This window comes from Equus quagga, chromosome 2 (genome assembly GCF_021613505.1).
Source record: "Equus quagga isolate Etosha38 chromosome 2, UCLA_HA_Equagga_1.0, whole genome shotgun sequence".
In the NCBI taxonomy this organism is placed as follows: domain Eukaryota; kingdom Metazoa; phylum Chordata; class Mammalia; order Perissodactyla; family Equidae; genus Equus; species Equus quagga.
Window position 1 is genome coordinate 106,257,741 of NC_060268.1, and position 72,089 is coordinate 106,329,829.

General features: G+C 38.1%; 1 protein-coding gene and 1 long non-coding RNA gene across 3 annotated transcripts; one reads left to right on the forward strand and one right to left on the reverse strand.

The window, feature by feature from the left end:
- Window positions 1-7,141: 7,141 nt before the first annotated feature.
- LOC124233738 (uncharacterized) lies at window positions 7,142-9,868 on the reverse strand. Of its 2 annotated transcripts, none has more exons than XR_006887130.1 (4): window positions 9,681-9,868; window positions 9,120-9,262; window positions 8,909-8,994; window positions 7,142-7,201 (listed from the first exon to the last, which is right to left on the reverse strand). It is a non-coding gene; the product is annotated as an uncharacterized LOC124233738 (long non-coding RNA). The 2 variants fall into 2 exon arrangements; XR_006887131.1 differs by having other exon boundaries at window positions 9,120-9,468.
- A 338-nt stretch (window positions 9,869-10,206) lies between these two features.
- Window positions 10,207-41,243, forward strand: TSNAX (translin associated factor X). Its single transcript, XM_046653775.1, has 6 exons — window positions 10,207-10,391; window positions 10,841-10,945; window positions 13,171-13,285; window positions 16,030-16,160; window positions 35,514-35,641; window positions 39,391-41,243. Exons 1-6 carry the CDS (start codon window positions 10,376-10,378, stop codon window positions 39,766-39,768), a joined length of 873 nt encoding a protein of 290 aa, XP_046509731.1. The 5' UTR covers window positions 10,207-10,375; the 3' UTR covers window positions 39,769-41,243.
- Window positions 41,244-72,089: the final 30,846 nt, after the last annotated feature.

Genomic DNA, 72,089 nt, shown 5'->3' on the forward strand with positions numbered 1-72,089 from the left:
CTCACAATAGCCAAAAGGTGGAAACAACCCAAATGTCCATCAACTGATAAATGGATAAACAAAACATCGTATACCTTTGCAACGGAATATTATTCAGCCATGAAAAAGAATGAAGTACTGATACATGCAATGACAGATACATGGAATGACAGAGGTTGCTGTTTTAGATAGGACTGCTAGGAAAGTGTATTGGTTTTCTATTGCTGCTGTAACAAATTATCACAAACTTAGTGGCTTACAGAAAGCCACTTATAGTTCTTATAGTGCTAGATGAATCTTGAAAACATTATGCTACGTGAAAAAGGCTAGACATAAAAGGCCATATAGCGTAAGATTCCATTTGTATGAAATGCTCAGAATAGGCAAATTCATAGAGACAGACAGTAGACTAGTGATTGCCAGAGGCTGAGGAGGGAGGAGGGGGAGTGACTGCTAATAGGCACAGGTTTCTTTCTGGGATGATGCAAATGTTTTAGAATTAGATAGTGATGATAGTTGTACAGCTTTGTGAATATACTAAAAACCACTGAATTGTACACTTTAAAAGGGTGAATTTTATAGCATGTAAATTATATCTCAATTTTTAAAATTGTTAAAACTGATCTGAAACCATAAAACTCCGTAAAAACCATAAAACCAGGAAACATAGGCAGTAAGCTTGTTGTTGAGGGTCTTGGTGATTATTTTTTGGATCTGACTTCAAAAGCAAAGGTAACAAAAGCAAAAATAAACAAGTGAGACTACACCAAACTAAAAAGCTTCTGCACAGAAAACGAAATCATCAACAAAATGAAAAGCCAACCCACTGAATAGGAGAAAATATTTGCAAATCATATATCCGATAAGGTTAATATCTAAAACACATAAAGAATTAATACAACTCAATAACAAAACAACAAACAATCCAATTAAGAAATGGGCAGAGGATCCGAATAGACATTTTTCCAAAGATGACATACAGACGGCCAACAGGTACATGAAAAGATGCTCAATGTCATTAATCTTCGGGTAATTGCAAATCAAAACCACAATGAGATATCACCTCACATCTTTCAGAATGCCTATTATTGAAAAGACAAAAAATAGCAAGATTGGTAAGGATGTGGAGAAAAGGGAACCCTAGTGCACTGTTGGTGGGAATGTAAATTGGTGCAGCCACTATGGAAAACAGTATAGAGGTTCCTCAAAAAATTAAAAATAGAACTACCATATGATCTAGCAATTCCACTTCTGGGTATTTATCCTAAGAAAATGAAAACACTAATTCAAAAGGATATATACACCTCTATGTTCATTGCAACATTATTTACAATAGTCAAAATCTGGAAACAACCTAAGTGTTCATCAGTGGATGGATGAATGGATAAAGAAGATACGGTATATATATACAATGGAATACTACTTAGCCATAAAAGAGAATGAAATCTTACCATTTGTGACAAGATGGAAGGACCTTGAGGGCTATTCTAAGTGAAATAAGTCAGACAGAGAAAAACAAATACTGTGTGATATCACTTATATGTGGAATCTAAAATACAAAACAAAGGAACAAAGAAAACAAAACTCACAGATACCAAGAATGAACTGGTGGTTGCCAGAGGGGAGGGGGTCAGGAGTTGGGTGAAAGGCTGAAGGCAGTCAAGAGATACAAGCTTCCAGTTATAAAGTAAGTCATGAGGATGTAATGTACAGCATGGTGACTACAGTCTATAATATTTTATTGCAGATTTGAAAGTTGTTAAGAGAGTAAATCTTAAAAGTTCTCATCACAAGTTTTTGTAACTTTGTACAATGACAGATGGTAACTAGCCTTATTGTAGTGATCATTTGGCAGAGTATCCAAACATCGAATCATTATATTGTACACCTGAAACTAATGTAATGCTATATGTCAATTATGCCTCAATAAAAAAAAAACTGATATGAAACAGTAAAGGCCAACTGCAAAATATATGAAGAATATTGTAGGGAGAGGTTAAAGGCACTTGGCCTTCAAGAGATCGAGCTATATTACAAAGCTATAGGAATTAAAGAGAGTGTGCTACAGACAGACCCATGGATATGTGGCATCTTGATAAATGACCACTGTGGTGTTATAAATCAGTGGGGAAATGACAAAATATTCCATATGTGGTCCTGGGTCAGTCACTTATCAATATATAACATCAATTCCAGGTAGGTTAAAAACCTAATTGGAAAAAGCACAAGTTTTAAACTTTTACAAGAATATATAGGGTAATATTTTTATAATCTGATGGAGGAAAGGATTTATTAAACAAGGCATAAAATACAAATATTTGAAGGAAAAGATTGATAAATTTGACTATATTAAAATCTTAAAAACTCCCTTTCAATCTATATTCCAAATACTAAAAAGAAAAGAAAATTACATAATGTGATAGAGGTGCTAATTATGACAATCATTTTACAACGGATAAATGTATCAAATTAACATGTTGGACACCTTACATTTACACAATGTTATATGTCAAATATATTTCAATAAAAATATATATTAAAAAAAGATAATCTACAGGGGCCGGCCCGGTGGCGCAGCGGTTAAGTTCGCACGTTCTGCTTCTCGGCGGCCCAGGGTTCGCTGGTTCGGATCCCGGGTGCGGACATGGCACTGCTTGGCAGCCATGCTGTGGTAGGCGTCCCACGTATAAACTAGAGGAAGATGGGCACGGATGTTAGCTCAGAGCCAGGCTTCCTCAGCAAAAAGAGGAGGACTGGCAGTAGTTAGCTGAGGGGTAATCTTCCTCCAAAAAAAAAAAAAAAGATAATCTACAGATAGCAGTAATATATTTGCATATCATTTGTTCATTCATTTATTCAACAAGTATGTATTGAATGCCCATTATGTGTCAGATGCTATGTTATACTAGGCAGTGGAGATTATCTCCAAGAATAAAACAGACACAAGTTCTTGACCAAGTGGAGCTTACATTCTAGTGGAAGACACAAGACAATAAATAAAATAAATGGTAAAATATATTTATGATATAAAGCATAGAAGGGAGATAGAAAGTGCCAGGAATGACAGAGGTTGCTGTTTTAGATAGGACTGCTAGGAAAGTGTATTGGTTTTCTATTGCTGCTGTAACAAATTATCACAAACTTAGTGGCTTACAGAAAGCCACTTATAGTTCTGGAGGTCATGGTTAGGAAGTGGGCATCTTTGGAAAGCCATTATTTGGGCTACCACAGAAGGCCTCAATGAAAAGCTGCCATTTTCAGTGAGGATATGAAGGAAGAAAAGAACAAGTCATGAAGAGATTTGTGGGAAGAGCAATCCACCAGAAGGAACAGCAACTGCTAAGGCCTTGAGGTGGGACCATGCCTAGCCTGTTTGAGAACAGGTCAAAGAGGATGGAGCAGAGTTAGCAAACAGTAGATGTGAACAAGGTAATGGGGTGGTGGTTAGGCCACAGTATGTAAGGGCTTGTAACAACTTTGACTTTGACTCTGAGGGAGATGACAGTCCTTGAAGTTTTAAGTAGGGGAGTGACATCATCTTTGTATATGTTAATGGAATCACTCTGTCTGCTGTGTGGAAAAATGACTGAAGGTGAGAGCAAAACTGAAAACACCAGACCAGTGTGTATCAGTTTTCTCTTGCTGCGTAACAAACTACTCTGAAACTCAAGTGTTTTAAAACAACAGTTTACTATTTTTCATGATTCTGTGCGTTGATTGGATGGTTCTTTTGCTCCATGGTGGTGATTGCTGGGGCCATCATGCTTTTGCCTTCAGGAGGGAGTTTAGCTGGGACTGGAATGTTCCAGAGAGCCTCACTCATATGTCTGGTGCCTCAGCTGAGTTGCTAGGAAGAAACAGGGGCTGGTCAGGCCTCTCTTTCCAACAGGGTAGTCAGACTTCTTACATGGTGGCTCGAGGTTCCAAGAGAGCTAAAGGGGAAGCTGTCGGGTCTCTTAAAGGCCCAGTAGTACTTCCTCCACATTCTATTAGTTGAAGCAAGTCAAAAGGCCAACTGAGCTTTTGGGGGAGGGGAAAGCGACTCCACCTCTTGATGGGGACTGACATCTGTGTTCAGTTAGGAGGGTACTGCAGTATTTCAGGCGAGAGATGATAGTAGCTTGGACTAAGGGGGTAATAGTAGAATTTGGGGAGATTGGTTGTAATCTGAATAGATACTGAAGGTAGAGCCAATAGGATTTGGTCATGAAAAGTGTTTCAGTCTGCATGAGCTGCCGTAACAAAATACTGTAGACTGGGTGGCTTAAACAGAAATTTATCTTCTCACAGTTCTGGAGGCTGGAAGTCCAAGATCAGGTGCCAGGATGGTCAAGTTCTGGGGACATCTCTCTTCCTGGCTTGTAGATGGTCACCTTCTTGCTGGGTCCTTGCATAGCCTTTCCTCGGTGTGTGCACATGGAGAAGGAGCTCGCACTGTCTTCCTCTTCTTATAAGGCCACCAGTCCTACTGAATTAGGGCCCCGCCCTTATGACCTTATTTAACCTTAATTACCTCCTAAAAGCCCTATCTCCAAATAACTCACATTGAATTTTAGGGCTTCAACATATGAATTTTGCAGGACACAATTTACAGAAAATATGACGTGGAACGTGAAAAAAAGAGGAGTCAAAGATGACTCTAGTCTTTTAGTCTGATCAATTGGAAAGAGATTTACATTAACTGAAACAGGGAATAATGCTGAAGAGATGGGTTTTGGGGAATTGTTACATTCAATTTTGGACACGTTAATTTTGAGATACACATTAGACACTCAAGATGAGATACTGAATAGGTGATCTGATATGAGTTTGGACTGGATACATGAGTTTTCTGGACTGGAGATAGAACGTTGGGGATTATTAGAATATAGATGGCATTAAAAACCATGAGAATGGGATCAATACAAGTGTAAGTGTAATAGAGCAGAGGAAGTCTTCTGGAGCAATTCAATGCTAAGAGTTTGAGGAGATGAGGAGGAACCACAAAGGGTTGAGGAGAACTGGCTAGTGAGGTAGAAGGGAAGTCAAGAGAATGTGGTGTCCAGTAGTGACACAGACAATGACAACTGTGTTAAATGCTGCTCATAGGCCAAGTGAGATGAGGATTAAGTATGACCAGCATATCTAGCAATATGGAAGTCATTCGTGATCTTGACAAGAGCAGTTTCTGAAAAGTGATAGCCTGATTAGAGATGGATCAGGAAGAACAGGAGAAATAGAGACAGTACAGGGAAGCAGAGAAATGGTGTGTAAGCTGGAGACAGAAGTGGAGTCAGATGTATTTTAAGACGGACAATATGATTGTAAGTTTGCATCGTGCTGGGAATGATGCAGTAGAGAGCAAAAGAAAAAAATAATATAGGAGAGAAAGGCGAGAATTACTGGCACACAGGGAAGGGAAAATACCCCAGGTATTTGCACAGCTTATATTTACCTCCTTCAGATGTATGTCCCCTCCCCAGTGAGCTCTTTTTCTGACCATCCTATCTCAGTTGCAACTCTCACCCCACCCCCGGAAACTCTACCCTTCACATCCTTTTCTTTTCATCTTATTTTTCTCTATAGCAGTGATCACTTTCTAATGGTATATACTTTACTTACTAATTTTGTTCTTTGTCTCCTCTCACTAGAAAATAAACTTCATGAGAACAGGGATCACCAATTCTTACAATGGTACCTGTAACACGGTAGGTGCTCAATAAATATTTGTTGAATGAATAAGAAAACGGTTGTGTCCTTTACAGCACAAATTACATCATCAGGCATAAACGAGGCATGGAAACGTTTGTTGAAGATGATCAAATCTGTAGTTAAAGTACCTTACTTTTTTTTTTTTTAGGAAGATTGGCCCTGAGCTAACATCCATGCCCATCTTCCTCTACTTTTATATGTGGGATGCTTGCCAAAGCATGGCTTTATAAGTGGTGCGTAGGTCCACGCCCAGGATTTGCACTGGCAAAGCCCAGCGCAGAAGCAAAGCGTGAGAACTTAACCGCCACGCTACTGGGCCAGCCCTGTATTTTACGTATTTTTAATTACAGATTATTAAAAATAAATTTAAGCCATATTGCTTATTACTTTTCCCTAATAACATTGCAGTATGTCTATATAACTACATGTATATATTTCCAGGACTTGAAAAGAATGTTTCCCATCACTCTTTTTAAAATCTTTTAACAGCTTTATGGAGACATAATTCACTGATTTACAATTCATCCATTTAAAGTGACCAGTTCAATAGTTTTTAGTATATTCCAGATATGTGCAATCATCATCAGTTTTAGAACATCTTTATCAGCTGAAAAAGAAACCCCACACTCTTTAGCCGTCACTCATCTATACCCCTCTCCCGTGCGTCTCAGCTCCAAGCAACTGCGAGTCTAGTCTCCATAGACTTGCCTATTCTAAATATTTCAAATAAATGTAATCATACAATATGAGGTCTTTTTGTGACTGGTTTCTTTCACTTAGTATAATGTTTCCAAGGTTCATTCATATTGCAGCATGGATAGCATTTCATTTCTTTCTATTGATAAATAATATTCCATTGTATGGTCACACCACATTTTGTTTATCCATTCATCTGTTGATGGACGTTTGGGTGCTTTCCACCTTCCTGTTATTGTGAATAGTACCGCTGTGAACATCCACATACAAGGTGTACACCTAGCAGTGGAATTACTGGGTCATAAGGTAATTCTATGTTTAAGTTTTTCAGACTGCCAAACTATCTTCTACAGGGGAGGCACCATCTTACATTTCTACCAGCAATGGATGAGAGTGCCAATTTCTCCATATCCCCATTAACACTTGTTATTTTCTACTTTTTTGATTATAGCCATCCTTGTGGATGTGAAGTGGTATCTCATTGTAGTTTTGCCCATCCCTCTTCACTCCCTCAAATACCAGCTTCTCTCTCCAGTAAAGAACTGGAACATTATTTTCTCCTACTAAGTCCTAGCATTGCTTGAAAAACAAATCTGTGAGTTGGTATGTGTACACTTCACAATATCACTATGGACATACGGGTACCTTTTAAATACTAGAGTTATCACTTTAAAAATGGTCACTAAAGGGGGCTGGCCCCGCGGCTGAGTGGTTAAGTTCGCGCGCTCTGCTGCAGGCGTCCCAGTGTTTCGTTGGTTCGAATCCTGGGCACGGACATGGCACTGCTCGTCAGACCACGCTGAGGCAGCGTCCCACATACCACAACTAGAAGAACCTACAACGAGAAATATACAACTATGTACTGGGGGGCTTTGGGGAGAAAAAGGAAAAAAAAATAAAATCTTTAAAAATGGTCACTAAAGATTCTGGCAACTCCCCATGATATATCCCACCCCCTCTCCGCCCACGTTCATATAATAACTACGTAAGGTAAATGCTGAAACAGAAAATCCCTTGAGGGCCTATGTTTCTTCTCTTGATTACAGCCATGCATCTCTTAACAATGGGACACATTCTGAGAAATACGTCATTAGGTGATTTTGTGGTTGTGCAAACATCACAGAATGTATTTACACAAATCTAGATGGCATAGACTATTATACATCTAGGCAATATGGTACTAATCTTATGGGATCACCATTGTATATGCAGTCCATCATTGACCAAAATGTCATTATGCAGTGCATGACCATTTATGATTTTTTTCAATACCGAAAATCAACTTTGATATGTGATTTTTTTTTTCCCGTATAGGTGACAAATGTGAGGATTTATAAACTGCATAAAAACAGGTGTGTTTAAAAGCCTTAGAGTTTTATTCAGAGTCAAATGTGGGCAATTAGAATGCAACAGCAGGAGGAGGAAAGAACACCATTCCAGAGCTAAGGTCTTACTGAAATCTTTACCTTCTTATTCCTGACCTGGGGTGATAGTTTTCCTTTAAAAACAAACAAAAATATGTTTTGCCAAATACCAAAACTATGTGTATGCATCTGAAGCAATAAAACCAGGAGACAGTCAAGGTGAAGGTGCCTTCTGCAGGTTGTCAGAGATTGAAAGGTATTTCCTGACAAAGGAGTAGCTATGGTTGGGACACCTAGGGTCACTGCGTATGGAAATAAATGCTTGGAAAGTGTCACCGGGATTCACCTTCATTAAGTACTCTGAGAAGTCATTACAGGTTGTGAAACAGCGTTCTGATCCTTAAATTTATGGAACACAGTGAAAAGCAGTTCAAGCAACATAGCTGTAGTTGAACAGCTGAACAGGAGTGGTGGCTGGAGAAAGGAAAGCAATATGGCTGCTCCAGATTTAAAAAAACTTGAGGTCTAGGCAGCTGCTACTACATAGCTAGGAAAAATACACTTCTCCCAGACTATGATGGAAAAATAAGCATTGACTAAAAATGTTCATAAGTTACTGGCTTCCTTTGATCTAGAGGGAGTCACAGTAAAATGGCTACATTTATAAAAGAGTTGTCTATATATTTCTTTCGACGATCAAGTCATCTCTAATCAGAGTAGGCAGATACTGGTGGGTAATGTCAGCAGGGTCAGACCTCACACAAACTCAGAATTATTTGCCCAACATCCACAAAGCAACTGTTCAGCCCAGGTCCTCAGGAGCCTGTTGTATCCATGAATTTGACTAACCAATTCCTGTATTCCAAGAGCTGCAAAGGCATGATGGGTGGTGGTGATTTCTTGCTTTCGAGTTGGAAGACACCCTAGAGATTACCCAGAGCAGAAAACCTTCCCAAGACACACTCCTGTCAGGGGCTGGAAATTACCACCACATTCTAGCCAACTTGTTTCATTTACTGTTCCTTTGTTTCTAAATCAACAAGGAGGAAAGAGACTGTGTGTACAATACATGCCTACAATACGGAGGTTATTTGGAGAAATCACAACAGAATATTCTTTGTTTCCCCTACTAGGCCTAGGCCACCCAACTTACCAAGTCTTAGCCTGAGCTTACTTACACCTGGAGGATGCTGGATTGCCACTTTGTTACGCATCCTGATGATGGGAGGTCATTCAACAAACACTTCCGGAGGTTACACGGGCACTGTGCCAGCACAGTATGGGCGGGGTGGGGAACAAAGACTAATAAGTCTAAGATATGGCAGCACCTGCCCACAATTTTATTAAAAGCTCACAATTTAGTAGTGCACACCTGTTATTATTACTAACCTCTGTTTTGGAGAGCGACGTTGGGAGAAGGGTGTCAAAGCTAACGTTTGAGCATTTCCCATGTGAAAGGCACTCTTCCATACACCTTACTATAAACTCACTTTGTCTTCAAATAATCCTGTGAGGCGGGTACTATTCCATCCCTAGTTTACAGATAAAAAAAAACTGAGGTGCAGGGGGCCGGCCAGGTGGCATAACGGTTAAGTTCCTGCTCACGGTTTAGGTGGCCCGGGGTTCACAGTTCTGATCCCAGGTGCCAACCTAGCACCACTCCTTGGCAGCCATGCTGTGGACGTGTCCCACATACAAAATAGAGGAACACTGGCACAGATGTTAGCTCAGGGCCAATCTTCCTCACCAAAAAAAAGAAAAAAGGAGAGAGGTACACAAGTTAGCCATTTCCTTAGTCACGCAGTCACTGAGTGGCGGAGACGAATATGAAGGCAAGCAGTCTGGCTCCAGAGAGCCAGGAAAAAGGGCTAAAGCGAGAGACGACGGGGAGCAGGGAGGAGAAGGTGGCAGACACGCAGGGCCGAAGGGGAGAACAGAGGGTGGTTTTACCTTCGTCAGAAAAAATACCAATAACGCCATCAACTCATTGATTTGCATATTTCCATCACTTTAGCTCTTGGCCTCACTGTGGGAAGTTTAAAAACTCCTAACTGTAAGGTTGGGCTTCAGTCCTGAGAAGACGTCTCACAGGACATCAGCCACTCCTTCCTTCCTCACAGCCTGGTCTCCTGCACAGGCGGCCGCTCCTGCGAGGGAACTACAACCCCCACTATGCACCACGCGGGAGGCTGGGTCCATGCTGAGGGAAGGCGAGGGTGTCCCAAAGGTGCCTTGAGGAAAAAAAAAAAAAAAAATCACAATTTTCGCCGCTTTCCTACCTTCACACAGATCTCATCTCCAGGAGGCCGCCTCATCTTTTTCATTAACAGCGCAAACAGAGACTCGCGTGGCGTAGCTTCTGTCTTCAGGCACAGCCGAGGGCAGGCGCGACGACGGCGCGCGGGCGCGAGGTCCCCCGGGCCAAGCGCGGGGCGGAACCAGTGGCGGCGGGGCTGAGTCGCAGGCCGGAAGTGTGCGAGGGAGAAGAGAGAGGTCTGAGTGGCTGCAGGCGCGGCTTCCGGCCGGTGCGTCGACGTCGCCCGGCAGCAAAGGGCGCCTCAGCGGGCTCTCCGGCGGTCGCCTTACGCACTCCACTTGCACCGAGGCCCTCAGTGTCCGCTCGTCTCACCGTAGGCCTTGACGACATGAGCAACAAAGAAGGTGGCGTCCTCGACAGCCTTGGGCGTTATTTACTCAAAGGGGGAGGCTCTGCAGCCCTTTTGTCAGATTTTCCACTTCTCACCCTGGGGGGATGCCCTCGCCTCTTGCAGGCCCGGGGCGGGGTGGGGGCAGCCCTGCTGATCTTCTCGGCCACACTGGCCCTCCTTACACCCTTCGTTTTGTTAAATCCTCGAGCTGTTTTTTATGTTAATTCGATCATTCCTCTCCTTGTGCAGATCATGGGACCCATTGGTGGAGGCCCGGATGACATGAGCTTAGGGTTTGAGGGGGAAAAGCAGAGCAGCTGAGAAAGCCTATAAGGCGAGGGCCCTGTGGGGCTCTGGTTTTAAAGGAAGGAAGGGCGGGGGGAGGGTTTGCCTGTGTGATATTTTGTCAGCTCTTGGCGAGGGAAGAGCCCTATCCGACTCTTTTCTCCTTTTCTACGTTAGGATCAGGAGGGTTCAGGAAAAGGAAGCATGACAATTTCCCACATAACCAGAGAAGAGAAGGGAAGGATGTTAATTCATCTTCGCCTGTGATGTTGGCCTTCAAATGTAAGTTGGCGAAGGGAAGAGGACTAAAGAGGTGGTAACGAGGATTCTTTAGCCGTGGGCTGCGCGAGGACAGCCCCCAGGAATTTAGGATGTGCCTGTGTGAGCCTCTTTTCCTGGAGGGTTTGCCGTGGTGTTAGGTCTGCCGCGAGAGTTGAGATTACGAAAGTCTTGACTTTTTTCCCATGATAGTTTCCCAGGTAAACATTAATTAATGAGCATCAGACATGCCACGCACCTGAAAATTATTGTGTCCCTGATATATATGTATGTATGTCATATATGTATATCAGATGTGTATATATGTGTGTATGTATATATATATCAGGTGTTTATATACATGTTTAATCAGTTTTTTATTGTGTGTTGGTTTTGTTTCCTCAACTAGACTTCTGAAGACGGGAGCTATATTTTTGTTTTGACTATAGCACTTTGCACCCAGTAGGAACGCATATCTGTTAGTAAATCATATATATATATGTATATATTCATAATCCCTCTTTTCTCAGTGTTTTAACTTCATCAAACTGGTTCTCATTTCAAAACAAAACAAAACAAAATTCTCCCTCCTCTTGTCCTCAGTCTGCCACACTGGACCTTATAGTTTCTGTGGTTCAGGAAGCTGAGAGGGGCTTGCCTGTTGATTCTGACTTGCAGTCCTTGAAAGGCTCGATTGACAAGTTAGGCCTTCTGCCAAAAACTGGCTCTCTCTTCCTCTCTGCGTGGACCCCTCCATAGTGCTGCTTGAGTGCCCTCGTGTAGCATCTGGCTTCCCCTGGACAGAGAGCAATCCCCTGTGTCCTAATCTTGGGCGTCATGCACCATCACTTTTGCTAGGTTCTGTTTGTTACATGAGCTGGCTTAAAAACTCTGCCTCGTATTTAACGGGACGGGAATTAGGTTCCACCTGTTGAAGGGAGGAGTCTCAAATAATTGATGGATATGTTTTAAAACCATCACAGCACTTGAAGTGATCTTCAGCGGTGTAAGACAACTAGTTGTAATTGAGTGGAGAGCCTGTTGATACCGCTGTGTACTCAGTGGGCTAGAGCTGCCTGCTTCCAAGTGTGTTTTGCTGTTTTTATTTTCCTGCCTGCCTTTTCACACACAGTTCTTTAACCTTGGAATTGCTTCTAACTTGGTGCCCCCATTGTCCATCGGGTGAGCTATGGTTTTCTTCAAAACCCAGCTCAAGTGGCTTCTATTTGAAGCCTTTCTGGTTTTTCTCTCACGCAGATTGGTGACAAACGTAGCATTCATTCATTCTCCATCCTTCCATTCAGTCGTGAAGTATTCATTGACTATCAGCTATGTTCTGGCATGTGTTGTTAGTGAACAAAAAAATGTGGTTCCTGTTTTACTGAACCTGTTACATATGTTTACTGTAGCATGGTCATATTTTATTTCTTATACTGGACTAAGCTCTTTGAGAACAGGATCTGTCTTATTTAACTTGGTCTTCGTAATGACCACTGTGAAGTGGGGTCATTAATGTATTCATAATAGATAATGAATACATTTGGTTATCTTGAGATATTAGGCAAATCCTAGCCTAATTATTATCTCAATAATAACAAACTAGATGTATTTAGGTCCCTGTCAACTACTAATTTGGTTAATAGTTTATTCAAGTTTTGGATTTTTTTAATTCATGCAAAATGCAGCTATTGGGTGCTCCGAATATGACAGGCAGCTTGCTAGGTCTTTGAAGTGACAATGCTTCTGAAATAAAGTGGTTTTTAAGAGTTAAGTGGTTTATGGGTATTTCAGTGACTAGGGCTTAAAAATTCAGAAAGTTAACGATATTAAAACTTATAAACTTTTAATTTAAAAACTCCAGTTTCTTTTTTGGGAGATAATTGTATGTGATAAGGTAATTAAAAAAAAACTTGATGTAACTTAGGGAGATAGTTGGAAGTAATTGTTGTAAGTAGTTATGTGTGATAATCTCATGTTTACTAGACCAGATAATTTTTACAATATATACATCTCATGGTGAGACTCTGAGTGGTAAAACCCAGTTAAGGCATACTTGTATTTAAAGAAAGAATATTTTGGTTACTAGCAGAATCTTTGATTTCCAAGTACTTTAAAAATAAATAAGATGATTTTGTCCTCTTCATTTTTATGGAGTAAATAATGTTTGCTTCCTCATGCATAATAACAATATTGTTTGATGGGTTAAATATAGAATATGTGTGCTTAGGATCATAATACTGTGTTCTTAGCGTTTCAGCAGGAACTTGATGCGAGACATGACAAATACGAGAGACTTGTGAAACTTAGTCGGGATATAACTGTTGAAAGTAAAAGAACCATTTTTCTCCTCCATAGGATTACAAGGTAAGTAAATATCTTTAAAACTTGTTATAGTTGGATACAGTTTGATATGTATTTTATAAATGTATTTTGTAATGCTTTATACATCAATGGGCAATAACTTGCTATTAGAATAATCTGTGACTTATTCTGTGAACACTGGAGTCAAAGGACGGTAGCAGCAGGTAGATTTTTTTTTTCTAAAGATTGGCACCTGAGCTAACAACTGTTGCCAATCTTTCTTTCTTTTTTTTTTAATTGCTTCTTCTCCCCAAATCCCCCCAGCACATAGTTGTATATTCTAGTTGTGGGTCCTTCTAGTTGTGGCATGTGGGACGCCGCCTCAGCATGGCCTGATGAGTGGTGCCATGTCCTTGGGCAGGACATGGCACCTGGGTCGCCAAAGTGGAGCACGAGAATTTAACCACTTGGCCACTGGGCCGGCCCCGCAGGTAGATTTTAAGAATAAACATTTTAATAAAAATAAGAGGGAAAAATTCTTCTTTACAGAGCAGCTGGGGATTTTGTGTTCTGTTAAGATCATTCATTGATATAGCTATTATTTGTGAAAATATTAAATTTTGGATGGTTTATTAGAGCCTAAAATGTTAAAGCTTTACTTGGATGACACATGCATAAATTTTAATATTAGATAAATGTTAAAATCTGCTTATCTTCCAATTCATTTTTCAACTCATTGCAGTCTGCCTTTCTGCCTTACAACTATTGAAATTGCCCTTGTTACCTTCATATTGCTAAATCTAGTACACTCTCTTCTGCTATTTTCTTATTTTACATTTTTGCAGCATATGATATTGTTGACTACTCTTCTTTGAAATTTCCTTTTCCTTCAGCTCTGTGACATTAATTTCTTTGAGATTTCCTTCTCTAGGGTTTTACTGTTTTATCTTTCTAGGTAGGCTCTGTATATTTAAGATTTTTTTGGTTGCAAGTAAAAGAAACCAGCTTAAACACTAGCCTACGTAGAGAAGGAAAGTGAATTATAAAGATTCCGGAATATCTTATGAATGCATCTCCATCTTTCATCTTTGCTTCTTTGTTTGCTTCATATTTCATTTGACCAGCTTTCTTTGTGTCTCTGTTCCACATGGGGGTAGAAAGTGCCCACCCTGCAATTCGCTACAAGAGATTCTTGTTAGAAATTCCAGATGTCTCTAGAAGGAAAGCTATGATAGGCTTTACACTATGTATCTTATAAAGTATTTGAGGAAGACCAAACATAGTTTGTCATCTTTTTATTATTAAAAATATTATTGAAGTACTCGTCTATTCACTAACTTACAACTTTTAGGATAACTCTCTAATACTTTAATTTTTCTTCCACTACGTGGAAGTAAATTTGTCGTGCATAGATTTATTGGAATGTGGCACTGTTAACCTTTTCTTTATCTTACCTGAATCTAAAATTGGTTTTTGCTTGTTTTATAAACAAATTCTCAGATAGCTTGTACATACTTGAGCTTGTTTTATGGAAAGAAGCAACATTGTTTTGATTAATTATGAACACCTTTTTAAAATACAAATTGCAATTCTAAAACAATTGCCATCAATATTCAGCAGTTTAAAGAAGTAATAGAACTATGACAGGAGAACTTAATGTTTTAGGAAAAGCCATGTTATTGTATAAAGTCATTTGTCCACCCAAAAATAATAAATGCTCATTATAGTAAACTTAGAAAATAATAATCTTTAGAAAAATAATAAATGACAGAAAAGTAAAGATGCTGAATGAAAGAAGTCAGTCATAATACCTGAAGATAGCTACTGTCAGCAGATTTCATATTTTATGTAGTGTTTTTTATTGTAGTTGTGACCATATTATACATGCATTTTTTGATTAGTAAACAGTTGAGTAAGCATCTCATTCCTAATGTTGGTAATTTGTGTCCTCTCTTCTTTTGTAATCTGTCTGGCTAGAGGTTTACCAGTTTTGTTGATCTTAAAGGACCAACTGTTGGTTTCACTGACATTGTCTATTTTTTGGTTTTCTGTTACATTGATTTCTGTGTTTTTTCTTTTTCTACTTGCTTTGGATTCCTTTGCTCCTCTTTGTATATATTCTTAAGGTGGAAGCTGAGATCAAAGAAGAAACTAAGATCATTTCTTCTTTTCTAATATAGGCATTTAGTGCTATAAATTTTTGTTTTAAGTCTCGATGCTTTAGTATGCTACATTCCACAAATTTTGATATGTTGTTTTTCATTTTCATTCAGTTCAAAATGCTTTCTCAGGGAGACTCCCAGGCGCAACCTGGGTTTCTCATCCCTGTACTGTCACTTGGAAACTCCAAGCAATAAGATGGGACAGTCACAGGGCACATGTCCTTTTTTTCACCCATCTCTCAGGGATCACTGTCCCATGCTGCCTCTTGTCCAGTGTCTGAAAACCATTGTTCTGTGTATTTTTTTTAGTTGTTTCTGATGCGAGGATAAATCTATGTTACTCCATCCTGAATAAGAGCAGACATCTCCAGATGTCATATTTTTATGAACATAATTTTTCTTGCAGTTATGATCATATTATACATGCAACTTTGTATACTTCTCTTTTCACTTAATAGGATGTTATAGTATTTTGCATGTTTTTCCATACTTCTAATGAAATATAATTGCAGTTTTGAGTTAAAAGTATCCAAATACGTTCAATATTTATATAGTCTTATGTTAATTGATATTTAGATTATTTCAGTTTTTCACTGTCAAAGCATCTGGCTGATGTTCCAAAAGTTCCCAATATCTTAATTATAGTGCTCCTGATATGGAAGAAATATTGACTGAATCAGAAATTAAATTGGATGGTGTCAGACAAAAGATATTGCAGGTAGCCCAGGAGCTCTCAGGAGAAGACATGCATCAGTTCCATAGAGCCATTACTACAGGTAAGTCTAGCTTCACTTCAGTGGTAACATTTTTTTTAAAAATAGTGGATTACATGATTTGTCTGTGAGTTGCATGAATTTTAATTGACACTTGGTGAAATATTATTGCCTTTAAAAAATTGGGACCTTCTGAATAGTAATGTAAAGGTAATCCAAAAATGTTTAATTGGCTTTATTTTTCTAACTGTGTAGTAGTAGTCATTAATAGATTTTAATAAAGTAATTGAGAAAACAAACTTAATAGAATGAACTTTATTCTTGAATGAGTAGGGTGTTTTTATACCAGGCACATTTCATTTCCCACTATGAGTATATCTCACTGCTGGTTTCAGTTTTAGTAGGTTCATAAAAGAGAGTGTATCACCTAGCCAGGTGGACTCAAACATGTCATAGTGGGAATTTTAGGATAGTACTGGATTTTATATATTCAGTTAAAAAGGTTTAGGGAGATCTGGATCTTGGTGATTATCACCATTTGCAAATTACTTGTATAAATACTTCAAATGCTTAATTCTTTCCTCTTCATTTGTTTCTTAATGTGAGTTCACTGACAGGAGAGATACTGTATGATTCAGACATATGCTAAAATTTGCAGAAAGACAAAGTCAAAGGTTGATTCATGTTTGCAGAAATATGTGAAAGTTCTGTATTCCTTTCTATCAAATGGCTGATTCCACTGAGCTCAGGTCGGTTAAACAGTGGGAAATGAGTTCATTTGGTATCTGCTCAGTGTATGTCCAATTTTAGTCTAAGCATTATGATGATTCAGTATTTGTATATATTGTGAAATCACCACAGTAAGTCTAGTTACCATACGTAATTTTTTTTCTTGTGATGAACTTTTAAGAGCTACTCTCTTAGCAACTTTCAGATATGCAATACAGTGTTATTAACTGTAGTCACGATGCTGTCCATTACATCCACATGACTTGTTTATTTTATAGCTAGAAGTTTGCACCTTTTGATTCCCTTCACCCATTTTGCCCACCCCCTAATCCTCACCTCTGGGAATCACCTGAAATATCTTTTAGTTTGTAACAGAAAGTACCTGCGTATATCAGTTAAAGCTGGGTGTGTGTTATTAGAAATTGAAGTGATAACTCAAACAGTTCTCTGAGGAGTCATTATGGTATATTCCCAAAGGAGATACATTCCCGTCATCACAATTTATTGTTTACTATCAGGTTTATTTGGCTTTTTAAATAGTATCACACATAATAAAAAAGATTTAATGAATTCGATTTGTGTTGTCAAGTGGTACAATCTTGAATGTGACAAATTTGGCTGGGTTGGGAGAGAGGATCAGAGGTGTTGGTGGGAAGAAGGGTGAAGTGAAAGCTGAAACAATTCTCTAGAAGAAAACGAGAATATCTTGATGACCTTTTGGTAGGAAAGATTTTTTTAAAAGACAAAAAAATTACTAAGTGCTAAAGGAAAAATGGATCAAGTGAATTTCATTAAAATTAAGAAATTCTGTTTTTCAAAAGACATCATTAAAAAGCAGGAAGGCAAGCTGAAGTTTGAGAGAAAACATTTAAATACATATGTTGGATAAAGGACTCGTGCAGAATATATGAAGAATTCCTACAAATCAACAAGAAGGCAGACGATTTTAAAAATGGACAAAAAACTTGAACGGGGCCTCCAAAAGTGAACATTCAGATGGCTAATAAGCATATGAAAAGGTGCTCAGCATCATTCTTTACTAGAGTAATGCAAAGTAAAACCACAGTGAGATGCCATGCATTCACCAGCACAACTAAATTGTAAAGACTGACAATACCATTTAAAAAAACTTCCACAGTATGTAGCTTTAAAACGTGCCTACTGGGGCCAGCCCTGTGGCCGAGTGGTTACGTTCACATGCTCCGCTTGGGCAGCCTGGGATTTCTCCGGATTGGGTCTCAGGCACGGACATGGCACTGCTCGTCAGGCCATGCTGAGGTGGCGTTCCCACATAGCACAACCAGAGGCGCTCACAACTAGAATATACAGCTAATATACTGGGGGGCTTTGGGGAGAAAGAAAAAAAAGTGCCTGCTATATGATCACTTCTGGGTATGTACCCAAGAAAAGTGAGATTTACATACCAAAAGGCGTGTGTGAATATACACGGAAGCAAATATGAATCTCACATACATTCTGTTGGGCAAGATAAGCAGAAACAAAAGAATATCTGCTGTATAAATCCATTTATGTGAAGTTCAAAAAGAGCCAAAATTAATCTAGTAAGGTTAAAGGATAATGATTACCTGGGGGTGGAGATTTGGAGTAGGAGTTACTGACTAGAGGCTTGAGGAAACCTGGAGTGATAGAAATGTTTTATATTTTGATCGGAGTGGGGTAACATAGATGTACACGTATGTAAAAATTCATTGATTTGTACATTTAAGATTTATACAGTTTACTGTATATAAATTATAACTTTGTTTTGGGGGGGGTTGAGGAAGATTGGCCCTGAGCCACAGAAAAGTCCCTGTTGACTGATGAGTTCTTAGCTCCTTTTCCCAAAGATGTTGTTTGTATCAGGAGATCACATCAATAATAATTCTTCGCAAGACAGTCCTGTGGTGAAAATATGTGCCATGTTTAGTGAAAATGGTCATGTCATTCATATGATCGATACTCTGTCAAAGCTCCTTTGGTGAGGTTTCTCTTGGGTAGTCTGTCATCTCTAGTTGGTAGGCAGGGCAGACATGTTTGTGGCAACTTTTGCTTATTCTCTTTGATTTCCTGAAATTTTTATATACCTCTGCCAGTGGAAGTGGAGTGGGGAGGAGGTGAGCTGGGAAATCTAGCACACTCACCTCTGTCAGTGCTCAGAGTTGGTTGGAATCCAGAAGTGGCATTTCTAGGCTGCAGGTATGTGGTAGATATCAGGGATGTAGATCACCAGCAGTCTTGTTTACTGGTTGTTTGTACGTGAGTATTACACTGCCATAGGAGTCCCAGCGAGTGACTGCTGTCGCTCCTTCCCCTATAGCTGGAGTAGTAGCTTTAACTGTACTCGAGGTACATCCATGACAGGCAGATACTTCAATCACACTGGTCCTGCTGCGGATAAATAGGTATGCCTGCATAATCTTGAGGGCTACTGGGTGGTGGAGTTGGTGGTGGGGGAGCAAGTCGATCTCAGAGTTTCTAGAAAGTCCTTCATCTGAAGAAGCACTACAGTCTAAATGTCTGACTACATCAAAGTAAGCAGAAATCCCATCCTACACCTTCTTCTATCCTATTAACTTGGATAACCAAAGGCAAGAGTTTGAGTAACTTCCATAATCTAGGTCATTTTTTCTATCACATCATGCAGTAAACCTATTTTGTAAAAGTTCGTGGCATTGTCATACATATAATAATTGACTACAGTAGTCTTCACTTTGACTTTAATCCATGCGTAAACTTTTGTATTTTTATAAAAACTTGTATATTTTCCTCACAGTGTTGGTGCTTCATCATATGATGTGTTTAGATTAAACTTGTCAATTCCATGTTAGTTCATCGGTAAGCCCTATTAATCCTTGCAACTTAAAGTTCCCCAAATATCAGTGAGACAGCCTAGATTTGCTTTCTTTGGCTCAGTAATCTACGTTGTATGTCCTTCATTCATCAATGAGTAAAGTGTAAGGAAAGACTTCAAACAAGGGTAGGGATCATATAGATAGTGATAGGAAAAGAAACCTAGAAAATTGCACTTGGCTTTTAGAACAAAACAGAGAAATGGAGGAAAAAAGGCAAAAAGGACATTTCATTGAGTCAGTGGAGTGTTTTTTAAATAAGGAAGGAAGCACTGTTTCTTGGATAGAGTTTAGGTAGGGCATTAATAAAATGGGATCAGTCTTCAGATTTTCCCACTTTACTGTATCATTGAGGATTATTATAAGCATCGTATTCTGTTTTAGGTCTTTGTTTATGGTTTGTAAGTTTTCTTTGAAGATTACCTACTCATGGATTAAAAATTTAAGGATTCTCTATATGTCACTTTTCTGTAAGAAGACTTTAAAATAAAATGAGGTTCTTTAAATTGAAGCGATGATTTTTTTCTTAAAGTTAAGGAATAAAGCAGTCAAAGAGGTATGTGGGACTTAAAAATTTGCTCACATTTTATTTGATAAAATAAGGTTATTTATAATTAGAGCAGCATTAACAATATGATGCTTATGAATAGCTTGCTGCATGTAATTGTTAAGTGCTTGTTTTGGTGTTACTCCAAATAGTTGTTCTTTTGACTTGAAGATAAAACAATTCTGGCATTGAACTAAAGGAGTTCTGAGCTTTTCCTCATTAAGAATAGTGCTAATGGCACGCAGAGCATTTCCCTGAGGGATACTTCTGTGAGCCCAAACATTGAGTATCCTACTAATAATTGAACAACAACAAAAAGTTAGGTCTGTTTTCTACACATTTCTTATCAGAATAGATTACACGTTGTCCCAAGGGATGGTTAAACAAATAAATGATTAATTAGTTTCTTGAAATAAATCACTTAAAAAAAATTTTGTGCCCTATCGTGTTTTTGTTTTGCTTGTCTCTTGTTGAAAAAATAACTGGAGAAAATGTCCTTCATCTCAAAGAAAAAATATTTCTTTTCTTTTTTTAGCTTAGTTTATATCACTATAATAATGTAAAAATTGTCATTTAATTTTGAGACATTTTGCTGCACCAAATTGAGTTCAGACCCTAACTAATATTTTCTCTTATCCAGGAATGTGAATGATGGGTTAAGTGGGTGTTTTGGGCCAGTTGGAGATATTTTTTAAGCCATCCTCCTTTATATTCATGACTTTTGCGGTATCCTTAAGTCATAGATATTATTTTTACCACTTCATAAGTGGGGAAATTGAAGCTCGCAGGAGTTAAGCAACTTGCCCAAGGTCATAAGCTAGTAAGTACTACCATTGGTTTCTTACCATATGGATTTAATTTACCTATTGACTTTAGAACCTAACTTCTAGTAAAGGTTTTGTCTTGGCTTAAACTCACCTTCCCCCAAATGTTAAGGTTTTCCTTATAAACCCAGCACACATTGTAGCTCTGATGTTGCTCTTTTTTTCTTATAGCACTTAGTACCTTTTGACGTGCTGTGTAATCTCCTTATATGATTCTTTATTGTCTCTCTCTCTCCCCTACTAGAATGTAAACTCCACAAGTCCCTACAAAAGTTTTTTGTTGTTGTTCACTGATGTACGCATGTCACTTAATAGATATTTGATAAATGTTGACAGAGTGAAGAACAGAACTATTTTAAAAGGGCTTTCTTCTTTGTTCAACCAAATTCCTTATCTGATGATTTGCTTTTGCAAATTTTTATTTCATCATTTTTTGTTTCTCTGAAAGAAAACATGTTTCCAGGGACTATTCCTTAGCCATAATAGCAGAAGTAGGATCAGTATTAATATTTAGAGTTCCAAAGCTCATTATGTCAGTGCAGAGAAATTTGATAAAAGTTCAGCATATTAGCAAAATTGAGAAGTTTCACTGAAAAAATGAACTAGGACATGAAGATCTGTAAGCCTTTGGAATAATAGTGAGAATAATTTAGTGAAAGGAAAGATATAGCTAAAAATTGAATTTGTCTGTTTATGAATGAGACTGAGTGTGCCAGAGACGTTAGTTAAGGTAAAGCTAAGTGCTGAAACAAAGGAATAAATTGCAGCATTTTGATGGCTTAACAAAATAGGAATCGTTTTTTTCCTCAAAGTCCAGGCTTTGTGATGGTGATTTAGTATGCTTTGCCCGCTTAGTCATTCAGGGACCCAGGATCATGGGGCTCTGGTATTATCAGTGCAGGGTTTCAAAGATGAGCCGGGGCATCAGCATGCAACTGGCGGCTTGTGGAAAAGGAGTGAAAGGTGTTGCCTGAGGTTTTTATGGGCCAGCCCTGGGAGTGGCTTAGATCACTTCTGCCCACATTTCTTGGCCAGTTGCATGGCCACACCTAACTTGGGGGGATGAGAAATAATAGTCTCTTTTCTGCCAAGGACAGTGAAATATATTTGATGAATAGTTAATTTTTCTCTGCCTGGTCTCGTAACTTGTTGTCCATTTAGTGGAAAATCTAGGTATATGCATGTTAGTGGGTTTTAAAAATTTCTGAATATGTTTTGATTTGTTTGAAAGCATTCATTTGCCTAATGGAAAATAACTTTACAACTGAAAGAGTGGTTAGAGGATAACTGGTCCAACTACCTCATGTTGTCAATGAGCTTGGTCTTGGAATTGGGCTATCTGACTCGTTTTATCTGTTCTGGTAACACTTTCTGCTAGACCACCTCCTCTCTGATAACTGGTATTTAGTGCTTCATACTGTAATTGTTTTCTCCATAGCCAAAGGCTTTTACCTGATGATCTCAGATCCTATATCTGATTATAGACAGTCATACTTCCTTTAATTTTACCTATACACATAAGTAAAATAAATATAGTTCATATTTGCATTTAAATGTGAGATGATTCAGTAAATGTTTTTTGTGACTATTTTATTCACCATTTAATAAGTGTATATATCATGCTGCAAACTTGTCAGGTGATAACTGTGACCATGAGAAAATCGCTCTGTAGGCATTTTCTGGGTTATAGAAACTCAGTTTGTGAACATTCTTTGTAAATGTCTGATACACACTACTTGGACTGTGCAACTACAAGACTGTGAAGGTCTTTTAACCTGGTTCTCTTTTCATCTCTGAGCATTCCTGTTGCTTTTCTGAAATCATTTTTCAGAAAGTTACTCTTTTGAGCTAAGGTCTGTAAATTCATAGGGGGCTAAGTAGGGAACATGGAAGAGACAGCTTCTTACTCAGTTGTGGACGTTTGCACCAAGTCAAAGTCAAAGGGGTCCTTATTACTTGACAAACTGTCTTAATTTATTATATCTTAATAGGATAAATGGTAGTGTTCCATTAACATAATTTGCTATTCTTAGTTTTATAGTGCATGTAGGGCTAGGGTAACATTTTGGAAGAATAATGGCCTGTTTTAATTGTTGAATTAATGCATTGAAAAGAAAACAAATAGAACAAAAAAACCCACTGCTTTCTTTAAAGAAGTTATAAAATAGTGTCTTTAACAAAAATTAATGCCTATCATTCTTATTTGAATTATTCTCACTTCATTTTAATTCAACAGTTAGAGGACCCTTGTACCAGACTGATATATTGTTCTTTACAAATCGTACAGTATAGGTAGATGCCTCTGCTTTACAAATGAGGAAATGAAGTGCAGTGAAGTTGATAAACTTCTTAGTTCACAAAGCTAGTAAGAGCCTGAGTTAGTTTTTTTTGTTTTTTTGTTTTTTTAAAGATTTTATTTTTTCCTTTTTCTGCCCAAAGCCCCCCCGGTACATAGTTGTATATTCTTCGTTGTGGGTCCTTCTAGTTGTGGTATGTGGGACGCTGCCTCAGCGTGGTTTGATGAGCAGTGACATGTCCCTGCCCAGGATCCGAACCAACGAAACACTGGGCCACCTGCAGCGGAGCGCGCGAACTTAACCACTCGGCCACGGGGCCAGCCCCCTGAGTTAGTTTTTGAGCCTGGGATATCCTCATTTCAAGTCCGTGCTCTCTGTTATACCATTATCATATTTATTTGGAGGAAGACTAGAGGCAGGGGCGGGAATAAGGAGGCTGTGGTGGTCATTTGAGGTGTGAAATGAATAGGGCCTCCAGTTTGGTCTTAGCAGTGGGGATGGAGAGGAAAGGGCATGCTTTTAGATATGGGTTTTAAAAAAAAAAGTGCAGGGGAAAGGGAATAGTCTAGGAAAACCTGTAGCTTTCTGGTTTGACTAACTGATTGAATGGGTATGTTATTTATTAAGAGAAGAAAACAAGATGGAATGGGTTTTGGGTGTGATTACAGTAGTCCACCCTTATCTGTGGGGGATACGTTCCAGGACCCCAGTGGATGACTGAAACCACAGATAGTATTGAACCCTCTAAATGCTATGTTTTTTCCTGTACATGCATACCTGTGAGAAAGTTTAATCTATAAATTAGGCACAGTAAGAGATTAATAACAATAACTAATACTAAAATGGAACAATTATAACAATATACTGTAATAAAGTTACTATAGATCTTAGCAACCTCAGCATACAATTTTTTTCTTTCCTTATTGGAACTTTCACCTTTTCACTTAAAGGAAGTACTTCACAGCTTCTCTTTGGCATATCTGAATTGCCAGCATCACTGCTTTTGTGCTTCAGGACCGTTATTAAGTAAAATAAGGATGACTTGAATATAAGCATTGCAATATTTGGCAGTTGATCTGATGACTAAGTGACCACTAAGCTACTAAGTGACTAATGGGCAGGTGGCGTATACAGCATGGATCTGCTGGACAAAAACGTATGGATTCACGTCCTGGGCAAGATGGAGCAGGATGGCGCAAGATTTCATCACACTGCTCAGAATGGCATGCAATTTGAAACTTACGAATTATTTCTGAAATTTTCCATTTAATGTTTTCGGATGATGGGTAACTGAAACCGTGGAAAGCAAAACCATGGATAAGGGGGGACTACCATAATTGGAAATTGTGGGCATCTAAGTAGCTGCCTAATAGGCAATTGGATAGATGAGTCTAGAGAACTCAGAATAAGGACTCATCTGCAGTTGCAGCCTTGGATCATAGTTTATAAGCTGTAGTTGGATTTACAGACATGGATAAGATTGTCCAAGGAGAGTGCAGAGTGAGAAGACAGTCTAAATAAAGACTGGGTCCTGTGGAACCTTAACTAAAGGAAGTAGAATAGAGTATTTGATGGAATAGGATCCCTGAAGAATCAGGAGAGGATGGGATCCAAAGCTTGGGTAGAGTGACAAGCCTTATATGAGAGGAAAGCCGGCTTTTTGGAGACGGGCAGTTAGGATGGGTGCAGAGGTAGGCAAATGAGGAAGATCTTGTCCAGTAACTCTCCTTTCCTATCATGTGCTGAGAAGGGATGGGAGGTGGGGGAGTGGTTCGGAAATGATGGAAGACTGGAGATACAAGAATGACTCTGAGGGGAATGGGGGTGGGAACTTAACCAGGAACATTTAATAGTTATTGTTAATCATTTTTGAAGTTTACGTGATCAATAAATGTGATCTTTTCTGTTGTGCAGCAATGGGAATGAATGAAGTAGAAAGATTGATTCATGGTTAGGATTTTGCTAGTTAATTGCAGCAGGGCGACAGTGGAGGAGAAATAGGGCAAGATATTCAGCTTGATGCACTATTATGGCCATTTTGGTTGTTGAAATAAAAACATACCTCTGTGTCTATTGGTAAGTAGTATATTATTAACTGTGATGAGTAGTAAAATTAATTAATAATACAAATTTCAGTGTACCTGGTTTATCTCAGAAGCCAAACATGCACCATGATTCCAAGATACTATATTAGTTTGCTAGGACTGCCGTTATAAAGTGCCAAACTGGGTGGCTTTAAATGACAGAAATTTAAATTCTCACAGTTCTGGTGGCTTAAGTCTAAGATCAAGGTGTTGGCAGGGTTGGGTTTTTTCTGAGGCCTCTATATTTGGCTTAAAGATGGACGCCCTCTCTCTGTATCCTTTCTTCCGTGCCCTGTGTCTCTCTCTGTGTCCTAATCTCCTCTTCTCATAAGGACACCAGTCAGGTTGGATTAGGGTCCACCCTAACGGCCTCATTTTAGCTTAAAGACCCGGTATCCAAATATAGTCCATTCTGAGATACTAGGGGTTAGGTCTTAAACATAGGAATTTTAGGGGGAAGTAATTCAGCTCATAATGTACTTTTGGTTTGTGCACTGCAGCCAGGGCAAGTTGCAGAAATCATTATTTTTGGGTGGTTAGACTGGGGAGTTACTTTGGGTTAGATTCAAGGTTAGAGTAGGGGAATTTGTGTTGTACCCCTGAGCCGTGGCCCTCTTCTGTAAACTTCCAAAAGAAATGCCCTAAGGGGAGAAGCAGATGGTGTTTGGGAAGTCTCCTGGGAACTGAGGATATAAACAGGTGTTTCATGCAGAGCGTGTTCCCTCAGGTTGGAGTAGTAGGCTTTGAGATGGTTTCAGGGAGCTTTGCTTTCTTTGAGACATACCCCCTGATGGAGAGGGGCGCAGCTGTTTCTGCACACAGGGAAAAGGTCTTGGGGAAGGGCGTCTGTCCTGGGTTTTACTGAACTACCAAAGGATGGCACATGCCCCCAACAGGTGACATCACAAGCTGCCTTTCTTTTCACCTTCTCCCTTCATCCCTCAATGATTAGAGGAGAGAGGAACACAGATTTGATAAGTGGTGGGGAGAATTGGAAGCTGAAATGGAGGCAGGCCTGTGAATCCCCACATAGGCAGGATCCCCAGTCACCTAATGACTGCCATTTTAATGGAGGAAGTCAGGGGAAGAGTTTGATAATGTTCCCAGTATCAAATCATGGCTAGACAAGGGCATTATTTAGCTAGAGAAAGACAAATCAAAAGATCTTTCCAACAGCATCTGAAAATCAAGAAATGATTTGAGAGTTATCAGAATGATTTGATGAATAATATTTTTTTCCTGAGGAGGATTAGCCCTGAGCTAACATGTTGCCAATCTTCCTCCATGTTATCTGTGGGTCTCTACCACAGCATGGCTGACGAGTGGTGTAGGTCTGCACCCAGGATCTGAACCTGCAAACCTGGGCCACCAAAGTGGAGCATGCAGAATTTAACCACTATGCCACAGGGCCGGCCCTGATATGATGAATAATTTATACTATATCTTATATCACGTGGTAAGCAGTTTTATAATAAATGTAATTTAATGTAGTGAGAGAATAAAAAATACTTTTAAAGTTTTTGATTTATATTGATTTATGTAATAATTTATATTCCTGTTAAAATATTTTGAATATCACCCCAAGGGACGAGGGAGTTTTATGTGCTGACGCAGTAGTTTAAGGGATTACTGTAGTGATTAAGTGAGAGAGGAAGAGAGTGTGATCCTTCGGTATTGGGAAAGTCATCTCTGGGAGATTCAGGAGATCCTCTGATTGCTATTATCTTTTCTACTCATGCAGGTTTGCTTTTAACAGATAAAATTTACTTAGTGAGGTGAAGTGAAAAGAGAGGCTCTGTTGTCAGACGGATATGGGCTTATATTTTTGCTCCGATGTTCCTTAGAACAAAGTATACAATTATCTGAATTTCAACTTTCTCACCTGTACTGTGGGAGCAGTAATAGCTCCCTCATGGATTGTTTTGAAAATTAAATGAAATATGTTTGTGGAAAGCATTTCTTATTTTGTTTGGCAAATAACTGTTAACAAATGTTTGTTCTCTTCCCTACTGGAATGTCGCAGAATTAATCTGTAATAGTGTGCTGAATTCTAAAATTTATTTTCATTTTGGATAGAAACTCATACTATTTGCTCAACATGTACTCTTCAGTGCTGAAGTAAAAACCCTGCCCAGAAAGACAAGATCCAAATGGGTTGCATTGCATTTAAGTTTTACTGTTAGTAGTATGATTGCACATGCTTTACAAAGCTAAGACTTAGAGAGATAGTTATTTTCTATGTATCATTTATGTATTTGAGAGTAGATTTTTAGTAGAGTGGCCTGTGAATCAAACCCACTCTCATTTTACTTAAATATTTCAGTGATCTGGTAAAGCTAACTTTTGAAAAAGTTCAGGTGGTATTCTTGCAAGTAGTTATAAATGCAATTTTAAAAAATTGAGATATGATTTACATACCATAAAATTAACCCTTTTAAATTGTATAATTAGGTCATTTTTAGTATAACCACAAGCTGTTGTACAGCTATCACCAGTGTCTAATTCCGGAATATTTTAATCACCCCAAAAAGAAACCCCTTTACTCATTAGCAGTCACTCCCCATCTTCCTCCATCCCAGTACTGCCAACTCTAGGCAAGTACTAATGTACTTTCTGTCTCCAAGGATTTGCTTATTCTGGATCTTATATAAATGGAATCATACAATATGTGGGCTTTCGTGTCTAGCTTCTTTCACTTAGCATAGTTGTTTTCAAGGCTCATCTGTGTCATAGCATGTATCCATACTTTATTCCTTTTTGTGGCTGAATAATGTTCCATTTTACGTGTGTACCACACTTTGTTTATCCATTCATCAGTTGATGGACATTGGGTTGTTTCTACTTTTTGGCTATTGTGAGTAATACTGCTACGCATTTATTTACAAGTCTTGTGTGAACACATGCCTCAGTCTCTTGGGTATATACCTGGGAGTGGAATTGCTGGGTCATATGGCAAACAATTTTTTAAAACACTAAAAGCCTGGAGAGAAAGTTGAGATGTGAAATTCAAATTTATAATGAAACCTCTGTCTTGCCTGTTTACCTTTATATTGGTTTTTGATGGAGATTTGGACTGGATGTATATTGCTTAAATATTGTAAGAATAAGTAAAAACAATCAGAAGCCTTTAATAGGGTTTCCTTGTATATGTTCTAATAGGAGAACAAGAAGAAAAATAACAAATTACATAAAAGCAACCTACAAACTTCTCTCTTACTGGCAGCCTATTCTGTAAATAATTCTAATTGGATTTCTTCCAAGGCAAAAGCAGAAGGGGAAGGCATTGTTTGATGGAATATGGCAGTAGGTTGAGATTTTTCACCTTGGGGATTATTCACTGAAAATAGCGGATGTCCTTTTCATCAAGTTGAAACATAACTTGTTTAAACATCCTTTTAACTAGATGTGACTAAAAATGCTTTTCAGTGTTTTGGGCTAGATGTCCTTGAACTTTCTCTATGGTATATCATGAAACCTAATTTCTATGGAGCAGAAATGGCCACCTCATCTCTGAAGTAACTTTAATAAACAAACACATCCCGAGGACAACTTAAATAATGACTTTAAATATACTTGAAAATGTCATATTTGATAGCAACCCGCATTAAGAGAGACTGACACAGATGAATTTTGAGGACTCTTGTTCTGTATCCTCTTTGTTCCCCTTTAAAAAATAAATCAGATAATTATAAGACCTCTAATTGTGAACTTCATCTGTTTGAACTTAAGGAATGTTTCTTTCTTAATGGATTTAAATCCAAAGTACTATAAATTAAGTACAATTAGATAGTTCTGAACATTTGAATACCAAATTCTAAAATATTTTTGTCAAAGCCCTTAGAGTTTCATAAAACTAGTGAGGAAGAGCAGGGAGAGATTATTAGAAGCCATTTACTAAACAGTTGAGTCTGTTGAGTATATCAAGTGCTATCTTTGGGGAAGGGAAAAGGAGGAAAGTTGTAAAGGCGTGATCCTTGCCCTCACAGTTCTAGGGTGCAAAATTGGTGGTCATACAGCTGTTCATAATACAAAGCCGACTGAAACATTGAATTGAAATATAAATTTTATGTATTGGGTGTAAAGAGATGAGTGCTGCCTTGATTGTGATGTATCAAAACATTTAAACTTGTTTTTTTTTACGGGTAGAAAAAGATTTGAGAGAGGGCAACATAGGCACAGAATAGCATAGCATACGGTATGAGAGACTAGAGAATAAAGTTAAATAAAGCATGGAGAAAAGCTGAACTGGGGATTCAGTGGGGGGAAAACTGAGTATGTTTTAGATGGAGTTGAATGTAAAGAAGCAGATACGGTAGGAAGGGCGTGAGCTTTTGAGTTATAGAAATGTGTTTTCAAGGGGCTGGCTCCGTGGCCAAGTGGTTAAGTTCACGCGCTCCACTGTAGGCAGCCCAGTGTTTCGTTGGTTTGAATCCTGGGCACGGACATGGCACTGCTCATCAAACCACGCTGAGGCAGCGTCCCACATGCCACAACTAGAAGGACCCACAACGAAGAATATACAGCTATGTACTGGGGGGCTTTGGGGAGAAAAAGGAAAAAAATAAAAAATCTTTAAAAAAAAGAAGAAATGTTTTTTCACTATTCATTATGTCACCTGTTCACTATGTTTCTTAACTTCTTTGAGCCTCAGTTTGTTCATCCATAAAGGAAGGATAGTAATACAGCCACGTAAGATTATGAGCATTAAAAAGATGGCTGTGAAATACCAGATACGTTATCTTACATATAATTGACACTCCGGACTTAGAAAGCTACTCCTAATATTTTATTTATATTTTTTAAAAGTCTTGTTGGAGGGGCTGGCCCCATGGCTGAGTGGTTAAGTTTGCGCACTCCGCTGCAGGCGGCCCAGTGTTTCGTTGGTTTGAATCCTGGGTGCGGACATGGCACTGCTCATCAAACCACGCCGAGGCAGCATCCCACGTGCCACAACTAGAAGGACCCACAATGAAGAATATACAGCTATGTACCAGGGGGCTTTGGGGAGAAAAAGGAAAAAAATAAAATCTTTAAAAAAAAAAAAGTCTTGTTGGAGGCTTCTGGGTATATATCCAAAAGAATTGAGAGCAGGAACTCGAGCAGATATGTGTATACTCTTGTTCATAGCAGCATTATACCCAAAAGGTGGAAGCAAACTCAGTTTTCATCAGTAGATGAATGGATAAACAAAATGTCATATATCCATGCAGTCAAATATTCAGCCTTTGAAGGAAACTTTGATACATGTTACAACATGGATGAATGAACCTTGAGGACATTATGTAAGTGAAATAAGCCAGTCATGAAATGCCAAATACTGTATGATTCCACTTAGATGAAGTACTAGAGTATCCACATTCATAGACACAGATAATAAAATGCTGGTTGGTAGGGGCAGCGGGAAGAGGGAAGTGAGGAGTTACAATTTAATGGGTGCAGAGTTTCACTTTTATAAGATAAAAAGAGTTCTCGAGATAGATGGTGGTGATGGTTGCACAACAATATGAATGAACTTAATGCCACAGAACTGTACACTTTAAAGTGGTTGAAATGGTAAATGTTTACCCTATTTGGTGAATTTAGTATTATTTCATATGCATTTGTTTATAAGACTGCAAACATTTTAGCAACAAGATACTACTAATTTTTTATATCATTCAGCAGTGCTTTGTTGCAGAAGCAAATGGCGTTCCTGTTTGGTTGCCATATAATTTAGTTTCACTAACCTGGACTTTTTTTTTTTGACATTTCAGTAGAAAGGATAGTTCATACCATTTTAAATTTGAAAGATACCATAGAGCTCATGGTGTCTACTACTTTTGTTTTACAGTTGAGGCACAGGCCTGGAAGTTGGTTGTACTTAGTTGATTTTACTAACTACAGATTGTTTAAAAAAATAATATTCATTAAAACCATTTTCCATGCTGTAAATTGTCTCATGTGAACAAAACAACTTACAACTAATGAATTCAGCCAGATATTTTTTCCATTCACAATGGAATGACGTTTTACCATATGTCCACCTGTAGTTGTTGTCTTTGTTAAATAAAATTCACAGTCAGAAATAGTTTAAAAAAATACTGATTTGCTTTTTTTCACTGTTTTCTTTTTTTCTTCTTCTCCCTCTTGACCATTGCTAAACTTTGAAACTTAAACTTATTTCTCTAAAATACTTTCACACCCACATCTAGACTAGTGTTTGACCAAACAGCTGAGCACCATAGTTAGCCAAATTGACACATAGTGTTAATTTTCACATAGTATTGCCGTGAGAAATGTTTAAGTGATAACCTCACTTCTGACTGATTTCTTTCTTCTACTTTGAGCGGCACGCTGGAATTTGTACCTTGACCATCAAATCAATTTGAGTTTATAGTTGTATAGATGTGATCCTCCTCCATCTTCAAGCTTATACGTGTTTATACCCATTCAACTGAGATAATGATTGTTTGGTGGTATCATTGAGACTTAGCATGAAGGCTCAGGAAAATATGTGTGCTCCGCCTTCAACTGATACAGTCTTAGTTCTTTGTTCTCTCCCACCACTATCAATTACCACGTGTAGGACAAGAACTTTGCCACTTATGTTTGATTCCAGCATTTACAGCACTGCTATTTTTGCTCAACATGGCCCTGAAATGTAAGCCAACTACAGGAATTTGGGGACAGGATGATGCCTAGAAATGTTGTAGAAGTAGTGATTTATACTAGCTGTAGTAAAAATGCATATTATAGAGTATATACAAGTCTTATACTTTTGTTGATTTTTTAAGAACAATTCTGATATTATATAGATAGGGGTTTATGTACCCATCTTTGAAATGTAACTCTTGGTGGGTTGTAACTTGACTACAGCATGAGTTGAGGCTGATGATGTAGGTGGGGGTGGAATTAAACAGGGTCTTAGAAGCCATATTACTGATTTTACTTTGTATCATGAGAGCAATGGAAAGCTATTTGGCAGGGAAGTGGTGTGGTCGTAGTTCTATATTAAAAAGGCAAACAGTGCGGGAATGGATGAGAAGAGGTAAGAAATGGATGGGAGAAGGCCAGGAGGGTCTCAGGACTGGCAGAACAAAGAGGACCAGGTTTGGAAGGAATATTGTGAGTTCATGGTTGGACGTGTTGATTTTGAGGTCCCTCTGGTGGGATTGTCAAGTATGCTTTGGACATATGTGGCTCTCAGCCAGAGATGTAAAGTTGAGGGATGGCAGGGTTAATTGAAGCCAAGTGTAGATGAATTTGAGAGAGCCTAGGACTAATAGAGGCAGAGACTAAGAAGACCTGGTAGAGAGGTAGAAAAAAGGGAAACCAGGAGATGATGCTATGAAAGGAACCACAAAGAAGCTTGTTTATAGCAGGAAAAAGTGGTCAGAATGCTGAATGCTGCTAAGATTAAGACTGAAAAAATGTCAGTTAGACTTGTTAAGTATGGTAACCTTAGTGAGAGCTATTTTGGTGTAGAGATGGGCTTAAGCTAGAAGTGTGAGGTGAGGTTAGTGAGGAAGTGTAGCCAGCTACTTGAAGAAATTAGCTCTGAAGGGGAGGAGAGCGACGATGGAGCAACAGTTAGGAGGAATGGTGGGACCGATGGATGGAAGAGATCTGAGTATGTTGAAATATTGACAGCGCCCAGTAGAGAACATAAGGCGGAGCACCCCATACATTGAAGGGAGAATCCATGTTAAGCTTCCTGCTAGGATTGCATCTTGATCCTGAGCCTAGGTACAGGGACTAGCCTCAAAAGATAGAACACCTCCTCAATAGTCATAGGGATGAAGGAGAAATAATACTGTTATTTATTTTCCTAATTTCCTATTGTGTTTATCAGAGTCTAAACAGAAATAGAAACTGCATAGTAATTTGAACAGGGAAAGTTTAATATAAAGAACCGTGTGTGGGCTACCTAGTAATAGGAAAAGTGAACTCTGAACAGGAATATCCGATAGAGGGAGCAGCCCCTACACCAGGGGTGAAGCAGAGTGTCTAACGAAGGAACAAATCTGGGAGAATCCATCCCTCACCTCCACCCTCCCTCAGCTCCTGAAGGCACGGCCCATTGTGTGGCAGAGACGTTTGCTGAGGTGTTGAGCTGATGGAATTCTCTGGGAAACTGTCCGTGGGGAGACGCTATGCCATGAAGCCCCTTGCCCAAGGAGGTGGCTCACTGGGAAGCTGCTCTCTGGAGTGTAGAGGGAAACTGCCCCCAAGGAGATGCCATGTGCTACTGGCCTCTTTGAGCTGCTGATTGCCCCAGATAGAGAAGGCTGTCAGGAGGGGCGCATCAGAACCAGGAAGAGAGCTTTTTCCTTCCTTGCTGTCCTTCCAGTGCCCTCTACCAACAAAGTTTAATATTGTGCCAGCTGGCAAAGGAGAAATGGGTTTTAGGGTCCACTTCCATTATCTGAAATAATGGAGCTGAGAAACAGTAAGTTGATCAATGGCACATCTATTATTGACCTTTTAAGTTTTTTCCATTATTTTACCATAATGATTGTAATGATGAGCATTCATGTACATAAATCTTTGTGCACATATCTTCTATTTAGCTCATTCATAAGAAGTAACCATATTAGAGCATATTTAGAGATGTGCTGGGTGGTCCTTAAGTTTTGCTGTTTGCTTTTGTAAACATGAAGTATTTCTGGAAGGAAATGAGAAATATAGATGTTTTTAGGTAAGGGAACTGGGTGGTCACCTATTCATAAACTGAAATTTTACAAAAATATTTTTATTGTAAATGTAAAAGATGTTATTTGTTTTGTTAAACTCAACTTTGTTTCATTTTTCAGCATGTTATGGTTTATTAAACAAAGTTTCCTATTCTGTTATCTTCTAGTCTGTCAGCTGAAGGCACCTATTTTCTGACCTTACTTTAACATCATTTGTGGCTCAAAATGAGTCAGGATATTTTCATTTAGTTTTTTCTTATCGCTGTCAAAACCAGGTCATCCATTTCCCTTTGTGTCTTTGACCCTTGTGTGGCGTTTGATGTGACAATACCGTAGTGGTCAGCCTTCTCAACACTAATATTGCCAAGCCTGATTTTTATTGTCAGCTGCTGGGAGGTTGTGTGAGTAGCAGGACTTGGTCGTAAAAAGTGGTAAAGAAACAACTTAAATACTGATTATTCTGCTAAGTTAAGTTCTGAGTTTTCTTTCCATAATCAGACTTTATTTTCCTCTTCTTGTTTTTACAATAAAGCTTTCAAAAAGGAGACTAAGACAGTTTCCTAACCTAACAATAATGATAATCATTTTAAGAAACATTTTTTCCCTGTTAGTATCACCTTACAAACAAAGACATCATAAAATAATATTGAAAATTAGGGCTATAGAATTTAGTTGTTTCTAAACACTTGAAAAACTATTTATAGTACTATTTTTGACCTTTACCAAAATTTATTTTTAATTCAGTGTGACTTTTGTAGAATTTACATCTGGTGCAAAATTGTGTTGCCTATTAGCTATTTTTTTTTTAACTTAAACTACTAAAGCAGAAAGGAGTTATCTCTTCTTAGATTGATTTTGTACTATGAGGAGAAAAACAGTATTTTGTATTTTGACACTTTAATTTGTATTATTTCAAATGTTTTTTTACCTATTAAAATTTTAAGAAAGGTCCAAATAATCTTTAATTTTGTGTCTTATTTGATTGAATCATTGTCTGTTTGCTGCTTAAGGGATCAAAAAATAACCTATTGTATAGTTTCTATGAAAGCTTCTTAGAATTTTTGTAATAGCTCTTAAATTCTTAAAAAAAATTTCTTCTAAAAATCTTTGACGTTTCTCTGTAAGAAAGAGAGTAGATTTTTAAGACTAATGATTCATGAAATAGAAGTAGTTGAATACATTTTTATTCGATTGTCTGTCAAGTTCAGTCACAGAAATGTTTGCTGTGTTCAGTGCTAGTCCCCACCGTCTACCCCCAGGAGATTCTTTGTATTCTAAGTATCAAATCTAGTGCTAGCATTATAGTAGACATCGGTTAAGCTTTTGTTGAACTAGGTAATAATCAATTGGAAGTTCTTTATTATGATCTTAGTAATTTAGTGGTTGTTTCTTAGTAATTTTTTTGTTTTTTCAGGACTGCAGGAATATGTGGAGGCTGTCTCTTTTCAACACTTCATCAAAACACGATCACTTATCAGTATGGATGAGATTAATAAACAATTGATATTTACAACAGAAGACAATGGGAAAGAAAATAAGACTGTAAGAATTTAAAATCATATTTCACATTTATTACATAATTTATTTAATAATATAATGATTGTAGGAGATTTACTGGCTTATAATGCTAAGAATATTGAGATGGCTATATTCTTTGTAAAGTGTGGTTTCATAGATTCCCAACTAGGGAAATGGTCTTTTTAAGTGTTTTAGTTAGTGAATAGAACAAGAACATGTATGTTGGGGGAAAATAATACTCTTTATCTAAAGCATTGTTGAATGATTACTGTAAGTCCACTTTTGGTTTTACAGTGTATTTACTCTGTGCTCTTAATAAGCACTGTCTCATTTAATCCTTTTATTAACCTTAAGAGGTAAGAATTATCACCCTCATTTTACAAAGAAAGAAACAGACTTTTAGAGAGTTCAAGTATCTTACAGAAACCACGCAGCCAGTGTGACAGAGCTAAGCTTTGAAACTAGGTGTCTTGAATCCAAGCCACTGCCCTTGTCCACTCTGCCAGTCTTTCTCAAAGTGTGCTCTAGGGATCCCTGTGCCAGGTGTCCATCTCCAAGAAGCAAAGGATTCGATTTAAAGGTTTTAAATTAGGCAGTGTATAGCACATGACACATATGTGCTCAATAGTTAGCTGTCGTTATCCAAGTTAATATGAAGTTGTGATATAGTGAGAGCTGTTAATCACTTACTCAGTTCATAATGCTTGTATCTGAAAATTATGTAGCTCTTGTGAATTAAGAGAAACTTTTGAGGTTTGACTTTTAAATAAATACTGGGTTTTTTTTGGGTTTCAAGATGTGGTATCCGGGCAGCGAGGTGAGATTTTGAATATTTGATACCTCCTGAGATACCAGGACACTTAAAGATAAAATTAGTTTCTTTCCTTTCGTTATTTTCCTTCATCTTTTCTTTCTCTCTCTCTTTTTTTAAACATCACTCAAAGAATCAGGATAGGTAGGCAGAATATAGAAGAAGCTGTAGAAATAATATTTTCTTGAATATTAACTAAAATGGTAATATTGAAAAGTGAGAATTTGGCATGACAGTTATAACTTACTCTAAGGAAGCTATGCATTTTCTCAATTTTTAAAATTATATGAAGTTTATTCAGGAGGAAGTTCATTTTGAGAAGTAAAATTCTTTCATATTTTTGATTCATTTAGTGAAGATTGAATTACACAAAGCAGTAAGGTAAGCCTATTTGACTCTGCTTCTTAAATATATTAGGGAAGTTGCCATACCTTCCTTTCAAGTTCTCTAAATCCAAATGGAAATATCAGGGCAAAAAGGTAAAGAGAATAAAAGAGAATAAAGTAAATGCACTGTTTTCAGGATTTAGGTAGTAAATTATTCAAAGATTATGGTGTCATATTTATAAACACTTTTCAAATTGTTAAGACTACGTTCATAAATAATTTTTCCTTTTACTGCTAAAGATTCTTGGTGCTGAAAATTCTGGGAATTTGATAGGAAGGTATTTTGCTCTGACTTGCTTATTGAGGATATTGTCAAAACCATTTAAATTTTTTTAAAACTCTTTATTATGGAAAATTTCAAACATACAGAAAAGTATAGAGAATGCTATATAGAGAAAGTATAGAGAACACATGACTACCCACATACCGACTACCCAGATTCAATAATAGTTAACATTTTGCCGTATTTGCTTCATCTAAGTACTTTTTACTAAACCACTTTAAAGTAAATTATAGATGTCATGATATTTCACCCCTAAATACTTCAGATCTGTGTTGAAAAACTGCGTTTTAAGTCATTTTCTTTTCCCTAGTTTCTAATATACATTATCAGTAAAGCAGAATTTATTTCCATGGCAATTTTAGTTGAAATTTGTTAATTTTTTAACATACTCAACTTCTTAGTTGTAACCAGGGAACTCCTTCTTTCTAACGATAGAATCAAAGAACATCAGTATTTTCTTAAGCAAAAGTTGTTTTTATAAACGACTTATGAAATGCAGCCCTCCCCCCAACCCCCAAACCCAATCTACTTTTTCTGAAAAGATGCCAGTTCTCTAATAATTAATAGAAAGAAAACATAGCAGGTATTTTTATGTCATGATGTAGTTTCAAAGGCATCAGAATAATTGGAAAGTCGACTTTGGGCACTCATCCAATTCTGCCATTAGCTACCTATATTACCTGTGCTGTTTCTTGTTCTCTACGTTCAGAGGTTTGGACCAGATGGTCTCTGAAGAGTCCAACCATATATAATGAATGAGTGAATATTTACTCAAAGTTAAATTTGACTCATTTCCTTGCTTAATTCTCTTATTACCTATAAAGTTTAAATTCCTTACTGTGACTTTCTTCCTCTATCTTTCTAGACTCATCCTGCACTACTTATTACTTTAAACTTTACTCAAGAGAAATACCTCACTAATCCCTCAAATATACAGTACAGTTCTCCCCTGCGTGCCTTGTAGTTCCCTCTGCGTAAAATGTCCTCCAGTAGAATTGCAACTTCACCTAGCTAAGTCTCATACAGACTTTTAATAACAATTTAGGCATCGCCTCTTCCAGAAAGAATCCAGTAGAGAGAGGGAGAAATTGATGTGGACAGAGGAGCTTGACATGGTGATGGTAATGGTGATAGTAGCTAACATTTATTGAGGATTTGCTTTGTATTGGGCATTATGCCAAGAACTTGGTAAATGTTATCTCATCCTTAAAATAAACCTCTGAGGTAGGTACTGTTATCCCATTTTACAGATGAGGAAACTGAGGTTTAGAGAGATGAAATAACTTGCCCAAGGGCATACACCTTATGAAGCAAGGTCCTGGAAGAGGTGGGAGGAGATGGGTCAAGGTCATTTGGAAGAGTTAACCTCAAACAAGAGGAGGGACAACTCATCATCTGAGACTGGAGGATAGAAGGTAAAGACGGGTGTGGACATAAATAAGTTTTTTTTTTTGTAGGGATAAGGTAATTGAGAGAGCTTGTGCCTAATGATCTGGCAAATGGCCAGGCCAGTGAAAGTAGGCAAGATTGTCTACTGAGAGTGGAGTGGTTTGGGATTGAGTAGGGGGCTGAGGAGAGTGCTGAAGATTTGGAATAGTGTTTGAAGAGACTGGAGAGAGAACTAAGAATAAGTCAGAGGATTGGTGAGTAATTTGTAGCGGTACAAACTATATAATAGTTGTGATTATTATTATTGTTTAGCTCAGTGGTATTCAGCCACTTGAATAAAGCACTAACAAGAGTAGATTTTAATATTGATTCAGGGTTGTGTTTTTGCTGGGCAGGTGCAGTAGAAAAATAGGAGTCTAAAGGAACTGAGGAGGTTGAAGTGAGAGAGTAATAAATCATGATAGTCAGTGCTGAGTGGGAATAGAAGAGAGGCCACAAAGGGCCTAAGTGACTTAGGAAAAATGGAATGGATCACAAACCTTGGAGGGCTTTATGATTTGTCATTTAAATAAGTTAGCAATTGTCATGCAGTAAAGTTATTAGGCCTTGTTTAAGAATGTTTCAATTTTATTTTGTATGTCCAGTGACATTGGAAATAGTTGATTTTATAATGATACAGTATTAGATTTCAAAATTATCTTGAAGTCCTTTAGTTCAACCCCCTACCTAGGGCATGAATTCCTCTTGTAATGTCCCAAATGGTCTTTTTATTTAGAGGAGATTAGTATGACTGATCTGCTTTTGATTTTGTACCTTATAATAAATGTGATACTTGCATGTTCACTCTTTTTCACAGTGTATTTTCTTTGTGTGTGTGTGTGTGTGTTGTTTTTTTTTTTACCAGTCCTGCTCTGATGCACAGGATAAGCAGTTTGGTACTTGGAGACTGAAAATCACACCTGTTGATTACCTTCTGGGAGTGGCTGATTTAACTGGAGAGTTGATGCGGATGTGTATTAACAGTGTGGGGAATGGAGACATTGACACCCCTTTTGAAGTGAGCCAGTTTTTACGTCACGTTTATGATGGGTTTTCATTCATTGGCAATACTGGACCTTATGAGGTTTCTAAGAAGCTGTATACCTTGAAACAAAGTCTGGCCAAAGTGGAGAATGCTTGTTATGCCTTGAAAGTCAGAGGTTCAGAAATTCCAAAACATATGCTGGCAGATGTCTTTTCAGTTAAAACAGAAATGATTGATCAAGAAGAGGGCATTTCTTAGAATATCATTACTCATTTATTATTCTCTTGAGAACTAAGAGAGACCAATTTGTAAGACTGTTATTTAGTATTTCATTTGACTTTATTGTGGCTTTTACATAGAAATGTTTTTGGTTGTACGTGTTTTAAATTGTATACAAGCTGTACATAAAATTATCGAAATGAATCGTTTCTTATATCTTACTCATGAAAGTTTGCATACAGATGTTTGCAGATATGCCTGTTTGGATTTTTGCTGGCTAAACTTCATCGTTTATCTTTGTAATGTGAACCATGCTTCAGAGTGCACTTTCTGCCATACCTACTTTAATTTACGTTGTGTGAAATTTGGAGTGGTTATATTTAGTGGAAGCCATTTATAGTTTAAGTTGGTGATTTTGTTATATAAAGATTTCTTAGTTATACGTCTGGATTAGAGCTTCCTGTTTAAATTTCTTGGTAATATTGTGCCAAGTCTCCAAAACAGGCTTATTCCATAGAATAAGAATTAAAAATTATTAAGTTATCAGTATACTTTAATTTTATGAGGTATTGTAGTGAGAATTCCTATTATATTCTGGCTAATTTTAGACCATTTTGAATTCATATGAAACAGCCTTTTAGAAAAATTGACAATAACCCAGATGTTAATTTCTACATGAAATTTTTGTCCTTTATCACGGAAAGTCTGACAGAGAATTGGAGCTCACATTGTAATATTCTCACTGGTGTTTGAGTTTAATTATATACTTGCACATACAACTGAAAAGCTTTTAGTAGTGAGTATTTAGCAATTTTTTTTTTGTCGTTATATCACATTAGGCATGTTTGGAAGCTTTCCTATTCTAGCATCTATAAGAAATTACATTTAAATAATTATAATGAAGTTTTGAAATACTAAGTTAATCCAAGCCTTTATAGTTGTCCAGTTGTGTTAATTGATAATATAAAAAGTTGCCAAAGAAAATTTATCATGTACAATTCAGCAATAAGACAATTGTCAACACAGTTGGGAATAACAATGGTAGTCTTTAGCAATATTTAGAATTGAAATTTGCCTACTGAAATTAGTTATAGATTATTCCCTGTGATGTGAAACTGATTTGAGCATGACACTATTGGCTTACAACCAGACATTTCCATTTGGTTTTGTGAGTTTTGAGAATCTAGATAATGAATTTTATTTTTGGAAAGATTAGCAGCTCTGTTTGCAAGGGCTTCTTCTTCGAAAGTGTAATTTTCCAAAAAAATATCACCTAAAGGAAAATAGAGCATAGACATGCCTAATAAGTTAGGTTTGTTGTTTGTTTTGGTGGTAGTGAGTTTTCTGGTTTTCCTTTTTGAAGATACACTGCTGAAATACAGTCTTGTTACACATTTTTGTTTCTTCTGCCACTTGAAGTTAAATTTATAATGTTAAAAGTAAAATGATAGATTGATAAATGTCTTACAGATGTTTAGAACTGAAGTCTTTGAATAAAATATTAAAATATGAAAGTTAAGCTTACTTTTTGATCATATTGAGAATTACTTAATCAAACTGTTGTAGAATTTTAAACAGGAAACCTAACATAGACTAGCTTAATAATGGTGATTTATTATTTCTTAAGATAAGCCCAGGGGTAGGGAGAATTTCAGAAAAGACGTCTCTTCACATCTCATTGACCCAAACTGGGTAACATTCCCATCCTCCTAAACCAGTTAGTGTGAAGGAGAATGAGATCACCTTGATAGACCAAGGTGCCTTTTATCCAGGAGGAGAAGGACAAACACAAGAAACCAAATTAGGGCATTGCCATCATAGGAGAAGGGGAAAATGGCCTTTGGGTAGGCAGTCAACAGTATCTACTACATGTGGATTGATGCCACTGCTCTTGATACAGTTCCATGTTGCATGTTATATTAATAGAGTGGGTCTTAGGCTGGGATAGTAGAGGATCTCTAAATATATCCTGAATATTCTCAGTTTTAAATTAGTTGCTTGGATAGCATCATCTGTTAGAATGTTTTTCATCTTTATTGTGAAAAGAAACTGGTTCTAGGTCACATGGCAAATTGCTGACAGAATTTTGAAATAAAATTGGGTTATTTCCTTCATAAGCAATTCCTGCATGTATTAAGTGAGTGGTTTTCAAAATGCAGGTTGCAGAGCCCTGGGGCTTTTTGAAGGTGCCTCCAAGAAAGATGCTATTTAAATGAGAGATTGGTAGAATGGATTTAAAAACTTGATCCAAATTCTGCTGTCTACAAAAGACTCACTTTAGATTCAGAGACACAAATAGATTAAAAGTAAAAGGATGGAAAAAGATATTCCATGCAAACAACCAAAAGAGAGCTGGACAAAATAAACTTTAAGTCTAATTTTTTTTTTTTTGCTCGAGACAAAGAACAACCTGTAATGGTAAAAGACTCAATCCATTGAGAATATATAACAATTATAAACATATATATATTTAACAGCAGAGCCCCAAAATACGTGAAGCAACATCTGACAGAACTGAAGGTAGAAATAGACAGTTCAGTGATAGAGGGGCTGGCCCAGTGGCACAGCGGTCAAGTCCACATGTTCTGCTTCTCGGTGGCCTGGGGTTCGCCAGTTCAGATCCCGGGTGCAGACATGGCACCACTTGGCAAAAGCCATGCTGTGGTAGGCATCCCACATATACAGTAGAGGAAGATGGGTATGGATGTTAGCTCAGGGCTAATCTTCCTCAAAAAAAAACACGAAACAATGATAGAGACTTCAATACCCTACTTTCAATAATGAAGAGCAAGATGGATCAGTAGGGAAATAGAGGACATGGGCAACACTATAAACCAATTGGACCTGATAGACATATCCACCCAACAGCAGCAGAAGACACGTTTTGCTTGAGTGCACGTGCAACATTATCCACAAAACATCAGGTGACAAAACAAGTCTCAGTACATTTAAAAGGTTGAAATCATTCAAAGAATGTTCTCTGACCACGAATGGAATGAAATTAGAAATTAATAACAAATAAATTGGGAAAATTCACAAATATGTGGAAGTTAAGCAACATACTCCTAAATAACCAGTGGGTCAAAGATAAAATCACAGGGAAATTGGAAAATACTTCAAGAGGAATGAAAGAGACACAATATACAACTTATGGGATGCAGTGAAAGCAGTGCTCAGGGGGACTTTATAGTTTTAAGTCCCCACATTTAAAAAGAATGATATCAGATCAATAACCTAAACGTCTACCTTAAGAAACTACAGAAAGAATAGCAAACTAAACCCCAAAGCAGGCAGAAAAAAGGAAATAATAAAGATTAGAGCAGAAATAAATGAAATAGAGAATAGAAAGACAATAGAGAATATCAGATCAAATGCTGGTTCTTTGAAAAGATCAACAAAATGAACAAACCTTTGGCTAACCTGACCAAGAAAAAGATGGCTAAAATTAGTAAGATCAGGAATGAAAGAGGAGACATTACTACCCACCTTACAGAAATAAAAAGTTTGTAAGGGAAGACTCTGAACAATTGTATATTAACAAATTGCATATCCTAGATGAAATGGACAAATTCCTAGGACTCACACACTACCAATCTGACTCAAGAAGACATTGAAAATCTAAATAGAACTATAACAGAGATTGAGTTAGTAATCAAAACACTCCCAATGACAAAAAGCCCAGGACCAGATGACTTCACTGGTAAGTTCTACCAAACATTTAAAGAAGGATTAACACCTGTTCTTCTCAAATTCTTTCAAAAAAAATGAGGCAACACTTTATAACTCATTCTCTGAGGCCAGTATTATCCTCATACCAAAGCCAAGACATCACAAGAAAACTATAGATCAGTATCCCTCATGAATATAGATGCAGAAATTCTCAACAATATACTAGCAAACCAAATCCAGTCACACATAAAAAATGGTTATACACCATGACCAAGTGGAATTTCATCTCAGGAATGCAAGCTTGGTTCAACATATGAAAATCAGTATAATGCACCACATTAATAGCATGAAGAGGAAAAATCATAGTTCATCTCAATAGAAACAGAAAAGTCATCTGACAAAATCCAACACCCTCTCATGATATAGACACTAATAAACTCAGAATAGAAGGCAAATTTCTCGTTCTGATAAAGGGCACTTATGAAGAACACACAACTAACCTTGTCTTTAATGGTGAAAGAACTGAAAGCTTTCCCTCTAGCATCAGGAACAAGACCAATTCTATCCACCTAGCTAAGGCAATTAGGCAAGAAAAAGAAATAAAGGGCATCCAGATTGGAAAGGAAGAAGTAAAACTATCTCTATTTGAAGATAACATGATCTTATATATAGGAAATCCATAAAGAATCCTCAAAAAACCAAAAACAATTAGAACAAATTCAGAAGGTTGCAGGATACAAGATCAATATATAAAAATCAGTTGTATTTCTATGCACTAGCAATGAAAAATCTGAAAATAAAATCAAGACGACAATTCCATTTACAATAGCATTAAAAAATAAAATATATGGGAATGGATTTACCCCAAGAAGTGCAAATTATACGCTGAAAGCTATAAAAACATTGCAGGAGAAATTAAGACCTAAATTAATGAAAAGACATCTTGTGTTTTTGGAATGGAAGATTTGTATATATTGGAATGAAAGTTCCATTGTTGTTAAAATAGCAATATTCTGCAAATTGACCTATAAATTCAACATGATTCCTATAAAAATTGCAACTTCACTTTGCAGAAATGAACCATCTGAACCTAAAATTCATTTGAAAATTCAAAGGACGCAGATAATAAAACCTTTGAAATGAAGAACCTAATTGGAGGACTCAGATTGCCTGATTTCAAATCTTATGACAAAGCTACAGTAATCAAGATAGTGTGGTACTGGCATAAGGATAGATATACAGATAAGTGCAATAAAATTGAAATTCTAGAAACCCATGTATCTATGGTCAATTGATTTTTGAAAGAATCTATGTATCTGTGGTCAAGTGAATTTTGACAGAGATTCCAAGACCACTCATTGGGGAAAAAATAGTCTTTTGAACAAATGGTGCTGGGATAGCTGGACATCCACATGCAAAAGAATGAAGTTAGACCCTTACTTCACATCATATACAAAAATTAACTAAAAATAGGTCAAAGGAAAATATAAGAGCTAAAACTATAAAATCCTTAGAAACAATATGTACATTTACTTGACCTTAGATTAGGCAGTGGTTTCTTAGATAGGACACCAAAAGTGCAAGCATCCTGGGCTGGCCTGGTGGTGTAGCAGTTAAGTTCGTGTGTTCCATTTCAGCAGCTTGGGGTTCCTGGGTTTGGATCCCAGGCATGGACCTACACGCCGCTCATCGAGCCATGCTGTGGCAGCATCCCACATACAAAATAGAGGAAGATTGGCACAGATGTTAGCTCAGGGACAATCTTCCTCAAGCGAAAAGAGGAAGATTGGCAACAGATGTTAGATCAGGGCAAATCTTCCTCACTGAGAAAAAAAAGCACAAGCATCCAAAGGAAAAAATAAATCGAAACTTCCAGCAAAATTAAAAACTTTTGTGCCTCAAAAGACTCTATCAAGAAAGTGAAAAGACAGCCCAAAGAATGGGTGAAAATATTTGCAGATCATATATCTAATAAAGACCTAGTATCCAGAATATGTTTGGAACCCTTACAACTTAACAATAAAAAGACAGCACAGTTTAAAAGTAGGCAGCGGGTTTGAATAGACAGTTCTATAAAGATGACATACAAATGGCCAATAAGCTCATGAAAAGATGGTTAACATCACTAGCCATTAGGTCAATGCAAATCAAAATCGTGAGCCACCACTCTACACCCAGTAGGATGGCTATAATAAAAGAGAGAGATGGAGAGAGAGGAGAGAAAGAAGGAAAGGAAAAGAAAAAGGAAGGAAGGAGAGGGAGGGAGAGTGAGAGAGAGGAAGGACTTCAGACTTGTACATGAATGACTAAAAGCTCGTACCTGAAATGTTTGAGCAGCAGCATTTATAAGAGCCAAAAAGTGGAAACAACCCAAATGTCCATCACCTGATGAATGGATAAACAAAATGTGTTAGACCCCTACCATGAAATATTATTCAGCCATAAGAGTTAAATACTCACACGATGCATCATGGATGAGCCTAGAAAACATGCTAAGTGAAAGAAACTAGACACAAAAGGCCACCTATTGTCTGATTCCACTGACATGAAATATCCAGAATGGTGGGACCTGGGGAGGGAAAATTGGGAGTGACTGCTAACAAGCATGGGGTTTATCGTTGAGGTGATAGAAATGTTCTGGAATTAGTAGTAATAATTGTACAACCTTGTAACTATGCTAAAAACCACTGAACTGTACACTTTAAGATGGTGAAATTTATGTTATATGAATTGTATTTCTATAATAGTTTTTAATGCTTTTCAAAAAATGTATTGATTGGGTCCTTGAAATTTTGCTAGAAATTGCCTGTGAAACCGTTTGGGTCTGGTATTTTGCTTGTGGGAAGATTTTTTTAAAAACTATCTGTTCAGTTTCTTTAATTGTATAGGACTATTCAAGCTGTCCATTATTTTTTAATGGTAAGTTTTGATAAGTTATATTTTTCTCAGGATTAGTCCATTTTGTCTCTTTTCAAATTTTTTGATACAAAGTGTTGTTAGTATTATTTTATTATATTTATATCCTGGCTATATCTGTATCCGTAATATATATTTGTGTTGTCTCTAATACATTTTTTAAAGTCGGTTTTGCCAGATGTTTCTCCATTATGGTATTCTTTCCAAACCATTAACTTTTGCTTTATTTGGCTTTGTTTGGTTTTTGCTAGTCTGTTTTCTCTCTCACTGATTTATTATTTATTATTTCCTTCTACTTTCTTTGAGTCTAAGTTCTAATATTTTTTATGATATGTATTATTTTTTCTACATTTTTGTTTAGTCCTTCTTAGGTGTTTTTCATTGGGTCTTGAACGTTGGTTTTATAGTTAATTTCAATTAATTTCAATAAATATTTATGGAGTGCTTATTAGTACGATAGTGTGCCAACTAATCTACTTTGTCTATAGTCCTGGATTGATCCACCTTGATCTCTTATTTTTAAAGAACTAAGGGTCATCGTCCTCCCCGCAACCCCCAATTTGGGAATTAGTAGGTGCCTGATGATCTTCTGTTGGCTGACTTTTATTGTTTTCCTCCCCAGTTTAGCTGTTAATTCTGTGGTTTCTACTGGTATCTTTTTTTCTGTCTTTTGGCAGTCTTTCCAAAGGTCTATTCAGAAAAATAACCATTGAATTCTTGTGGAAGTATTGTAGTTTATTTTTGAAGAAACACTTTGGTTCTGTCTTTCTTTTGAGTGCACACTGTTTTGCATCCAGAATTATGAAGGTGTTTTTGGCAACTGTTGCAGCCCAGAGCAATATTCATTGCTACCAAACGAGAGATCAGTTGGTCTTCCAGATCATCTTACACATAAGCCCGTGTCAGTTCCTCATTTGGAATGGCTCTCCACACAATAGATAAGGCCCTGATTTCCATCAGGGTTGGTGAGGTTTTCAGTGTCACTGTTGGGCACACTCTCATTTTGGGCTCTGGGGATCCCCAGAGGGATTATGGACAGGATCAGTGTCCTTGAACACATTATACTTAGAGCCACCTTGAAGTCTAGAAAGTACCTCATGGTCAACAACTTGTTCAGTGTGATAGTTGTCACATTTGCAACCCAATCTTTTTTTAAAGTGAAAGTTGAAAAGTTTTTAGATCATTTGTACATTGAATTGCAACCCACAGGTTAACAATAACACTACCTTTTGTCCTAAAGTGCATTTATATAAATGCAGTTGATTGTTAACAGCTCTGAGATAGGCAAGGAATGGTCATATCTCCTGTCATGGACACTCCTTCCCCCGCCCCCTTTATAAATAATGTAACTAAGACCTAGAGAGGTAAAGTAACTTGCTCAAGGTTGTCTATGACATGGTAGACAAAGATTTGGGATTAGAAACCACATCTAATGAAACTTAGATTTTGGCCTTTCTGCAATAGCCCACTACTTCTTCTGGTTCCTATTACATGTGACTTTGAGCAGGTTTATCTGGAATCTTAATCTTTCTGAACCTTAGTTTTCTCATATCTACTGAATAATATCTACTCTACTTTGAATAATAATATCTACTCTACTTTTCTCGTGTTTTTTATGATTAAACAATATAAATCTGTGTGAAAATGTTACAGGGCATGAAGAACCCAGGAGTATAATTTATTGAAGAGACTCTACCTGGCAAAATTTTGCATGTAATTTAAGGAGATTCATGGACCCTTGGAAGTCCGTTTATGGATGCTCTAAAACTAAGTCCCTGAAACTCGGATTAAGAAAACGTATGAGAGGAATCCAAAAATATCTTTCACATTGTACCCTTGTCTAAGCATGTGGCTTTCATGGTGATATTTTGAAAGCGGCTGAATTCAATTTTGTTATATAAGTTGTGTGAGTGAAATTCTGATATTTCGTTAGAGTGTTTCTCTAGTGAGAAATGTTCATGGTTTCATGTCATTCTCAAATGGGTCTTTGACCTTAAAAAGCGGAGAATCAGTGGTCTAGATGATTTCTGAAGGTCCTTTGCACTGTCAAAGGCTGTTATCAATCTAAGGATCCTAACTAGATGAAGCAGTTCTCAGGATTTATGACGTAGTGAGATTTTCTTTTGTTCATTTTTTAAACAATAAATGAAGTTCTGTTGAATGAATGTTTCGCAGTTGTAGCTTCCCTTGTCCTCTAATGAAAGTTCTCATTTTGTAGCATCACATTGATATTTTCATTTAGTGATTATTACTTATTGTGATTGTTCCCTATGTACGTATAATTTGTGCGTCTCAAGAGAAAGCTTTCTTGCCTTCGTAGAGTAAAATAAATGTACATAGTTAATGTTAAGTCATACCATCTTCAAATTTTAGGGTAAAAGTGTTTCTTTTTTTTTTAACCTTTGTTATCATTCAGTATTTTTTTCCAGCTTCGTTGAGATATAAATGACACATAGCATTGTATAAGCTAAGGAATACAACGTGTTGATTTGATACACTTTTAATTGCAAAATTACCACCACCATAGTTTTAGCTACCACCTCCATCTGGGCACATAGTTACCATTTCTTTCTTTTTGTTTTTTTTAACATCTGTTACTATACATAGTTACAAACCATTTCTTTTTTATGGTGAGAAGATTTAAGATCTACTCTTTTAGCAATGTTCAAGTATATGATACAGTATTATTAGCCATGCTGTATGTTAGATCCCCAAACTTGTTAATCTTATCCCTGAGAGTTTGTACTCTGAGCAGTATCTCGCTGTTTCCCCCACCCCTAAACCGCTGGCAACTGCCACTCTGCTCTGTCTCTCTCAGTTTGTCCTTTTTAGATTCCACATATAAGTGAGATCTACAGTATTTGTCTTTCTCTGTCTGACTTATTTCTCTTAGCATAATGCCCTCAAGTTCCTTCCATGTTGTCACAAATGGCAAGATTTCCTTCTTTCTCATGGCTGAATAATATTCCATTGTATATATACCACATCTTCTTTATCCATTCATTCATTGATGGACATTTAGGTTGTTTCCATATCTTGCCTGCTGTGAATAATGCTGCAATAAACATGAGAGTGGAAATACCTTTTTGATATCCTGTTTTCATTTCCTTTGGTTATATACCCAGAAGTGGGATTGCTGGATCATGTGGAATTTCTATGTTTACTTTTTTGAGGAACCTCCATACTGTTTTCCACAGTGGCTACGCCAGTTTACATTCTCACCAACAGTGAGAACACTAACCCTTTTCTCCATATACTCACCAACGCTTGTTATTTCTTGTCTTTTTGGTTATAGTCATTCTAACAGCTGTGGGGTGATATCTCATTGTGTTTTTTATTTGCATTTCCCTGATGGTTAGTGATGGTTGAGCATCTTTTCATGTATCTGTTGGCCATCTGGATTTCTTCTTTGGAAAACTATTCAGTTCCTCTGCCCATTTTCAATCAAGTTGTTAATTTTTTTGCTATAGAGTTGTGCGAGATCTTTATGTATTTTGGATATTAACCTCTTATCAGTTATCTCATTTGCAAATATTTTTTCCCATTCAGTAGGTTGCCTTTTCAGTTTGGTGTTTCTTTTGCTGTGCAGAAGGTTTTTAGTTTGAGTAGTCCCGCTTGTTTATTTTTGCTTTTGTTGCTTGTGCTTTTGCTGTTAAAAGTGTTTATTTCTTACTGGTCTACTTTCTCTGAAAAAATCCTATTTGTAACCCATCTAAATGACTTTTGAATAGTATAAGCGATTGCATATGCCAAATCACAAGTGTTGCTTTAAGAAACATGGCAGAACCAGTATCCAGGCAACGCAAGAACACAGGACTCAAAGCCCAGAAGTTTTTTCCATATTTATAACACAGGTAAAGGCCTCCAAAACTGCTTTGTCTACTTAATATAATGCACACGTGCATGTGCATGCACATATGCACACGCATACCCACAGTAGTTTCTCTGGAACACCTCTTAGTACTTCTGTGTGTGGAGGTAAAATGAATAGAAGGCTATATAGCAGCATCACACAGGCAGAACCCTAAAGGCACTGACCATTTAGGAACGACGATTGGGGTCAGTCCACCAGATAAAGAATCTCAGTTAACAGAGGTTTTGGCTGAAGGCAAAGGGAACAGAGAATGAGTAGAAGAAGAAGAAAATTATAAATACCAACTATCACCTCGGGAGCAGTTGCAGAAACAAGGACTTTGGTGATGATGCGTATTTTCTTGCTTTGTAATGTGTATATTTTATATATTAATCAATTGTGTCTTTTTTTCTTCTTCTCCTTTTTATTTTATATAGGGTTTGTTGTTGTTGGTTAACCTTTTAATGTAGGTTTTGAGTTACAGGATAGCAAAGGCAAGTTAATGAACATGAGAGATGGACAGTAACTGGTAGGATCATCTTTCCCATTTTAGGAAGAAGCTCAGTACCCTTGATGGCATGAAAGATGGTTGCATCAGTTGCTACATAGTATTATACTTTTAGGAATAAACCAGTTTATCCATTTTCCTTCTGCTGTACCCCCAGACCATTCCACCACTCCTCATTTCTTTTCTTTTCTTTTTTTTTTTTGGTGAGGAAGATTGTACCTGCATTAATATCTGTGCCAGTCTTCCTCTGTTTTGTATGTGGGATGCTGCCACAGCATGGCTTGATGAGCAGTGTGTAGGTCTGTGCCCGGGATCCAAACCTGTGAACCCTGGGCCACTGAAGCAAAGTCCACCAACTTAACCAGTATGCCACTGGGCCAGCCCCTCCTCCTCATTTTGTGATGAGTTTAGCTCCTGGTTTACTCTCGTTCTCTCTCACGTTAGACCCGTTTTAGTTCAATGGCAAGTTCAAGATACATGAAGATAATTCTTCAAACATACTATCTTCTCACTTATTTGAACCTCTTTCTTCCAATTCTGTTTCCTCCACTGTACATGATGTTGTTTGGAAGTTTAAACCTAGCTAAAAGGGTGTGTGTGAGTGCCAAGTAAGCAGAGTGGACAGTGCTGGGCATTGCCTGTTCATAGTCTTTCTTAGAACTGCCTTTTAAACTCTCACTACATTGTAGGGGCTGGAAGCCTGGAAACCACACTTCCTTGATTCTCTCACTAAGAGGGTTTCATTTGCAGTGTGTCAGTGAGAGGCACATGTAATATTTGAAAAAAGAAAAGAGGAACAGAAGCCATCATTGTTCTTTGAGCCTCAGAGGGCAGGCGTAAAAGCTTGTTCGGATGGCATACGTGAGGTTTTGCAGGAGCTTCTGCATTCTCTTAATCACCTGCTTCAGTGCTGCAGGCAGCTGAGATCATCAGCCGTGGTTTCCTGCAATTGCCGTGACTTCTTGATTTCCTGAATTCACTGGCAGCTTTCCCTGACCTTCCTTTCACCCAGCCCTTCCAAGGTTTTTGGAAGCACCTGTATTAAATCCTTTCCTGAGTGTAATACCTAGAGTGCTTTCTGTTTTCCTGACTGAGTGCTAATAGAGACAGTTTTCAGATATGAAATACAAATAGTTCTAAGCATGGGAAGAGATGCCCGCTCTCTCTCATAATAAGAGAAATGTCAATTAAAACTGCAAGTTATCACTTTTTGCTTACCAGATGGGCTAAGATTACAAGATTGATAACGCTGTTGATGTGGAGAAAATGGGCACTCATGCTGCCTCGAAAAGTGGAAGTTGATATTGATCCGTGAAATTGATACTGATCCGTGAAATTGAACCGATCCGTGAAACTGATATCAATCTCTATGGGGGGTATTTTGGCAACATCTATCAAGTTTATACATACATTTGTGAAATTACATGTTCAAGAAATACTCATTACAGCATTGTTTCAAATATAAAAAGGTTAAAACCTGAGTGTCCTTTCATAGAGGACAAGTTAAATAAATTGTGGTACAACCATACAATTAAATGCTAAAAAGCCATTAAAGAGAATGAGTCAGCTCTACATGTGCTGTTATGGAAAGATCCAAGTTATTTTAACTGAAAATAGCAGTGTAAACATGCCACTACTATGTGAAAAAGTTAAAAGAATACGTCTATATGTTTTTGTTAATGCACCGAATATCTCTAGGAAAAGATACACAAAATGACAGTAGTGCTTCTTGGGTGCCCTCCTTTCGGATGTGAATCAGTGAGCAAGGCTGAAAAAATACGTGGCACGTTTGTGGGCTTTCTGTGATGTAAGGAGCTCAAAACCAAGGATAGTCTTGGTGTTATTATTATTTTTATTAACTTTGTTTCAGTCTTCTTCTCTGAGGAGGATTTGAGATGCAAAAAGATGTAGGTTTGTGGAAGGTAGACCAGAGACGCCCAAAGCTTTTTTTAAGTAAACAATGAGAATAGCTGCTAGAATCACTTTTTGATCCTGAGTTTGATAGGATACACATGAAGCCTTGTTTCCTGAGTGTCCACAAGTAGTTGGCTTTAAATGTTTTAAAACCACATTTGCTCCAGGCTATTTTTGAAGAATTAAAATGTTATAATGTTTCACTTCACCCCACCAGCCCCAGAGGCAACTACAAACCATAAGATTGGGATATATATTCTTCTGATACATACTTTTATATTTTTGCTATATATCTATTATCTATAAACAGTTTTTGTTTCTTTCAAAATTTATTTAAATAGTATTATAGTGGACATATCTTTTTGCAAGTAGATTTTTAAATTTTAATATTAAGGTTATAATATTATAACTTTATTTAAACAAAACTAAGGTTGTTTTAAAAAACCTTTAACATATTTAAACAAAAATATTAAGTTTTTGTTTTTGTTTTGCTGAAGAAGATTCACCCAGAGCCAACATCTATGGAAATCTTTCTCTATTTTATATGTGGGTTTCTGCCACAGCATGGCTGCTGACAAGTGGTGTGGGTCCACACCCAGGAACTAAACCTGGGCTGCTGAAGTGGAGCATGCCATAGTTAACCACTAGGCAACAGGGCCTTCTCCATTGCCGCCTGTCTTTTGATCAGTCTACCCCTTTTTAGTATCCTAGCTTCAACAGTTCTTGGACCTCACTGGGACCCTCAATCCATTGATCCAATTACCTTTCCACTGCTCATTAACCCCTTGGTAGCCTCTTTTCCTTTATTTCCCAGCTTAAATTTCATTGCTAATTATTACCGCTCCCTTGTTCCCTTACTTTAACTCTTGCTCCTCTCTCCATCATACCCATTGGCAAAACTAAAACCCAGATTAAATCTCTCTCTTTAACTGCTTCATTCTTGCTCCTGTGACACTGAAGAAAATAGAGGAAAAATAGACAACCACACTGACTGTTCTCACTTTGAGTTTATGACTGTAAATTTCATGTGGGTCTACTGCCTGGCAATCATACTACGTTTCCTTAGTCCATTCATTCTTCCTGTCGCTTAGATGACTATTTCACATTGTCCCCTCCTTCCTTTAATTCTTGTATCACCTCCCTATCCTCCTCCTTAGCCAGTGGTTAAGAAAATTGAAGTAAACAGATAAGAATTTCCAGTCTCCTAATGTTTCTTCGCCATCACTTGCAGTCACATACTCAGCCCTCCTGCCTCCTGCTAGTTCTGCTTTCTCTGAGGTCAGCTTTTCCACTTCTGTACCAGGTCTCCTCTCATCCATTCAAGGACCACTCCAGCAATTCTCATCTTCATCCTGAATGATTAATTTTTTCTTTTCTACTAGAGCTTCCCATCAGCATACAAACATACTTTTATTTTGCATATCTCAAAAAAACCTCTTTATCCCCACTTCCTGAAAGAGAGATCTATACTTTTTGAATGTAGTTCCTCTCCTCCCATTATCTCTTGAACCCACTGTGACTTTTGGCCCTTACATTTCAACAGAACTGCTCTTCTCCGGATGTCCTCTCTGTTGTTTCATTCACTATATAGCCTCTGTCCTCATCTTACTCAACCTGTCACAGCACTTGGCACAGTGATCATTCTCTCCTCCTTGATACACGTTTTTCCACTTGCTTCCAGTTGCCACACAATTGGTCTTCCTCCTGTTTCACTAGCTGCTCCTCAGTCTCCTTTTCTGGTTCCCGCTCATTGCCTTAATCTTCTAACATTGGAGTGCCTAAGGCTCAGTGCTTGAACCTCTTCTCTAACTAGTTTAATCCCCTTAGTGTTTTATGTGGTCTCAGCGATTTAAAGACTACCTATATGCTGACAGTTCCAGCCCACACCACTCTTCTGAACTCCAGATGCATATGTCCAACTCCCAGTTGCACATCTCTACTTGAATGTCTAAGACAGGTTCAAAGTTAACATGTGGAGAACTTGTCTTCTCCCCTCAAACCTGCTCCACATGTTATCTGCTGCTTCTCAGTTGGTGGCAACTTCATCCTTCCAGTTGATCAGGCATAATAATAGTCATCCTTGACTCTTCTCTGGCTCACATTCCATATCCAATCTGTCAGAAATTTTGTAGGCTCTATATTTAAAATATATCCAAAGTCTAACATTTTTATCATCCTGGTCCAAGCCATCACCATCTCTCACTTGGATAATTGCAGTAGCTTCTGGCCTCCATCCTTGCTTCCCTACGGAGTAACCAGAGCGATTCGTTTAACATGCAGTCAGATCCCTTTGCTTCTCTGCTTAATTCCCTGCAGTGGCTACTAATTCATTCAGAACAAATGCCCAAGCACTTGCAACGGTCCACAAGACACTACCCAATCTGCCCACCTGCCTTCATGATAGTGTAATGTGCTCCCTTTGACTCACCTCCCTCCAGGCTCACTGGCCTCCAGCTTTTGGGTCTGTACAAGACCTGTTTCTTCTGCCTAGCTTGCTCTTTTTCGCCAGATAGCTGCGCACTAGTTCCCTCATCACTTTTAAGTTTATGCTAATATGCCACATTCCTAATGAGGCCTACCTTGACCTATTTTAAATTGTCATTTGCCACTTACTTCCAACACAATACTGCGGCCTTAAACAGAATATAATATGAATGGTATCCTTGACGTTGTGGAAAGTAGCATCCCCTTATTACATAAGTAATACATAACATTTATTGTGCTGCTTATTTGTTTCCCCTAATTAATAGGTAAGCTCCCCAACGAGAGGAATGTTTGTTTTATTCACTGGTGTATCCCAAACATATTGAACAATACATGGCCCATATTGGGTACTTAGTATTTGTAGAATGAATAAACAATTTGATTATTTTCAAGTTTTTGATATTACAAATAATACTGTAGTGAATATCTGTGATGTTTAATTTTCTTTTTTTTTTTTTGGAGGAAGATCAGCCCTGAGCTAACTTCTGCCTGCAATCCTCCTCTTTTGCTAAGGAAGACTGGCCCTGAGCTAACATCCATGCCCATCTTCCTCTACTTTATACGTAGGATTGCTTACCACAGCATAGCTTGCCAAGCGGTGCCATGTCTGCACCCGGGATTCGAACTGGCGAACCCCGGGCCGCCGAAGTGGAACATGCGCACTTAACCACAGCACCACCCGGCAGGCCCCGTGTGATGGTTAATTTTTCTTGTCAACTTGACTGGGCCATGAACGCCCAGACCTTCGATCAAACATTATCTGGGTAGGTCACTGAGGGTGTTTTTGGGTGAGATGAATGTTTGATTTGGTAAACTGAGTAGAGCAGATTGCCCTCCCTAGTGTGGGTGGGCCTCATCCAGTCAACTGAGGGCCTGAGTAGAACAAAAAGTCTGAGAGGAGAGAATTCCTCTTGCCTGACTCTTTGAGACTTTGTTTTTTTTTTGCCCTTCAGACCCAGACTGAAATATCAGCTTTTCTTCATTCTCAAGCCTGCTGGCTTTTGAACTGGAGCTTACGCCATCGGCTCTCCTAGTTCTCAGGCCTCCCGGTGCGGACTGGCACTACACCTCGCTCTCCTGGGTCTCGAGCTTACTGACTACATATTTTGGGATTTCTCAGCCTCCATAATCACATGAGCCAATTCCTTATAATAAATCTCTTTATACACACACACACAACCTATTGGTTTTGTTTTTCTGTAAAATGCTGACTGATATAATAATCTTAGCTTACCTCCTTGTGAGCATGTGTAAGAATTTATCTAGGTAGATTCTGGAGGAGTGAAATTGCTTGGTCTTAGAGTGTATGTATGTTCAGTATTATTAGATATTACGTGTTTGTTGCCAATCTATGCTTCCTTTTGCAACCATAGAAGAGTTTATGTCTCCACATAATTTTGCCAATCCTGATGACCAGTCTGGTGGGTTTTTTTCTTAAAGATTGGCACCTGAGCTAACATCTGTTACCAATCTTTTTTTTCTTCTTCTTCTCCCCACAGCCCCTCAGTACATAGTTGTATATTCTAGTTGTAGGTCCTTCTGCTTGTGCTGTGTGGGATGCAGCCTCAGCATGGCTTGATGAGCGGTGCTAGGTCTGGGCTCAGGATCCGAACAGGCAAACTCTGGGCCACAGAAACGGATTGCACAAACTTAACCACTCGGCCATGGGGCTGGCCCCCTCTGATGTGTTTTAAATGGTCTCTCTTTTAATTTTTGTATCCCTTACTGCTACTAGATTTACCTATATGAATTTCATTTTTTGTAAGCCGAAAACTAGTGAATAGTGACAGTTTAATGTGTTTAATATAGCAGTGAATCTCTACAATTAAAAGTCTTTGCCATTCAGATTTGTTCTTTTGTAAATTACTTGTTCATATATTTTTGACATTTTTCTATTAGATTATCTTCTCCCAAACCCCTCATGGCCTCTCCCTTTTTTTGAAGTTCTTTATAAATACCTTCTCTTGGTCTCTGTTTGGGAATATGTTGTCTTTTCTCATACAGAAATGTTGTATTTTGATGCCATCAAATTTACCAGTCTTGTAGGATTTGTACTTTTATCGTCTTAAGAACTTCATCTATACCCTGAGGTCATAAATATATTATCCTTTATTTTTGTCTAAAGTTTTTAGAAATTTCAAAGTTTTGCTTTTTCCATTTAGGTTTAGAATCAATCTGGAATATATATATTTTTTGTACTCCAGTGTATGGTGTGTGGTATGGAGAAGAAAGTTAGCTTATTTTTTCATGTGGATTGAATATGTTACCCTTTCTTCATCAATTTGCAATGCCATCTCTATTATCTTAAGTTCTCATAAGAAACATGGATTTTTTTCTAGGCTCCCTCTTTCCTATCACGTTGGTCTTTTTGTTTACCCCTGTACCAGTAACACTTGTTAATTACTAAAACTTTATAATGAGTTTAGATAAATGAGAGGACAACTCCCACCTTGTTTTTCTTCAAAATTGTCTTGATGTTCTTGTATTATTTCCTCTTTCAGTATTTGATAGAATTCTGCATTGTGTTTTAAAGTTAATCTGCTAGTCACTTTATTTTTGCTCAAAATATACCTTTTCATAAGGAGGAAAACATCTTTAGTTCTGTTCCTTTTGTACAGGTTGAGTTAGTCAGCATGAGCTATGTTGAATCATAGTGAATTAATTATCACCAAAGTTGGCAAGGAAAAACCAGCCTCCCGTGACAAATACAGGTCACAGCATTAAGTGATCCATTTTCTACAGCAAACATTGTACCTTTCCTATAGCTAGCATGTTCTGGGAGCAGAGTTACACATCAACAGGCCCTGGAACAATTAAAATAAATATTACTATTACAGGGAAACTCATGATGACTTTATGATGTCAAGGTACAGTAAGCATAGATTGAACTTAAATTTCATGATCACAGGCCTGTAAGTTTGTATTAACCTTTTCTTTACCTACCTATCAAGATGTCAGGGCTAATTCAGGGCTTGTCTTTTGAGAGCACTTTTGTCAACAGACTTCCCTGCCCTCCTCTGCCCCTTCCCTGAGTTCCTTGTTAACAATTGCTAACTATTGCTGGCAGCCTCTGATTCAAATAAGCTTTGCTATCCAGGGGTAAAGCGATGAATTTAGGACCTACGCATTTCTTTCTTCCACATATCTTTTATTTTTTTTAACTTTTTATTGAGATGATGATAGTTTACAACCTTGTGAAGTTTCAGTTGTACATTATTGTTTGTCAGTCGTGTTGTAGGTGCAGCACTTCACCCTTTGTGCCCACCCCTCACCCCCCCTTCCCCTGATAACCACTAATCTGTTCTCTTTGTCTACATGTTTAAGTTCCACAAATGAATGGAGTCATACAGAGATTGTCTTTCTCTCTCTGGCTTATTTCACTTAACATAATACCCTCAAGGTGTTGTGAATGGGACAATTTTATCCTTTTTTATGGCTGAGTAGTATTCCATTGTGTATGTATGTATGTATATATATATATATATATATATACCATATCTTCTTTATCCATTCGACAGTTGATGGGCACTTAGGTTGCTTCCCCATCTTGGTTATTGTAAATAATGTTGCAATGAACATAGGGGTGCATGGGACTTTTGGAATTGCTGATTTCAAGTTCATTGGATAGATACCCAGTAGTGGGATGGCTGGGTCATATGGTATTTCTATTTTTAATTTTTTGAGAAATCTCCATACTGTTTTCCATAGTGGCTACACCAGTTTGCATTCCCACCAGCAGTGCCACATATCTTTTATTTTTCTTGTCTTGTGCTGGATAGAACCTCCATGATAGAAGCAAAGGTGTAAAGATCTTATTTCTGTGATTAAGTGGAACACTTCTAAACTTTTACATTTACTATCATGTTGCTGTAGGTTTTTGATACACTCTTTAAAGTTCCCTTCTATTCTTAGTTTGCTAAGACTTTTTCTTTTTAAAATCACGATTATGTTAATTCTATCAAATCTTTTTCTTGTATCTGTTAAGAGGATCATATGATTTCTGTACTTTAATCTCTTTATATGGTGAATTACATTAATAGATTTTCTAATGTTAAACCATTCTTGTATTCCTGGAATAATGCAAGGATGTTTTCCTTTCTTTCTTTTTAAAAATATACACTTCTGGTTTGATTTTACTAATATCTTATTTAGGATTTTTGCATCCATGTTTCCAAATGAGAGTGGCTTATAATTTTTCTTTCTTACGTTGTCCTTCTCTGGTTTTATCATCAGGGTTATACTAGAATTAATCAGTGGGATAGGAAACTTTTCCATTCTTATTTATAATAGTTTGAGGGATGGTTTGTGACTGTGAGTCTTATTTGTTTGGCATTAATTTAGCCATACCACCTTATTGTGTTTGCTATTAGATTTGGATTTTTTCCTCTTCTTACTTTATATTTTCTATTTACCAAGTCTTCTTGTGTAGTTGTTTTTCTTATTGCTTCTTTCCTGTCTTCGACTGGGTTAATGGAGTTTTCTTTCTTTCTCCTTTCCTTCTACTGGTTTAGAAATTCTGTATTATTCTGTTGGTAACTCTTACATTTAACACACGTCCTTGACTTAAAGTCTAAGGTGATTAGTGCTTCTACCCTCACTCTGAATTATATAAGACCCTAGAACGCTTCACTCTAATAATCCCTCATCTTATGTTTTGTTACTGTTGTCCAGTCTTTTAGTTACACTTTGTTCGCTCCCACCATTGCCGTCCCCTGTATGTTTTTGTTGTTATAGTTATAGTCAGTGCTCGTTTAGATTTACACACAGGTCACCAGATTCTTCGTGTACCTTTGCTTCTTGCTCTCATTTCTTTCTTCCAGGATCGATTTGTTTCTTACTAAGTTCTGTAGATGCCAAACTGTTTCAGTCTCTTTATCTTAAAATGCCTTGATTTTGTTCTTACTCTTGAATAACAGTTTACCTTGGGAGGGAATTTTAATTTGATAGTAATTTTCCTGAAGCACTTTGAAAATAATATTCCATTGTCTTCTGGTCTCTAATGTGCTATTTGTGTTTTTCCTTTGTAGAAATTGTCTTTTTTTTTTCCCCCTAGCTATTTTTAAGATTTTTTTTCTTGATGTCTTGCAGTGTTATTATAATGGGTTTAAAAATGTATTTGTTTTATTTATACTGCTTGGGACTCATTGGGATTCATTGGATATGTGGATTCATACCTTTCATCCATTCAGGAAACCACTAAGCATATTCTCTTAAAATATTGCTTTCACTCCATCATCTACATTTCCCCCTTCCCCTTTCTGTGTGTATCTTTGGACCTTTTCATTTTATCCATCATATCTCTTAGCATCTTTTTCACATTTTTCTTTATCTTTTTGGACTCTTTTTTGGGTTAATTTTCTCAATGCTATCTTGCAGATCTCTAACAATCTCTCTCTTTTTTTTTTTTAAAGATTGGCACCTGAGCTAACAACTGTTGCCAATCTTCCTTTTTTTTTTCTGCTTTTTCTCCCCAAATTCCCCCAGTACATAGTTGTACATTTGTTTTTTAGTTGTGGGTCCTTCTAGTTGTGGCATGTGGGATGCCGCCTCAGCATGGCCTGGTGAGCGGTGCCGTGTCCACACCCAGGATCCGAACCAGCAAAACCCTGGGCCACTGAAGCGGAGTGTGTGAACTTAACCACTTGGCCAGGGGGCCAGGCCCTCTAACAATCTCTTAATTGGAGCTTAATTTGCTATTTAATCCATCTATTAAACTTTTTAGGGGGAAAGAGTCTATCTATTGTGTTTATTGTTTTGATAACTTTTAAAGTTCTGTAAGTTTTATGTATTTTTCAAATCTTCCTGTTCTTTTTTCATAGTCTTATTCCTTCTTCATAGTTTATATTCTTTAAAAAAGTCGCCCTAATAATTTTAAACACACTTATTTCATAATCTCTTTCAGACTGCTGTTACTTATGTTCTTCAGGAGTTAATCTTGCTGCATGAATGGGGTTCATTTTATTATTCAGGTATATTATATTTTTTAATTTTGAGTTTACCACTTAACCTAAAGTTTCATCTCCTGTCCTTGTGTGGCCTTGAAATCTAAGCTTCTGGTGTTTAGTACCTGCTGCTGGGTCCTAGCTCTACTGCCTTCAACTGTGAGCATTCTCAGTTGATGTGGATTCCAGTCTGCATTTCAGATCCCTTATGTTTCTGAGGGGCTTGCTTTTTTTATTTCCTATTTTCCTTTTATGTGTTATTTTCCTGGGTTTATAGTATGTAGCATTCTACTTTAGGTAAGTCTTCCATGTTGCCAAATCTGATAGTCAAATTTTTGAAAGAGAAAATATTCTTTACATAAGTTTTATATATACATTGTAGAAAAATCTACAGGCAAAAAAATTTTATATTTTACTTGAAGAGATGATTACTATTAGCATTATGTTAACTCTGTCTAATTTGGTTTCTGTGTACATGAGTGTTATGTGTGTGTGCAAGTGTATATACACATATATAATTATAGTTAAAGAGGAATTACATTCTTTGTACAGTTTTTTTTTCTTGTGAGGAAGATTGGCCCTGAGCTAAAATCTGTGCCAATCTCCCTCTATTTTGTGGGTGCCACTGCAGCATGGCTTGATGAGCAGTGTATTGGTCTGTGCCCAGCATCTGAACCTGCAAACCCCAGGCTGCCAAACGGAGTACACAAACTTAACCACTATGCCACTGGGCCAGCCCCAGCTCTTTGTACTGTTTTATAACATGATTTTTTTCATTAAAGATAATGTCAAAACCTTTATACATTAATCAATGTATTCTTAGCAGGTGCTTTTTAATGGCTACAAAGTATTCCATCATGGTGCTATGATGCAATTTTCTCAACTGATTCTGTTGTTGAATATTTAAGCATTATTTTTAAAATGTTTGTGATTATAAACAATACCGACACAAATGTCCTTATAACCTCATCTTTGCCTGCATCTATATTTATCTCTTTGGACAGATTGCTGAAAGTAGAATAGCAGGGTAATATAGATGTTTTTGTTATTTACTGACAAATTGAGTTGTTTTCTTCTGGAATGATTATTAACCAGACTCCCTTTTGTAAATTCTTGTTCCCCAGATGTCTAAGATCTAAATGACATGGACATATATTTATATGTATCTCTTCTTAGGGCTGTAGGCATCACACTTATAGTTTTCTCCTAAGGTTGCTAAGAGGTAGTCTCTGGCATGACTTTCCTACCTAACTCCACCCGATCATAGCTAATAGGAATTCCATGTGTCACACGTGCTCTAAAGTATCAGTACGTGCACTGAAGGAGAAAGGGTTCTCTGTGATTACTTTTCAACATGAAAAAAAGGTGTATATGCCTCACATTTATCTGCTCCATTTACCAGCACCCAGCTCCATCCTGTCTCAATGAACTTAATGAGATAAACAGATGTTATTTCTTTAATCTTCATTGGAGTACTGACAGGTAACAGCATTGTTCTGGGTTTACAAGAACCGAAGCATAGAACAGTCATGAGATGAACTAAAATTTCTGGGAAAATATTCCTCAGGTCATCGAACTTCCAATTACAGTCTATCTGTACTTTTCTAAAGCCATTTATATAACTGTATGCTATATCAGAAATCTCCAAATTGGAGTTGGTCTATTATTCAAATGTTATTTTTGTTAAGTTGTAAATTATATAAAATATTGCAATTATTCTTGCTAAAAAACATTGACAAGAGACATGATAAGATTCCAAGAAATTGTCATTAACTTTGCTAAGTTTCATAATGGCATTAGGATTATGCACATATTTTTTAGATATGCATATCCAAGTAGATAGGGCGAAACAACATGAAGTCTGAGATTTGCTTCAAAATTCGATGGAGAGGGAGGGATGGAAGAAAAAGGAGAATGGATAGTTGAAGCAAGTATGGCAAAACTTGTTGAATTTGTGTGATGGCTTTAATGGGAGCCCATTGTACTATTCTCATTTGTGAACATTTGAAATTTTTAATAATTAAAAAGGTGGTTGCTTTATGTTAGGGGGAGAGAAAGAGTGAGAGAGGGAGATGGATTGAGAATCCTGTTGAGTCTCTGAGTTAGAAAAAGCCAGGGGAAACCTGTCTGACAAAGGGAGAGACTTGGCTGAAGCCAACTTTGTTATGAATTAGCTTCCTGCTGCCATCTAATGGTGCAAATAAGATATGGATATGTATGTGTATATACATGGACACCCCTCCACCCCCACTCACACATACAATTTCCCTTGCTCTAAGCCTGTGTCTGTGTTTCAGTTAATTATTTTAATTTCTTTGATTAGGATTTAATACTGGAAGGGATATTAGAGATCATATAGTCTACCCTTTTCATTCGACTGTGAAGAAATTGAGTAAAACATATATTTTTCCCTGCATAAGCATCTTTTTATCTTATCTCCTGTACCCTCAGCACAGTTTTGAAAGATAAAAAAATGGGGAAGTTGTTCTATTTCTTTTTTCCCCCTGCTTTTTTCTCCCCAAATCCCCCCAGTACATAGTTGTATATTTTAGTAGTGGGTCCTGCTACTCGTGGCATGTGGGACGCCACCTCAACATGGCCTAATGAGCGATGCCATGTCCGTGCCCAGGATCCGAACCCTAGGCTGCCGAAGTGGAGTGTGTGGACCTAACCACTCGGCTATGGGGCCAGCCCCTGTTCTATTTTTATACATGAAACTGAGGCATGGGCCAGTGGTGGTGGCAAGTGACTTCGCCACTTTTAAAAAGCTAGATTGAAATGATCTCTTTCCTTAAACTAAGCCTTTTGACATCCATCGCAGAATTGCTCCTGTTGTTTTTCCTAGTGTTAGCCCTTAAAACAGAATTAAAAGTTATTAATTTCACCGATAGTGAGTAGGGAAACTATTCTGAAACCATCTCATTTTAAAAATTTAAGGCCTAAATTTTAATTCTAAGATCACAAATTCCATTCAGTGGCTGTAAAATTGTGAATGTTCAAGTTCAAAATTCAGTAGTAAAATGTTTAAAGCTGAGTTCAGCAGTTATGTTATACTATATATAAGAAATGAGATTGTATATACAAGACATGCATAGCGGGGTGCCTTATATGTAGAATTACAGAAATAACTTCACAATTCAAAATATACTTTCTCAAGCCTGGCATACTCATCTCTGACAAATGACTCCCACCCCGCCTCTCTAATACTATCTCTGCCTGCTCCCTGCACCCTGTAAGGGTTCTCAGCTGATCTCAATTTCCCAAGTACTCTAGTGCTTTTCTGCCTTCTCTTTTTCCTAACGCTCTTTCCTTTTCCAGTGCCTTTTCTTTAAGGCTGAGCTTGAATTCCACCTTCTCCACTTGCCATGAAATCTTCCTTAATAGCCTCCAACAAGAAGCCTCCTTGCTTCCTGGGGATGCCATAAAGTACCACAACTGGGAGGCTTAAACAAGTGAAGTTTATTGTCTCATGGTTCTGGAGGCTAGGAGCTGAAGATTCAGGTGTCGGCAGGGTTGGTTCTTTCTGAGGGCTGCAAGGGAAAATCTGTTCTCCACCCTCCCCTGGCTTCTGATGGTTCACTGGCGATCTTTGGTATTCCTTAGCATGTGGAAGCATCACCCGCTGTCTCTGCCTTCATCTGCACAAGGCCTTCTCCTTGCATGCATGTCTGCCTCCAAATTCACCATTTCTATAAGGACACCAGTCCTGTTGGATTAGAGCCCACCCTACTCCAGTGTGACCTCATCTTAACTAATGACATCTGCAGAGACCCTATTTCCAAATAAGGCCACATTCGGAGGCACTAGGGGTTAGAGCTCCAACTTATGAATTTTGCTGGTGGGGCTGGGGAACACAATTCAACCCATAAAATTCCTTCTTCTGAATTTTCTCATCACTTTATTTGCATTTGTCCTTGGAAGGTATCACATTCTGTATGGTTCTCTGTCTTGCCTCTCCTAGATTGTAAGATCTTTGAGGTCTGATTCATCTTTATATAACCTATAGTGCTAAGCACAGAGGATGGATAAATGTTTGTCAGGGGCCTTGTGTGTTTTTCACTATGGCTGTCTCTGGCCCCAGGTTAGACCATACCTCCAAATGGCAAAAGGTAGGATTCTATTAAAATGGAGGCAAATAGAGACTTTTTCTATGTACCTGTCTGCATGCAGTTAAGTCTGTGTACCATTGTTGGAGTCAGGACAAAGTGAATGGGATTTGAAAGTCAGGCTGAGAGCCCAGGACTGTGATAGTCTACTTCACGGAGTCAGCAGGAGTGAGGAATGGACGGGGTGGGTGGGGGGTGGGGTGGCTGTCAGAAAGCCAGGGAAGACTGAGTGACTGAACAGGCAGCATGATGCCAGAGAATCAGAAGGATGCCACAAAATAAGTGAATTAGGATTGCAGGAGCGTTCCAAAACCTAATGCTGGTGTTCAGAGGACAGAAATCTTGTAGGATTTCTGGGGGACTAAGACCAAGCACCCGTGTCCAGGACATATGGCAAAGGGCCAACGTATCTGTTTAAGGGTCTATGCCCAGAACACAAGTACAGCTGTCAGAAGCAAGAAACAAATCTGATGATGCACCAGGCCATTGCCTTTTTCCAGGGAGCTTACATCACTGTGAAGGCCAGGAACAGATCCCTAAGTCCAGCCAATCAGCCAAGCGAGGCTCCGCTTGGAGAGAGGAAGGGCAGCACTAGGCTGGAGTGGGGATCGTAGGCTTGCACAGCCCTGCAGCCACCGCCGACGGTCTCAGCACGTGAGTGCCTATCTCCTAGAAGGCCAACCTTCATTTGCTATTCATTCAGTCAAAATACTGAACTAGACAAGTAGAAAAAAAGAATATTTTCCTTGTTCTCAAGATGTTTACCGATTCAAGGGGAAGTAAAGCACATTCAAGAAAAAGTGATCCAAATGCCTAGTAAGTACTGGAAAGTTCCAAAGCGAGTGGGAAGGAGGCCTCTTTGGAGAGGGAGACTGTATCTCTGAGGCAGTCCTCCTCAAAATGTGGTCCTTGGCCCAGCAGCGTCAATGACACCTGCGAGCTTGTTATAAATGCAGATTCTCAGGCTCCACTGCAAATTTACTAAATCAGAATCTTTGGAGTTGGGACCAAGGAATCTGTTTATAACAAGTTCTCCAGAGGATTCTTACCCACCTAGGGGTAGTGGGGAGGATGCGAACATACCAGGAGGCAGGAAGGAAGGGGAAACGTGGATAGGGAGTGAGTGATGTGGGGAAGACTGGAGATAGATTATGGATTTATGACTTTCAAAGCCTTTAGTTAGGAACTAGGAGTCTGTAGGAGTGGAGAACAGAGCAGGTAGGAAAGCAGTACACACACCGGGAATGCCAGAGTAGACTTTTATCATTTAGACTAGCGTTTCCCAAAACTGTGTTCCTCAGAGATGCTCCATGAAAAAAGGATTCCAAGAGCAAATACATTTAGGAAACGTTAGATTCTGTTCACTCCCCTTGGAGATTTACAGCACACAGGAGCACATTAAAGCCATTAAAAGTCTTTTTAAAACATACCTATTTAACAAGTTTTGACCCTTTGCTAACTCAGGGTGTGGTCCACAGACCACCAGCATCAGCACCACCCAGGAGCGTGACAGAAATGCAGAATCTCAGACTCCACCCCAGAATCAGAATCTTCATTTAACAAGATCCCAAGGTGATTGATACATACACTGAAGTTTGAGAATTGCTGGTTTAACTGTGGGACCTCTTTTCACGGAATGTAATACAGTCATTCTGGGGGACTCTGGAAATGTTCTTTTAGGCAATGGGAAGCCGGTGATTTTGAGCACCAGAATGAAAGCGGACTGACCCTACCACCCTCACTACACAAAGCATTCTCAAAAATCCCATGAAGGAATCTCTCCCTGGCTCTTCGTGCTCACTCCCAGAGAAAACTTCCAGTCGTTCTCTTCCACTGCAGGAGGTCTCATTCAGTCACTGAGCTCAACAGAGAGACTGTTCTGGTCAGAGCCACAACAGCAGCTTGTCCACCACTGATCCATGAGATCTCTGGTCTCACGGAAACTCGAATACCTGTTTGTTAACATGGAGGCCCAACCATTGTTCTCAACGATGACCATATTCTAGCATGTCATCCAAGTGTCCGTGGTATCTTTGGATCTCCACTAACTGAAGACCCAGTCATTTAATGGTCTACATTTCTGTGCACTTTTTACCTAAGATATACCACAATATCCTTCTTTTCAAGTGTGGTTGTTTCATTACAATTTATTTTATTTCAAAAATAACTTTAAGAATTATTGTCCTGAACTGTTGTTCTGAATTATTCTCTGGTTGTTCTAAGTGTGCGCTAGTCTTTTTGAAAAGTGAGAGCCTTGCTAGTGTTGTTTTGAATCCCCCAACAAGAACTTAGGCTTTACTGCTTAATAACAAATGGTGGGAAAGCACAGGATTTCCTGGAGCCATGTGATATAGAGATTTGGTGGTGGCAGTCACAAAAAGCCCGATTGTTTATTACATCCCAAAGGTATGCCTGAAGCCAAACCTCTTTTTAAAGGAGGTTACTGAGAAGGTGACAGCTGAACTTTTGAAAGATACTGAGAGGACAGACATTGTGGGCACATGCTAGCCCCTAGGAGAGAGTCCAGAAGATGACTGAGGAGGCACACAGCCAGAACTGGGGACACTGCAGAGAGGGACTCACAGCAAGGAGAGCAAGGATCGGGTCAAAAGACGAGCACAGGGGGTCGTTTGAGGAATAGCGATAAAGGCGACATGGAGTTCAACCTCAAACCAGGAAGTCGAAGACCTCCGTACGTCCCCTCCAACATCTGCCAGCAACGCCTGCCTTTGTGTTAAAAGGAGGCCAGAGCGGGGAGCGGGCTAAAGAATGGGGACCAGTTTCCTCTCTTTGTGCCCCAGTTCCCCCTCCTTTGAATACACCCTCCACCTGAATAAACTCTGGTTCTCAGCGCTAAAATGGACAGCATTCATCCTGAGGAGAAAAATACTGCTCAGGAGGGCACAGCCAAAGGATAACCAGAGTCAAGAGGCAAGCCCCACTTCGTAATAGTTGGGGAGGGGGAGGTCATCAAGTCCATATGAGAGAACCTGTGCAATATCAGCCTAATGAGGCCCACACTGAATTTAACAAAGTTTTTTTTCTATCGTGAGGCAGAACTTTGAAAGAAGAGTAACTCAGTGATAAGGTTTTAGACACAAGCCATAGTGGCCACAATTGGATGTGTTTCCTTCCTTAGGCATTTTGGAAGGGAGAGGCTGACGTGAAGATTTCCTGGGAGCTTCTGCCATCTAGTGCCTGGCATGAGAGCTAGTGTTACTGCCGCCATTTATCCTTGCTTCCTTTGTAAATCTATACATATTGATTCAGCGTGAGAAAATTGTACAGTCGGCCGGATGGAGCTGAATATAGTAGACACAAGGCAAATTCTATAAAGGTTGATGAAAGAGAAGCTGGGAGAATATATAGTTAGTAGACCCCGAAGCAAGTCCATACCTGCTGTTCTTCCTTTGCCTTCCCTTCGCTGCCCCGCCCCTTTATTCCCCTCCACCCCACCCTCCCTCCCCATAAAGTTGAAGCCAAGTTTCCCCTCTTGTCTTCTGTTGTTCTGTTCTTGTAGAGCATGTCGGTTGCACTGTAGGAGCAAAGCCAAACTGAAATTCTCTGTAGAATCTAGTAGTCATCATGCCTTAAGAAAGTTACACCGATATTGACGATTTATCTTTTTAACCAGATTTTTATGATAAAAATAACACATGCTCATTGTAGAAACTCTGGAATGGATAGAAAAGTAAAAAGGTCCCACTGTCTCCACACCCGGACTGTTACTTATCTTGGGGGTTCTCCCCAGGGCTCTCCTCCAAAACGCTGCTTCTTTAAGCGCTTAGACTTCCCTTCCACGTGCGTTCGCAGTGAGTGCGGCCTCCTCCCTGCGATCGCCTGGGGCTGTGAGCACGAGGATCCCTGGCTGAGCCGGAGAGCGGCCGAGCGAGAGCGCGGGGCGCGGCCGGGCGGGGCTCCAGCCTGAGCCCGGGACAGCTGCGCTGGCCGGCCCAGATGTACGTGCCGCGGCAGCACCCCTGGCTGCATCTGCTATCCTCTTTGACTACATCTGGCATCTCTGAGACGGGAGGTCAAGCAGAAAATAAGAACCTGTTTAAGTAGCAAATCCATTAAGTTTATTTTTAAATATGGACAAGTGAAAAATCAGAAAACAAAAATGGTTCATAATCCCACCGCCTAGCTAACACCTCTCTGGATGTTAAAAAAAAAAAATTACAGACAATCTTAAAAGCTGCAAAACAGCATAGAAAGGTTCAAAATGAAAAGTGAATAGCCTTCCTTCCTGGCATCCCTCTTTCCAAAGATAATCATTATTACGTACCCCCAAATATGTACATATTTGTATACTTCTTTTAACGTGTATACAACATGGATTTTTACTATTCATTCTGCTGTTTTCTTTTTTCAGTTAATATTTCTTAGAGATATTTCCACATTGGCACAACTAGATGTAATACTTTTTAAGGGTGCAGAGGACCCCATTTGTAAGGTACCATAATTTATTTACTTATTCTTTACTCATGGACATTTAGGTTTCTAGTATTTCACTATTCCAACATTGAACATGCACTTATATCTGGGAATATTTTTGCTGGAATAATCAGTAGGGTAAATTCCTATAGATTTGAAAAATCAAATGAATACTTTATTAGTCATAACACATACACATAATTTTTTTCATCACCAGATTTTAAAACCAACCAATGCTTTCATGTTTTTACAGCTAAGATGTATAAAAAAAATTCTTAAATGCTGTAATTTTTGTTCAAGTGCTTTGAAACTCAACTCACAAATCTAGAACGTGATTAATCTACAAATCTATGTAGTATTCACAGTTAGATGAGTGTAGGCTTGGTTCTTGATGATCTAGAAGCAACCTGTTTACAAAAGTGCCGCCAAAGCATTTTCATGAAATGATTTAATTTAACGCCACCAAGCATGGACCTGTTACACTTTGGGAACAAAAATAACATTCCTAGGAGTAGGAAGTGCTGAGCCGTGCAGTGCAGAACTACTCTTTAAAAAGGTATTGGTAATTTTGGTTAAATTGCCCTTTAAAAAAGTAACACAAATTTAGACCCTCACCACAATATGAATGAGATTGAATCTCTCTTTATATGTAAAATGGCAGCCAATATTTCTTTTTCTGTGAATTGCTTATTCCCTTGGCTGAGCTTTGTAAATAAAGGAAATTAGCCTTTTGTCTATCATTGTATTTTGCAAATGTTTTCCCCAATTTGTCCTCTGTGTTTTAACTTTGTGTTTAGTTATTGGTTTTATTTTCTTTTGGTTTGTTTTTTGCGACAAAAAAATTTTGCATGGCAAATTTGGCAGAGTTGCCTTTAGGCTTGTGGATTTTCTGTCTTATTTTGAAAGGCTCCCCCACGGCTGTCAATTAATTAATCGATTTATCCATGCTTTTTATTTAAAACACACACATACACACACACATACCTTCTGTTGTTAGGAAAGTCATATGTTCAATGAAGAAAGTTTTTTAAATACATATAAGCCCAAAGAAAAGAATCCTATGGTCTAACTGCCAGAGAGAGCCACCATGAACGTTTTGCCCCAGTATGCCAAGTTCCAGTCTTTAGTTCTATGCAATAATTAAGATTTTGTTTTGATTATGTCATGAACTATATTTTTTAAATATTTGAATTATATTTTTAAAAAACAGCTTTCTTGAGATATAATTGATATACCATAAAATTCACCCATTTTAAGTAAATGATTTTTGGTAAAATCACAGAGTTGTGCAGTCATCACCACAATCTAACTTTAGAACATTTTCATCATCCCAGAAAGATGCCTTGTGTCCATTTGCAGTCACTCCCCATTCCCACCAACCAGCCCTAGGCAACCGTTGATCCACTTTCTGTCTCCATGGATTTGCTTTTTCTGGACATTTCATGTAAATGAAATCATACAATATGTGGGCTTTGGTGTTTGCCTTCTTTCACTTAATATAATGTTTTTGAGTTTCATTTATATCATAGCTTGTGTCAATACTTCATTGTTTTTGTTGCTTCCTAGTAGTTCATTGACTGAATATACCACAGCTAGTCTATCCATCAGTTGGTGGACATTTGAGTTTTTTCTACTTTTCAGCTATTCTGAATAATGTTGCTGTGAACATTTGTCTACAAGTTTTTGTGTGGACATATGTTTTCATTTATCCCAGGTGTATATCTAGGAGGGGAATTGCTGGGTCACCTGTAAACTCTATGTTAACATTTTTGAGGAGCCGAGTGGGACCAATCTGTATTGAAAACTTCCACTAGAAAATGGAGTCAGAGCCTCCGGAGGCACCTTCATTCAGGCTCCTTTCTTTCCCCTGAGAGACTAGACCATCTAGAATAATGACTAAAGTTACAGGACTTTGGATAGAGCCTAATGTCACCTTTGCGTCTTACTCTAACAGAATGTTAAAATGGGTTTCTTCCTGAGTTTTGACTGAGCTCTAATGTAATGGACATCAAATACCAAAATGAATGTGAGACTGAAACCCACATGGGCAAAATTTAGAAAAGATCAAGGATATAAAAGGAGAATCAGAAGAGATATTTGTACACCCGTGTTCACAGTAGCATTATTCACAATAGCCAAGAGGTGGAAGCAACTCAAGTGTTCACCAATAGATAAATGGATAAACAAAATGTGGACTATACATACATTGGAATATTATTCAGCCTTAAAGAGGAAGGAAATTCTGACACATGCTACAACACAGATGAACCATGAAGACATTATGCTAAGTGAAATAAGCCAGACACAAAAGGACAAATACTATATGATATCACTTATAAAAGGTACCTAGCGTAGTCAAATTCATGGAAACAGAAAATAGAACAGTGGTTGCCAGGGGTTGAGGAGTAGGGCAGTGGGGAGTTATTGTTTAATGGGGACAGAGTTTCAGTTTGGGAAGATGAAAAAGTTCTGGAGATGAGTGGTGATGAGGATTGTACAATGATGTGACTGTACTAACACAATTGAACTGTACA

Excerpts from the sequence above, each read along its gene's own strand:
- TSNAX (XM_046653775.1), top strand. Across the intron at positions 10,946-13,170 it reads TGTGATGTTGGCCTTCAAAT|CGTTTCAGCAGGAACTTGAT; the intron begins GTAAGTTGGCGA and ends CTGTGTTCTTAG. Across the intron at positions 35,642-39,390 it reads ATGGGAAAGAAAATAAGACT|TCCTGCTCTGATGCACAGGA; the intron begins GTAAGAATTTAA and ends TTTTTTTACCAG.